Here is a 72,089-nt window from a genome sequence, read left to right on the forward strand (position 1 = left end):
TTCGTTCTATGCAGTAGTTCGTTCTAAGCATGTTCATTATAAGTGTACTTTACTGTAATTCGTTGCAATTACAATCGCATATATGAATATTTTCCAAAAACACACACCCTATAATTTTGCAATTTATTGTTTCCAAGTTACTATACAGAACACCGAGTTTGAAACATTAGCTATATTGGCTTGACTCCTAGATAGCGTTTTATACGAACAACGGATGCAGGGTATCATTGGGTCTGAAGAACCCCTAGGCCGTGGTCTAAGACTCCCCTCTGTCTGTGGAAAATGTTTTAAGACTAGCACAGTTCGGGCATCACAAAACAGGCTACCAGCATATACGGTTTGCTTTTATAACTCTTCCATTTGTTAGGTAGGAAACCTCAATTATGTAACCGACTGTTACAGCCAACACAGTTTATTCGATTTATGGCAACAGATGTCTATATAAATCTGAGTCATGTGATCTTAAAATTTGCGCATCTGGCTATCAACTGTCAATTGATTTTCCGGCTAATGTAAATGGAACGAGTGAAAATTGTGATTTTCAAGACATGTTGGTATCATATTATGTGCATTATGTCAGAACACGTGTCACACGTACATACTAAAATACCCATTGCGATTGAATATATGCAGCGGGTTTCCGTTAATGATAATGTGCGCTAGTAGTATTGTTTAACATGCAATATTGGATGACACTGAATAAAACTGAACTTTAAGCTGCCTTACACAATGTGATAATACTGTGTATAAAATTAAACACTGAGATACAGGTAGTGTAAATTAATTTTAATATTTTGGTGGTTTTGAATAATAAAATATGCAAGTTACCTTATAAATGCGATAACAATTTCCTGAAAATCAACCCGTGTACAGAAAGTGCCGAAAACACCGTACCGAAAATCGGTAAAAGGCCACGCTCGCTGTAACCTAGTAACCATACAGTACTTTTATACAGATGACAATTTGCTGCCTTCAAGGGTTCAGAATTGTATATGCCCTCGCAACTCCTAAATACCAGTAACAAGCTTGTTCCCCACCATCCACCAATAAATCATTTCATCGGGCATTTATACAGATGACAATTTGCTGCCTTCAAGGGTTCAGAATTGTATATGCCCTCGCAACTCCTAAATACCAGTAACAAGCTTGTTCCCCACCATCCACCAATAAATCATTTCATCGGGCATTTATACAGATGACAATTTGCTGCCTTCAAGGGTTCAGAATTGTATATGCCCTCGCAACTCCTAAATACCAGTAACAAGCTTGTTCCCCACCATCCACCAATAAATCATTTCTACGGGCATTAGGCAACACACCACCATTTGGTGGGTGGGAAAACTCGTTTTAACGTGTCCCTGTCCACTTAAGGTTCAGGCACGCCCATCCCGGGTTCGACCTCTGACTTCGTTAGTGATAGATCCCGGGACGGGACTACCATTTGGCGTGTCGTTACTGGTCAGGTCAGGTCACGTCAGGTCATAGGGTTTTACGTGCACATTCAGAACAAGCTGTTGTAGCGCACGCCTGTCTTGGGCACAAGAGCCGGCCTCGGTCGGCTCTTCCGTCCAGGACAGGAAAGGTGGGGGGTGGGAGGGACCACCTGCACTGGCAGCTGCAAGTCAGCACCAGCAGCCCGACCGTGGTCGGTAGCAGGCGGAGGTGTGGTAATGGTGCTATGGAATTTTGAATGGAGCAAGAATTATGCCAAAAGAGAAAAGGTGCGCAAGTTTGATTGGGGAATTTGGGCGCAATTTTGAACGGTCGGTCAAAAAGAAAGTTTTGGAGCTACTGTCGTTACTTGCTGTAGCAGCTTAATATAGTCCGGTTTAGGAAATAGTTCCTCATAAGAAAAAACCCTACAAAATTCTTATATGCTTTTTGAAATCTTTCTTTGATGATTACACGTAGGTTGACCTCTGTAGTATTTAAATAATATATTGGTTTGAAGTTACTCCTTATATGTAGTACTAACTGATAACAACTGTGCAAGTGGTATGGTGCCACTTGTATAACAGCAAGACGAGGCGGTTGTCAGGCATAGGGGCCGTTAATTGAAATTTGATTTTCACTCCCTACAATTAGTAGTCATATGACCCTCTCGATAGTGTTGTATTTTTCACAGAATATATTCTGATATAGAAATTGTATTGAACTGTATGGGGCAATTAATGGTGGTGTGTAACCTTTATACATGTATAATTATTTTTCAGATATTTACCGGATGAAATGTTCATAAAATGGCTCCTTTCACATTTTTGGCTCTAAAAGTAATCATATTTATCCTTTTCTTTTCTTTTTTGTTATGTCTTTTTGATGTGTCATCTTTGGGTGTACACAAATGTGAGACAAAATGGTGTGACTACATGCATGTATTACAACATACAATTAAAACATTACGTTGCAAAATATTGTGTAACACTTTCGATTGAAAAAGCATCTGAAAGTATAATTTCTGATGACTGATGGATGAAATAAGGCACTATGCAATGGTTTTCCGGGATACTGGTCGGTTTTTTTTTTTTATGACAACTGCGTTTTACACCTGTTTACAAAATAAGTGGATATATTAAATTTTTAATCTCTCTCTCTTTTTCTCTCTCTCTCTCTCTCTCTCTCTCTCTCTCTCTCTCTCTCTCTCTCTCTCTCTCTCTCTCTCTCTCTCTCTCTCTCTCTCTCTCCTAGTATGAAAATTGGTAAAACAAAATCAGTATTAAGAGTTAGTAATTTTTGTAAAAACTGACGTGTTTTCCCAAAAGTAAACTGATTGTTTTTAAAAATACCTGTATCTCGCCTGCAATTCCATGTGCTTATAATAGTTATGTATACCTTCTGCATGTTTAATGGACCAATAATGTCAGTTACCTTTAAATGTCAGAAGTGTAACATACATCCTTTGTTTGGATATTACTTCCTGTTGTGTTTATCTGATCCATTTTTATTTGTTTCTCTATTTACCTAGAGTATGATAGCTTAAGATGAAGGGTTAACGTAAACAAATATCCCCGCTTCATGATTTCACAGATCCCATATATTGTCATGTGAGGAGTCATTATAATCCACATTTATATATATACTCTTCAAAAAAAGAAACGCAAAAGGGTACAAATGGGTTATAACTCCGATTTTATGTTTCCTACCGGTTCATGCTTTGTGAATATAAGGTCATTGCATGTCCCAAACACATTCCCACGGTTACATTCGATAAAACGCAACTACTGTACAATAAAGTTCCAAAATGTGAATATTCGCAAAAACGCAGCCACGTGCAAACCATGTCACCCTGCACGTGCGTTGTCTGCACGTGCAACATGAACACCGACAGTATAAAAGTGCAGGGTGTTCGCTTGCCTGGCCTCTGTATCTGGCCGACAGTTGACAATATGCCACGTAGTGAACCGCAGAGAAACAATGCCATGGCCGAAGACGCAGGCGAATCCAGAACGGCCGTTGCCAGGGCATTCCATGTGTCCCCAGCACCATTCCAGACTGTGGGACCGTTACCAGCAACATGGATCAACACGTGACCTCTAGATCCGGTCGACCACGGGTCACTACCCCCGGGCAGGACCGCTACATCCGGGTACGCCACCTTCGGGAACGATTGGCTACTGCCACCTCCACAGTCGCAGCAATACCAGTTTTGCGTAGGATATCCGACCAGACCGTACGGAACCGCCTACGTGAGGTAGGAATTCTGCCAGACGTCCAGTTCGAGGTGTCATCTTAACTCGACTCAGACTGCAGTGGTGCCAGATGTTTGGTTTACATAACTGGCAAAATAACTGGTTTTGGGCTAAAGTTAGTAGCAGAATAACTGTAAAACATAAATACATATTACAACGGCTTATCCTACAGAAGCAAGCAAACAGTAATGTTTCCTATAAATCGACATCACCGGATTTGAACCCATTGAATCTATTGAGTTGGACCGACGCCTACAACCACAGCCCCAGACCCTGCCCGAGCTGGCAGCAGCCTTGCAGGCCGAGTGGGCCACCATCCCCCCGGGACGTCATCCGTACTCTGGTTGCAAACAACACACGCGGAGGCCACACCCGGTTTAGATGACCTTGACCCTTTGGTGGTGTGTCCTATAAGTGAATTGTGAACAATCCTGCAAATTATCGGACACCATAATGTTACGACAATGTGGTTTTGCAGCGTTTCTTCTTTGAAGAGTAAGAAAAATTAAATGATATTGTTGCATGAATTTGGCAAAATAACTGGTTTTACTAAAGTTAGTAGCAGAATAACTGTAAAACATAAATACATATTATGACTTTTATTACCAAGCAAGCAAACAGTAAATTAATATAAAACAAAAATCCAAATTAAAAATCCTTGCTACTTCGCAATTAACTTTAATAATAATTAATGGTAAGCAATACTTTATGAATTCTCAAAGATATTTTGGTATCCCTTGTTTGTATTTCTACTAAACCACCATATTCACTGATGGTAAATGCACCAATATTTACCAAATAAAACAAATACGAGAAGATTTCATCACCTTCATTCTAGAATAACTGTCAAACGTCATTAGTTCTTTCCATTTCGAATTAATTTGCAACTCCCAACCCAGCCCAAATACGTGCATGTCTTTAAAGAAATAGTCTAGTTTCAATCTGACAGAGATGTAACTATGGGAAATATTACAGATTTCAAAATAATAGTAATTTTATAATCTTTATCGTCCTCTTTAAAAAAGAAGTTAAATGTTGATAGCTTGTCTTTTCGTCTGTATATTGCACATTTCTTCAAATGCAGGTAGTAAAGGCATATTGGACTACAGAAGCTATACAAGCATGTGTGACATTCGCAAGGAATATTTGAAAAAGCTAGGTTGGCTCAATTTGAACGGTTTATCAATCTTTATCTGCCGCTCTTTTCATCAATTCACGGAGGGTCGGCTTCTCCACGTTACGTCCATGACTCGCTGTAAATACACAAATACACAACAAAAACATCAAACTTAGTACAACAGTTAACAACTCTTTAAATTACATAATAAATGTAAAAATATAAATGTACAAATAAAGAAGAAAGGAAGGAAGGAAGTGTTTTATTTAACGACACACTCAACACATTTTATTAACGGCTATATGGCGTCGGACATATGGTTAAGGATCACACATTGAGACAGGAAACCCGCTGTCGTCACTTCGCGGGCTACTCTTTTCGATTAAATTTTATCTGCATCACCCCATAGATAGGATAGTGCATATCACGGTCTTTGTTACACAAGTTGTGGAGTAGCCTACTGGCTGGAATGAGAAATAGCCCAATGGACCCACCGACAGGAATCGATCCTAGATCGATCGCGCATCAGGCGATTGCTGTACCACTAAGCTACGTCCCGCCCCCTGTACAAATAACGAGTGCAAATAATAATAATAATAATAATAATAATAATAAACTGAAATGTTTTGAAATTACATTATGTACATACTAAATTAAATAAAGAATAAGAATTTCCGTTCCGTAAACACACTAGGAATTCTGTCTATGTGTTGAGTAGGAAATATTAAATGTTATCAAATGTTTTAAGATGATGATGATTTTAAAACAGTAATGTAGTCTGTATGCAGATAAATATAGCACAGGAAGGGGAACTAACCAAGACAACTTTTGTATATTTCAGAATGGGTTATAGTTGTGAATGATGCTTCCGTGTTGGTATACTGTGTGACACCCATGGCGATACATTAAACCTTAAACATTCACTTGTAGTTTGTATGTGTGAGAGACAAAATACAATTAGATCTCTTATGTGTGATAACAGATGGTATTTGCAGAAACATATATACTGTCAAAGTAAGATGTTTATAGTCGTTTTGGGTCACAAATAATGAAAAGCATAACTGAAATAATATTAAGTGTATCTTAGAGCATTGGTGGAGGGAAAGATGTGTGATTTGGGGAATACCCCCCCCCCCTCACACACACACACACACCACCACCACCATCACCACCACCACCACCATCATCATCTGGCTACGCTAATGTCTCAGAGACAGTTTAAAGTCTATGCAGTTTCTTATATGACGTACAGGGCTCTCCAAAAGGTCCAGCATAAAAACACATTAAAAGCCCACAACAAACAACTTTTCTACATTATTAAAAGGTAATATTTAACTCTTTTTTCTGTTGCAATTTGTTCCTGGTTCAGTCATATGTTTACTGGACTAGTCGTATTATTATTATTATTATTATTATTTATTATTATTGGCCCATAAATGTTGATAATGTCAGGGATGGGGCCCTGAATCACTATCTTACAAATAAAGTTGAACATAAATAATATTAAATATATATAATACATAAAGAGTATTGTTAAAGTAAATATGTTCAGACTGATTGTACATCTTTTGCATAGAAGAGAGAGAGAGAGAGAGAGAGAGAGAGAGAGGAGAGAGAGAGAGAGAGAGAGAGAGAGAGAGAGAGAGATGTTTTATTTAACGACGCACTCAATACGTTATTTTACGGTTATATGGCGTCAGACATATGATAAATACCACAGATTTTGAGAGGAAACCCGCTGTCGCCACTACATGGGCTACTCTTCAGATTAGCAGCACGGGATCTTTTATTTGCGCTTCCCACAGGCAGGATAGCACAAACCATGGCCTTTGTTGAACCAGTTATGGATCACTGGTCGGTGCAAGTGGTTTACACCTACCCATTGAGCCTTACGGAGCACTCACTCAGGGTTTGGAGTCGGTATCTGGATTAAAAATCCCATACCTCGACTGGGATCCGAACCCAGTACCTACCAGCCTGTAGACCGATGGCCTACCACGACGCCACCGAGGCCGGTAGAGAGAGAGAGAGATGACGCAATTTACTACATTTAACACATTTTGTAATACATGTTGAAAGGTTTCAGTAGAAATCAAACCTATTGCTAAATTTATGAAACAATGTGTACTTGATAGCTGTGTACATGTTCCACGTATAAATTCAAAACGACTTATTATGTTCACAATAATATGTAAACACATACCTTCTGCACCCGAGACGTTTCACGCCGACCTCATCCTGTGTAGAGTAGGACGACATCCACACAGCTAGCACCAAGCACAACAACAACATCGTGATGTCTGCGTGGGCGGCGTGGGCTGACTGGACTGAAAATCAAGTCAACGAGGAGTATTAGCAGACAAGATGGAAACGGACTATACTGTAAAGATCCACCCACACTATGTCGTCTCCAAGACATACAGGATTCCCCCAAAGGTTCAGTAATTATAATGGCAAACTTAAAAATTGATTTTAAAAGTCACATTCCTTCAAAGGCAGTTTCAAGATTTATACAGAATTTCAAACACATGTATGTGTTTTTTCTTTTCTTCTTTTCTGTATTCAACTAGTGTATTTCCTGCCAGAAATTCGGATGCTGTGGGCAGAGTGGTTTTTGGTATGAAATACACGATTTAACGCAGAAATCGGGGAACACACAAACACAAAACATTGTTTTGTATTTATTTATCCTAAACGGTGGCGTCGTGGCAGGCCATCGGTCTACAGGCTGGTAGGTACTGGGTTCGGATCCCAGTCGAGGCATGGGATTTTTAATCGAGATACCGACTCCAAACCCTGAGTGAGTGCTCCGCAAGGCTCAGTGGGTAGGTGTAAACCACTTGCACCGACCAGTGATCCATAACTGGTTCAACAAAGGCCATGGTTTGTGCTATCCTGCCTGTGGGAAGCGCAAATAAAAGATCCCTTGCTGCCTGTCGTAAAAAGAGTAGCCTATGTGGCGACAGCGGGTTTCCTCTCAAAACAGTGTCAGAACGACCATATGTTTGACGTCCAATAGCCGATGATAAGATAAAAAATCAATGTGCTCTAGCGGCGTCGTTAAATAAAACAAACTTTTTTTTTTTTTTATTTATCCTAAAATGGAATTTCCTTTCCAAACAATTGCAAAATTGAAAAAGAATGCAACTCGACTGACTGACAGTTTTGTTTACACATCATTCCCCGTAACTATGTGCGGTAGTGTTCAATCCTGAAATGTAGCTCCTGCCGTAAAACTGAATACCAAAGAGTGTATTTAATAAATATATTCATTAATATTTAATGGGTGTGTAGTAATTATAGGATATTAAACTTCCATTTCGCATAATGTTTACACACACACACACACACACACACACACACACACACACATGCACACGCACACGCACACACAGTGTGGGTTGCCCCCCCCCCCCCCCCCGCCAATAGTGGGTTGCCCCCTCTCCCAACATAAAATCGTGGCCACGCCAGTGGTGACAATAAATATTTCACGAGGGACATAAATTTAGTACTAAAGGGTAGCATGTTTAATATCATATTTATAAACCATTATCGATTTAAATTTATATATTTCTAAAACGTTTTGCTTTTTTAAAAAATAGACTAAGCGAAATTTAGCACGTTTCGGTGTTTACGCTATTGCACCCGATTCGTTCACTACAAAATATAGTCCCAATTTAAAATGTGTAATTTTGTTTTATTATTATTATTATCACAACAGAAAGTTCAATTAAAGATTTTACAAAGACCGCAATGCGTCCATCAATGTCTAGAGAAATATAAACTTGTCAATACATCACGGCAGTTGCTTTGTTGAGGACTGATTTGTTTTCAGACTTCTCACACGTTTACTGTTGACAATGATTAGACACATGGTGTACAAAGAAACAAATTCTGCAAATCGTGAATATAGATAAACACCAAAATTCCATTGACTGGTTGGGGAAATTATATAGCACAGGAATATAATGGCTACAGGTAGTTAAATAATAATGTAACAAATAAAATGTTTTCTAGCGTTAGATCAATAACTTGAGTCAGTTTGTAATGGAATCTGCATGTGGTATTTTCAAAGCATAACACGCTACCCCCTTCCCCCACCCATGAAACATAATTTGAATAATACCCCATGTTAATATTATGTAAATTCTGTTATTCCCCTTCAACAATGACGTTGGACCAATCTTACTCCCCACAATCCCATTATAAAACAAGTCTAACACAGAATAATTGGCTCATCCACAGTAGACGCTTGACGAAACAGTCGTTCGTTTTCCTTGACGAACCCTGAAGTAAAACAAAAACAACAATAAATATTAAAAATCACACAAAAATAGTGTACATCTTCATGCTATTTAGGAACACATATAACAATATAAACTAGAGTTACGCCTAGGCCTAAATATGTGACTTTTGAGGAATGTGCCGAAAACAAAATTAGGTAAATAAGCACTTTTCGCTATGTAGGATCGGGTGTGCGGAATGGTTTTTTTTTTTTTTATTAGGCCCCACGAAGTGCAATTACAAAATATAATTAGTTTGTTTTAAAATAAATAGCATTCATTTCATTTCATTTCAATTTATTTTCGTGCTTGTATCCAATTAAGGTTCAAGCACGCTGTCCTGGACACACACATCAGCTATCTGGGCTGTCTGTCTAGGACATTGGGTTAGTTGTTAGGGGTTAGTAGTTAATGAGAGAGAAGAGAGTGTAGTGGTCTTACACCTACCCATTGAGTGGTTAAAACTATCTCTGGGTGGGAGCCGGTACCGGGCTGCGAACCCAGTACTTACCAGCCTTATGTCCGATGGCTTATGTTAATGATCTATAAAACATTGCAATAAGAAAGCATTTGTAAAAGCTTGGGGCGGGACGTAGCCAAGTGGTAAAGCGCTCGCTTGATGCACGGTCGGTTAGGGATCGATCCCCGTCGGTGGGCCCATTGGGCTATTTCTTGTTTCAGCCAGTGCACCACTATTTCTAAGTGTAGCCTTGTCAGCTTTGCTTTTGGTTTATTAGTAGATGGTTAGCAATGTACTAAAACTGTGAAGTGATGATTAAAAAATATTGAACATTACAGGGCTTCTAGAATTTATATAAAATCAACTAGCCATGGGATCAGTAATTTTTTAAAATATACTAGTCACGATTAAAAATCAACTAGCCGTACCCTAATTTAAATAATAATAAATACAATTTTACTAATAGTCATAATCAGATATGTCACCTAAAGAGGGAGAGAGAGCTTAAATACATCATTTGACAACTTTTTTCACTAGCCGGCGGGCATGGTAATAGTATTTATTTACTAACCCAATATCACTAGCCACAGGAGCGGGGCTACCATAACCTAGAAGGCCTGCATTACTATTTGCAAGTATGGCAAGCCCTCGCAGGGGAGCCGTTGGATATGTAGGCCCACACCAAAGAGAGTGAAAGTTTGATTTGTCAACGTGTGTTTCAATTATCAAGTGCCATAGCTGGTCATTGGTTTAATGTATAATTAGCTATGTCACCAATACACATTTTCACGACTCGACCGCAGACCAGTCACCTTTTATTAAACAGCTTGTTTCTTATTTAAAGCAGTTTTTTTTACCATGTTTTCAACTACCAAATTTTGTATGTGGTGTTCTTTTGTCGACACCCTTGAACCTGTTAAAAACACTATACCCAGGGCTTCTAGATTATGATAGCCCCAGTCCCATGGCTAGTGATATTCAATGTTGGGCTAGTAAATAACTACTATTGCCATGCCCGACAGCTAGTGAAAAAAATAAGTCAAATGTTGCTGTTAAGTCTTATTTTGAAAATATGAATATCCTGTCACCACCCCAACCACCCTATGTTAATGTTTTTAAGCTCTCTCTCTCTCTCTCCCCTCTTTAGGTGACATACCTGATTATTACTATTATTTAGTAAAGTAGGGCTAGTGAATTTTTAATTGTGGCTAGTACATTTTTTAAATCACTGATGCCATGGCTAGTGGATTTTATAAAAATTCCAGAAATCCTGCTATACCAGTTATAGGTTAGTGCGAGTATCCAATAGCCATATTATATTACATCAAAGATGTAGCCAAATGCTTATTGTTATAGCCATCCTACAAACTTAATAGCTAACAAAGTCACTTTGACTATTGCATAACATGACATACATTTAGAATGGTAACTAGGTCGTGTTTTGTGTACATTTCTCAATGGGTCTACGACTGAGCATAATATACAAGCTCAACAATGAATAAGCAGTCGTCCCTTCTATGGATGGCTGCAGTGATTTGATAACCTAGTCAGGCGGGACGTTGCCCAGTGGTAAAACGCTCGCTTTGGGATCGATCCCTGTCGGTGGGCCCAATGGGCTACTTCTCGTTCCAGCCAGTGCACCACGACTGGTATATCAAAGGTCGTGGTATATGTTATCCTGGCTGTGGGATGGTGCATATAAAAGATCCCTTTTTACTTATGGAAAAATATTAAGCGGGTTTCCTCTCTTAGACTGTCAAAATGACCATATGTTTGACATCCAGTAGCCGACGATTAATAAATCAATGTGCTCTAGTGGTGTTGTTAAAAAAGTAACTTCTTCTTCTTCGATAACCTAGTCAGTAATGGGGACAATTATTTACCCAGAATGCAGGGAATGGCTTCTGAAGATACATTAGTTTAAACATCTCAGTGGGAGCATATTCCCGGACCTTCGTAGCGAACACCGTAAACTTTACAGCCGTTCCACAAAGCAGCCTTACGGTAGTCGTAAGTGCCCCTTTAATGATTAAAATATTCTTTACGAAGAAGTACGAATTAGTTAAATAATGAATTGGTTACCGGCTTTTCGGAACATCTTAGATGTAATTCATTGGTATCGGACATCCATCAAGTAACTTTGTCAGTTTATTTGCTGAGGGATAATTGTCGAATGCATAAGACATATGAGAGTTATCTCCCGTGTTTTTTTCATCGAACGCCGAGTTTTATAAAAGGTATTTGGTATATATTAGATCCATTTTTATACAAAAAGTTAGTATCCTATTAGAAAATTACCAAATCATCAGTTAACTGCCATTTGACAGCTACGTTAGTGGCTTACAACTGCCTCGTACCTATTGTAAATGTTCACAATAATTTATGACGATAGTAAGCTACGCTGCGTCGTGGAATGGGCTGGCGATCATAGAACAAAATTAAAGGGACACACCCTAGTTACAGTTATTTGTTAACCATTACGGCGTTGTTTTTCGCTATTAAACCCCATTTTTCACAAATAAAATTGCACTTTACTTACATTTTATTATTTAGAATACACATTTCCATTCACCTGAAGTGCTTTTTGGTAATCCTGATGTTTGTAAAACCACGAAATGCATTTTTTGCATTTTTTTACAAGACATGCTATCGAGAAAAAACCGTTAAGCAAGCGAGGTCCAATCTATTTTTAGAGGGAATCTTCCTGTGTAAACGTCACAGATGTTGGTATACCACGTGACCGTTATCATTTTGGTTCGGTTTGTTTTCTCGTGCACGGTTCGCGCAATCAACATCCGATTTGTTGTTCGTTTGTGAGATTTTTCTTCACAGTTCGTGAACATTTTCAGTAACAATAAAGTTCAGACAAGTAAGTGTCTCAATACAAAACGTTACAAACCCTTAAAACCAATAATTTTGCTAAGTCTTACGATATCTGGAGAGGGGATACAACCAGGACAGAACAGATGGAACATGTCCAGGAGAGGTGAAAAGAACGCACCCCAAGTCTGTGCGCACTCTGTTAAATTTGTCGTGACGTAGGCATTGTTGTGCTTCAAGCGACATCTACCGGTGACATCAGAATACTAACTTTCAAAATTATTTCAAGCAATTGGGACATGGGGATTCCCATGGTATTTATCGAAATAAAACCTGCTTTATCACTCCATTTGATAAAAACGTGATCTAAGTGTGTTACAGGTTTGTAGATTAACCAAATTATAATTTATTTTCGCTGGATGGAACTAGGGTGTGCGGCTTTAAGGAGGCGATAAATGGTATTTACGGCGATATTAGTGCTAAAATCGCTTCGTGAAACGGGGCCCTGGGCCTCAAATTTCATAAACGACCCCCCCCCCCCCCCCCCAACACACACACACCAGGCCCGTACGCAGGATTTTTATTGGGTGGGTGCGAATTGCTCGTGATGGGACCAATCAACATAAAAATAATCCCTCAAAACAACATCTGCCCCGGACTGGGCCCCTGGCTTCCAGATGTCGAACCCGGGGTGGACATGTTCGAAACCTAGTGGTATAGGAGCATGTTAGAAACATAATGATAACGATAAAAACAACAACGATTACGTAACGTTATTTAAATTTTATAGAGAAAAGTGGACCTTTAGTAATTTGGGGGGGGGGGGGGGGGGTGCGTACACACCCATCGTTGAACAAGGAGGCAAACAGAAAGACCCAGAAGGTGTTGTTGAAACGTCAGCCCCGTCAATGCCCGTGTCTTTCATCAAAAATGCACACAATATTTTATTATCTTGTCATATCGCAACAAATATACATCGTACGGCAGCCTCTATCCCGACAAAAATAGAATCATAAGGTACTTTACATAACTGCGAAAACGGCTGTTTTAATCTGATTTTAGCCTACGATGAAATCGCAAAGATTTGTGTCTGGCTTTAAGCAAGCCTCACACGGTGCATATTTGCTGCGATACAACACGATAAAAGATATTGTGGTTCATCTTCGATATTTCAAGTGATCTTATCGCTGACGAGACCGGCCTCGGTGGCGTCGTGGTTAGCCATCGGTCTACAGGCTGGTAGGTACTGGGTTCGGATCCCAGTCGAGGCATGGGCTTTTTAATCCAGATACCGACTCCAAACCCTGAGTCTCAATGGGTAGGTGTAAACCACTTGCACCGACCAGTGATCCATAACTGGTTCAACAAAGGCCATGGTTTGTGCTATCCTGCCTGTGGGAAGCGCAAATAAAGGATCCCTTGCTGCCTGTCTTAAAAAGAGTAGCCTATGTGGCGACAGCGGGTTTCCTCTCCAAATCTGTGTGGTCCTTAACCATATGTCTGACGCCATATAACCGTAAATAAAATGTGTTGAGTGCGTCGTTAAATAAAACATTTCTTCTTTATCGCTGACGATTGCAGAGAACATCCCAGCACACATCTCGATTTCCTCCATTTTTTATACAATATTTTGTGGACATTTTTGGTAAAAGGCAGCAGAAATGGAAAGAACCGGTGACCAAAACTAAAGAGAAAATTTGACCTACATGACAAGGCAAACTTCTTGAAATCATCTTCAGACGTTTCTTTGACAGCAGTGTTAGTTCCACGTATGGTTAAGTCATCGTTCTTGTTGTCATTCCAGGTACCAAGCAGACCACCAGAGTCCTTCTTATTCTTGGTTCATGAATCAAAAGGCAAGAAAAAGAAGGTTAGTCATAGCGCGGATTCAAGGGGGTGTCACAGGGGTCCCCTCCTTTTGGTGTTATCGGCATAATTGTATTTTTTAATATTATTCTTTTTAATGGCCTGTAGCCTGTGTTAATAAGATTCATATTTTGCAGTACTTTGATTTACTATACAGGCTTAAAACAAAGCATTTTATGAAACAAAAGGTGGTGTTCGTGACAATTTGGTGATCTTTAATTGCCATTTTGACCTTTAAATTAATTTTGAGCGTTGGGAGGGGTCAAAAATAACGATATCAAATGCAATACTTTATTGGAAATGTCCTTTCAATCTTAATACAATGACAATGGTTTTGTTTTGATCATTTCCATCATTTAAAAATTAAATATATGTATCACCCATTCTAGTTTTAATTTATACTGTAGTGGTAATATTAAGGTTGCACCTTGTACTGCTATGGTAAGTTCAAGGTTTAACCTTATACTGAAGTAGTGAGGAAGTAAGTTTAAGGTTTTACCTTGTACCGTGATGGTAATTATACTGCGATGGTATCTTTAAGCTTTTACTTCATATTGAGGTTGTATGTTTATGGCTTTACCTTGTATTAAAGTTGAGATTTTAAGGTTTTATCTTGAACTGCGGTGGTAAGTTGAAGGTTTTTCCTTGTACTGCGGTGGTAAGTTTAATGTTTTTACTATATACAGAAGCAGTACAGTTAAGATTTTATCTTGTAATGGGGTGGTAACGTTAAGGTTTTATTATGTACTGCAGTGATATATAAGTATACGGTTAAAGGTTAATGGTTTCATGTTATACTGCGATGGTTAGTTTAAGGTTTTACCGTGTACTGCTGTGATACGTTTATGGTTTCATCATATTTAATGTGTTCTCTTGTACTGCGTTAGTAAATTTAAGCTTTTATCTTGTACTGCAGTGGTCAGTTTAATGTCTTACATTGTACCGCTGTGGACACTGTACAACTGTGGTAAATGTAAGGTATGACCTTGTACTGTGGCGGTAAGTTTAAGCTTGTACAGCGGACGTGAGTTTAACATTTTAACTTTTACTGTGTGTATACATTTATAGTTGGTAACAGTAAGTTGAAGGTTTTAACCTTGTACTGCAGTGGTTAGTTTAATGTAATGTGGTTGTATGATGAAGGTTTTGCCCTGTGTACTAAGGTGGTAAATTTAAGGTTTAATTATATGCAGCAGTGGTACATTTAAAGGGACATTCCTGAGTTTGCTGCATTGTAAGATGTTTCTGACTAAAAATATTTATACGATTAAACTTACATATTAAATATATTTTCTTGTTTAGAATATCAGTGTCTCTATTCAATGTGTTTCTGGTCGTCTTAATATTTGTAAGAAGCCGAAACTGGATTTTGTCTTCGTATGTACGAATTTTTTTATTTTAGGAACTAAAATGAGAGTTAACCTAGTACAAATATTAGAACGAGCAAAAACACGTTTAATATACAGCCACTAATATTTTGTGCAGAAAAATATATTTGATGTGTAATTACAATCGTTAAAAAGTCTCTGTCAGTCGATAACATCTTTAAAATTGCAGCAAACTCAGGAATGTCCCTTTAAGATTTTATCTTGTAATTCAGTGGTAAATTTAAAGTATTACTGTGTACTGCGTTGGTAAATTTAAGGTTATACTATGGTGGTACGTTTAAGGTTTTGTTTTTGTTTATCTTGTATATCTGTAAAACGTTTAAGGGTTTATCTTGTACTGTTGTGGTAAGTTTAATGTTTTACCTGGTACTTCGGTGGTAAGTTTATTTTCACATACAGCCGACGCTCGTCTTCAGCTACAACAACACCCACTCCAGACTTGAATATCACTGTGAAATTACCATGCTTGCCAAGGTTACCTTTAGCTTCGTTTGTAATGATAGAAACATCTGGAAACAATATGACAGCTCAGCAATTAATTTAGTTAATAAAAAGTATTTTCCATATTTATTCTTAATATAGTACAAAAAAATATAAATATATCGGTAACAAGTGTATTAAGGTTTCGTACAAAAACAATCAGCTTACCTTTGAAATCCTGCATACGAAGAGGTTCGTGATCAAAGAACTTGCTGACGTTGTTAACCAACACCTGGAGACGGTTTCCGGAAAACAGGTTCGACGGAGCAACTCGAATTTCCACGACGTCTCCCTCTTCTTTCATGGCTATATCTGTTAACATTGGTAAAAGGATAATATGGAAACCCCTTATTTCTTTTTGACAATCAGTCTTCGCTATTGCAAAACAGCAGGTTAAAAGACGTTCGGTATGAGAGAAACAGTGTATTTGTTTCCTAAATATCGAACACCGGTACAACCTGATAAAATATTGTCAGTTTGAGTCAAAAGGGATGCAGTGGAAAGAAAGAAAGAAATGTTTTATTTAACGACGCACACAACACATTTTAGTTACGGTTATATGGCGTCAAACATATGGTTAAGGACCACACAGATATTGAGAGAGGAAACCCGCTGTCGCCACTTCATGGGCTACTCTTTTCGATTAGCAGCAAGGGATCTTTTATATGCACCATCCCACAGACAGGGTAGTACATACCACGGCCTTTGATATACCAGTCGTGGTGCACCGGCTGGAGCGAGAAATAGCCCAATGGGCCCACCGACGGGGATCGATCCCAGACCGACCGAGAAATAGCCCAATGGGGATGCAGTGGAATGAATAACGTTAAAATTAATATTAAAAAATTAAAACGATTAAGCTTTATCCTCATACCAACTCGAATATATATATATATGTTCAATTGTTTAGACCCTGCGTTTTTTGCAAATGTTACGTTTAATTCCTACTCAATGCTTGTTTTCTTTACATTTGCTTGAAAACAAACCCAAACCCTAACAGGTTTTTTTTATATACAATTCATCATCTAAAATGCACGAAGTTGACTTATTTCCATTTTACAGAAATCTCTGTACGTTTTGAATGCAGGTTCGTTCTCCTATAAATAACTAAGGCTATTTGCATAACATTAGATTAGGATACGAGGCTACGTGAAGGCCATTATAGCTTGTTTCACTGAATCAAGGTTATGCATGTTTTGGAATGTAAAATGTGTACCAGCTTTGTCTAAACTTTTCTTTAAACATATACGTAAAAATACATGTAACCATTCCATGTATATTGAATAAATTTTGCCAATACATTATTTATTTGAATTTTATTTTATAAATTATATATTTACATACTGTATCTAACCTAACACAACTGGGTTGTAGTAACAAACAAAAATCAGCTGACACACGGTCTGGGTGTTACAAAGTCCACAGTGTTAGGTCTGGTAGGCCCTCCCCTTTCCACCATTTTTTCTTTTAATTGGGATCCCTTTTGATCAAATATATAGTATTTATGGTGATGCTTGGAGTGGGGAGGTACGTTTGTAATGCGCAAAGCAATTTTGTAAACCAAAAAGCTACTGTTCAGATTTTTCGGGGGTTCCACCACTTACCCATCCCCTAGACAGGGCCCTGAATGGCCAAAATACGATAACATTCTTTGTACATATCAAGTCGATGGTCAATAACATATTATTTTCGAAGTATAATCTATGATTGCACGTGTTGTTGTAGCATTGTGTAAACCACATGAAATACACGTATAGAAGGGTATATAAGTTCACAGAAAATGTATTACTGGACATTCCATACTTTATTGTTATTTGAGTAAAGTATGGGTAAATCGAAAAGCATTTCAGTGGATGTAAAATCTTGTATTAAGAACGTTTCTAATTATTTTGAAGACGAATATCAGCGTGGTAGACCTAGATATGCCGCTTATCGAATTGTCGAATGAGTTGCTGCTGCACTTAAAGTTTCGGTTTCAACAGTAAAAAGAAGTATAAAAAACCTCTGAATGCTACCAATCCGAGCACAGAATGCATTGTTAAAGAATCTGACCGAAAACTCATCGATTTGTTTGAAAAAGATGTTATCAGACGACGAGTATACCGATTTTATAGAGAGGGCGAATTATCTTCATTACATAAGATTAATTTGGCTTTGAGGGAGGAACAACATATCAATATCAAAATTACGTAGAACACTTCACGACCTCGATTTTAAATATCAACATATTTCTACAACTGGGAAAGTGATTTTTGAGGACGCCAATATATCAGACAGGAGACTCTCCTATCTCCATGAAGTATCCAGTTTACGAGAACAGGTATTTAATAGTATATCAAGTTGAGACGTGGGTGAACGTTAACCATACATCCCAGCACTGGACATATATCCATCCAGGCACAAGCACCACCAAGCACCTGACTAAAGTAGACGCTACTCATGAAAGATTTATTAAATGGTTTGAAGAACAACTTATGCCTTCTTTTCTAAAGCCTTCTGCCATCGACATGGATAATGCTAGCTACCACAACACAATAACTGAGATAACACGATGTCTTACACTTAACTCCAAGAAGGACGACATACAGTCGTGGCTACGAACCAAGATAATACCTTTTGAAAATAACATGGAAAAAACAATTCTTTATGATCTTGTCAAAACTAACAAAGGTGCACCGCAGTTTGTTACTGATGATGTTGCCGAACGTCATGGACACTTATGCCTAAGAATGTCGCCAAGACATTCGGAACTGAATCCAATACAACTGATTTGGAGTCAAATAAAAGGGCACATAGCTCGTTATAATGATGGTAAAATGACCACGGTACGGAAATAACTGGCACTTGGTTTGAACTCTGTCACACCTACAAACTTCTCTCACGCCGATAAAGATGTAATGAAGATCGAAGAAGATTTCAGAGAGCAAAATAGTTTGATAAGAAATAAAATACCACCTGTGATAGTCTCGACTTGACGAAGAAATGAGTTCATCGAGTGATTAAACTGTTTCTCCCTACCCATCAAGCATATAACGTTCAATGCATTTATCAACTGAAAACAATTTATTCTCATGAAATTCATTATCAGTCACTATCAAACAACCTATCAATTGAACAGATATAAACGTGTATTACAAAACACGGACATTACAAAACACGGACATTACAAAACACGGACAATGAATATAAAACCATATAAAAGACACCTACATACAAAGCCAGAGGTGGGTGAGGGGTTGGTCAGATGGCCACGCATTCACCAATCGCGGGTATACAATATTCTGGCCATCAGTGAAGACCAATTTGCGACCAATAAAGATATTTTTACGACCATCTGCAACCAATTTGCGACCACCCGATTTTAGTGTGACTGGGGTTTGAAGTTGGGGACCATGGAAGACTGATCATCGACTGATCGCCTACTGGTCGGTGACCGAGGCACACTGTGACAAACACCAGCGACCAATCGGCGACAAGTCAAGTTTTTTGCTTTTGGTCGCAAGAAGGTTGTCGATATTTGTGTGTGGGGGGTGGGGGTGGAGGGTTTGGTCGCAAGTGGTCTTAAAATAGTCTTTAGCTATGTGTGACTGAGTCATTATGATTTATCCATCTCTGTAAACAGTCCGTAATGGTCGATACATTTGTTCAAATCAAATGCACAACGACACAAATGTGCTATATTCCATTTTGATACCTATATCCTTTAGTTTTCAGTATCTTACTTTTTTGTTCGGTGTCAAATCTTCCTTGCAATTTTATCCTGTCTGATTTAAACAGCCAGAAATCTCCCTTTGCTTGAAATGTATACTCCAAATCATCAAATGTCTTCAAAAGGTGATCTTCTTGTAGGCTGATAATACCTGCAATATATACAGTTCATAATAAATTGTTCTATCAACTTTGCAAATAAGTCTGGTATAAGGCAAGGTGTTATAACCTGCATTCCAAAAGAGGGTAGTGTTAATTATAAACTGAAGACGCATTACGTTATTGAATGTAGATTATAAAGTTGTGTATGGGTTTATTGAAAAGAAATAATGAAAAGAAGGTATTACCAAATATAATCGATGAATCACAAACAGGTGCACGTTTTAAAAGGTGGATTTATTGAGGGAAATACTCAAATTCTTTATGATATTATGAGCTACTGTAAAACAAATGATATCCCGGGTCTATTACTGACAACTGATTTTGAAAAAGCTTTTGATAGAGTAGAGTGGGAGTTTATTTATAAATCACTTCAAGCTTTTAATTTTGGGCAGTAAATGGATAAACTTACTTTTTTCAGGATATCTGTAGTGCAAATATAACTTTTGGTTATTTTTTTATTTGTTCAAATGCGAACCGGGATGTAGACAGGGTGACCGTATTTATCCTTATTTGTTCCTTATATATATCAAACTATTGTCTCTTGTGGTAAAAAAATAATGAACATATTATAATCATACATATAAATAATCTGATGTACACTGTATTTCAATACGCAGACGATACAAATAGTCTAGTCAGTTTTGGAGCAGACCCACCACATATTGTAACAGGATTTTTTTTCTTCACAATTCATTTTGGAGTGGTCTCCAGAACAACATATTAAAAATATGCACCCGAATACACCTTGGGGAAATATGCCTAATTTGCATAAATTCAATATGGCTCCCAAATATCCTGGAAACAACATTTTTGACTATATAGCAAGTACTAAGCAAGGTATTTTAGTGATTTTAAAGTTCAAAATTTATTTTTTTGAGCATGTTAATTTTTACATAAATCTAATATGGCTGCCCAAATGCTTGAAAATGGCTTATTTTGCCATATAAAACATCCAATGTGAACATTGTATTTGGTTTAAGGTCAAGGTTAGGCTTTGGAGGCAAGACCTCACACAAAACTGTTATCATTGATTATTACTGATGTGATAAATTGGTCTAATGAAGGTCATTGACCAATCACTAACCACTGAGACCATATTTTCAATGCTGTCTGTGTGTAATGTGCCACCAAACATTTAATGTAAGATTTGTAATTAAAGTATACTTTTCCTGTATATTTCAAGGATAAAAAGTTGTTCTCTTACACATAGAACCTTTGGATAAATACAGGCAGACAATATAACTGGTTAAACAGTACTGCTCTGGATAGATACCCAAATTTATCATCATCTAGAGTAGTTATCAATATATGACCCACTTCAGAGACATGGGTCATATTCAGTTAGAACTCAGTTTTTAATTATAATGTCATCTAATAAAACATCACACATCCAGTTCCTTTCCTGGGAATAGAACTGACACATTTGTTTCTATATAACACCATCACCACAGCCAAACACTTCTACATCTGTACATGTGATTTCCTCCTCTGTGGGTTACCCAAAGAGAATGATATTACTCACCAATAAAATAGTTTTCTTTATCAACAGGTGACATATTGGCTTACACTCCACAGCATTATTAACATGCAGGAGAGATCTGCCTTGCGAAAAGACCATCTCTTCGTTGTACAGGAGCATCTCACAACTTGAAATAAGGCCTTCGGTGCTACATCTCTTTCATTATTGGAATGAGGTTTCCAACCCATCATTAATTTCCAATCCTTTCCACGTCTGCATATGGTGGTAAACTCTGAAGCTGTGGTACCGAGCTGCTGCATATGTTGGATGCAATGTCCCAGGCTGAGCAGTGGAAGTGCAGGAACCTACTGTATGGTAGAATTATTGCAGCTTCAATTGGTCCAAGGTGTCTCCCTTTTGGCTTTCTCTGTAAAGACTAACCAGTGCACTTTACCCAATTGTAACAATCTCCTCATTTATAGCCAATCTGTTGTTGAACACTTCTGCCTGGATATGAAAGACTGCACTGTTTCTAAGTTGTTTTAAAACAACACCTTTGCCAATGACAAACACTCTTGATGTTGTGTCACATCCTAACAAGGTTTGGACAAAGATGAAGGAAGAAAGGAAATGGTTTATTTAACGACGCACTAACACATTTTATTTATAGTTATATGGCGTCGGAAATATGGTTAAGAACTACGCATATATTGAGAAAGGAAACCCGCTGTCGCCATTTCATGGGCTACTCTTTTTCGATTAGCAGCAAGGGATCTTTTATATGCATCATCCCACAGACAGAATAACACATAGCACGGTCTTTGATATACCAATCGTGGTGCACTGGCTGGAACGAAAAATAGCCCAATGGGCCCACCGACGGGGATCAATCCCAGACCGACCGCGCATCAAGCAAACGCTTTAACACTAGGCTACGTCCCGCCCCTGTACACAAAGGATATTATCAAAGATATGTGCACCTAGAATCTGCATTTTGAACTTTACGTTCAGCATCGTGGCAACTTTCTGGTAGCTGTTCAAGTCAATCTATAGGATTTGGGAGCCTAATCCACCATAGACTGTTCAACCTCAGATATTGCTTGACACATCTACAGGAGCCCGGTACCACAACTTCAGAGTTTACGACCAAGATGCTCCTGTGGTAAGGCAGATCTCATCTGTTCAACTACATAATGACAATATGAATGCATGTATGTCAATATTTCAGCTGTTGATCAAGAAGACTCTTCTAGTAATGATTAAACATAATAGTATGATTATATTACAAGAACAGATTTAGAGGTGTTTAGCTGGAGTGATGGTATTATATAGAAATAAATGTGCCAGTTTTATACCCACTACATGCATTTTTAAATGCAATGGAGCTTATTATTTATAAGATAACACTTCCCCGTGGTGATGGTGTTATGTAGAAACAAATGTGTCAATTCTACACCCAGTGAAGGGCAGGTTGTGGTTTATTACATAACACTGTAATCAGAATATGTGCTGAACAGCTCAATCGTAAATGTTTATGACCCATTATCCATGTCCCTGAAGTAGTCATGCATTGTTTACTTTTTAAATGACGATGACTGTGTGTATCTGTCCTGGAGGCAAGTACTGCCGTTATTTATTCAAAGGTTCCACGTATAATAGCAACATTTATCCTTACACTATTGAGGATAAATATATTTTGATTACAAATATTATGTTATAAGTTTGGTAGCATATTATGCCTTGAAAATGTGTCTGTGGTTAGTTATCGGTCAGTGACCCTTGTTAGATGATGATAAATGATAAGACTATTTGTGAGTGGTCTTAGCTCTAAAGCCTAATCTTGACTTTAAAATGAAATAAAATGTTGACGTTGGATGTTTTACCTGGTAAAAATGATCAATTTCCAGGGATTTGGGCATCCATATTGGATTTATACAAATGAAGAAAGTGCCTGTGTAAAATTGTATATGTTCTAAAAGGTTTTTTTCATGCTCAAGAAATACATTTAAAATTCTAAAATCACTAATTTATCTTGTTTAGTACTTGTCATATGGTTTAAAAGGCATTTTGGCAGCCATATTGAATATATGCAAATTAGTCATATTTCCCCCAAGGTGCATTCAGGTGCATTTTTAATATGTTGTTTTGGAGACTTTTCTAAAATGTATTATAAAGAAACAAATTCTGTTGCAATTTGTGGTGGGTTAGGCTCCCAAATCCCCTAGATTGAGTAGATTAAAACTTTACTTTAGGTGGACCAGAAAGAACGTTATCAGAACTATTAAAAGCGCTTGAAAACTTTGCCCAATATTCTGGACAGATACAGATAAAAGTGTGGCCATTTGGTTTGACTCAAAGATAGGTTCAAATAAAAAAAAACATTGTCCTCACATACCGCTGCATTGTTCAAAAGAACAATATAACATTTTCGGAGTAATATTTTTCACATATCTGTCAAATGTTCTCGCTTAATTCTGAAAAACAGCTATCAACAAGAGTACCGGTGAGATACATGATACGCACGTCAGACGTTTGATGGAAAATCATATGATGTTCAGAATATAGACAAATTGTTTGATTTATTTGTATCACAGTGACCTAGTAATTCTACGTGATACACCGCCATCCCAAGTTGTTCCTACATGTGAGGTTTGATGGTCCTGTATGCACCAATATGTAAGATATGATCTGGACAAGGATTTATAGTTATGTGCAGTAGACCGTGAAAAGTAGGTCACAGTGACTTAGTAATAGTATGCGACACACCGCCATCTCAAGTTGTTCCTACATGTGAGGTTTGATGGTCATGTATGCAAGATATGGTCCGGACAAGGATTTCCTTTTATGTGCAGTAGATCGTGAAAAGTAGGTCACAATGACCTAGTAATAGTATGCGACATACCGCCACTCCAAGTTGTTCTTACATGTGAGGATTGATGGTCCTGTATGCATCTGTATGCAAGATATGGACCGGACAAGGATTTACTGTTACGTGCAGTAGATCGTGAAAAGTAGATCACAGTGACCTAGTAATAGTACGCGATACACCGCCATCCCAAGTTGTTCCTACATATGAGGTTTGATGGTCCTGCGTGCATCTGTATGCAAGATATGGTCCGGACGTATGGACGGACAACGCCATACCATAATACGACCGATCATAGACGAGCTATAAAAACAAGAATGATACTATTTTCTTGGTCTAACAGGTCTATAACAATTAATGGGAAAATAACTATATATAATTAAATCTCAAATTGTTCCTTTCTTTACACACTTATTCATATTTCTTCCTGATCCAGATAAAACCTTTTTCAAGAAATTAAATACACTGTTTTACAAGTTTATCTGACAGAATTAAGCGAACAATGCTAATAAATGATTATAAAATGGTGGGCTTAAAATGATAAGATTTGATATCTTTTTTTGCAAATATATGAAAGTAACGTGGATACAATGATTATTAATTTCAGTAAAATATATAAAATTCAGTCATCCATGTCTAACATGAGCTGCAAATGGTCACACAAAATTAGTAATGACATTAATGAAACATTTCTGTCTCAAAGTTTTGAAATGATACGAAAAACCACAATAGATACTAAAACTCAGAATTTCCAGTTAACTTATGCATCGCATTCTGACAACCAATACTTACCTACAGAAATGTGGTATAAAAAGTGACAATTTATGTACTTTTTGCAGTGAAGAATTTGAAACGTGGTTTAAAGATAAAAGAGGTTTGGTTGTAAATCTTAGTATAATCGACATATTACTTGGGAATCATTACAGAGTATCCTACTAAACCACATCTTAGGTTAAAACAATATATAGTTGTAAACATGCCAAACGAAATCCTAAATTTTCTGAAGCAATAATTACAATAAAATATAATAGAAATATTGAAAACTATATTTATGTAATAATAATATTAATATTAATAATATATTTCATCATCATCATCATCATCATTATCATCATCATCGTCGTTATTATTATCATGTAGTGCTATTATTGTTGTTGTTGCTATTGTTATCATTGATGTAAAATTGTTATTGTTGTTGTAAAATTACATACAAAGCTTGTTTCTCATATATAAAACTAGTAAATTGGTCTAGCTTGGCAACTTACCGGGTTTCGGAGGCTGGTACTGCTTATATTTAGCTGGTCTCTGTTCCAGGTAGCGGGAGCAGTTGCCAGTGGTATTCCATTTACAGCAGTAGAATATGGGGATGATGTCCACCAGCCAGTGGGAAGCTGACGGTACACGGAGAGGCTCGTTGTAGGGAGTCGATCCCCAGTCGTGACTTCGATCTGGAGTGCTTCTATGCTTTATCAGTTTGCCTGTGGAATCATAGCAACACTGGTTACCAGCTCCTTGCTTCCTGGAATATAACCGACATGAGTGGCCGTCAGATAGCATTTATTTTGCAACGAGTTGTTCTAAAACGTATCTAACATGCGAAAGCGTGTTGGATATATGTTTAAATAACGCGTTGTAAGATAAATGGTATTTAGCGGGCACGAATGTAGTATTCTATTTCTTACATATCCTAAAAAAACCCTTTAAAGGCATATTGTCACAGACCACTGACCTATTAAATGGCCTAACAAAGTATTACGTGAAACATATGTATTTGATTTGTCCCTAAATGTACTTTATTCAACAATCTACGTAACCATCATACTCCACTTATTAATAATATTTTGTAAAAAAAATAATTGAATTATGGCAATGGTCAATAATTTAAAAATTAATATTACCAAGAGGATTGACATGGATTTCATTCCATCATGGTTTAGTGAACGTGATTCAATAGCCAGATTTGATTTCCAAACATTGATATATTTTTTATGCTTTTAAAATAAATGTGAACGTCTTTTCCAAAAAAAAAAACCCCACACAAAAACACATAAGGTACATTGTCTTAAAGCTACATTTTGACAAACATTTGATAACAGTAACTAATAGTTATGTATATCGCACTGTCAAATATTTATTATTAAGATGGAATTTTCTTACTTCAAGAACTAAATTGTAGTATTTGGCAATTTCATTTTCACTAGTCATTAAAAATAATATTTATTATTATCAGAGAGCGAATTAAAATATTTACGATGCTCAATAAATCTGATCTCACAGAATCATACATTTATTATAAACTCAATCTTTGAGTTATTTGTGTTTTTACAGAACAAGCAATATCTTTCATTTCTGGGATCATGGGTCTGGTGTGTCTGCCAATTTCGATGTCAAACTGATGAGTGCTGATTCGCATATTCGATAAGGTCTTCCTATGAATAGTGGTGGGTATATCAAATATCAGTACTACGAAACCTTTCAGTGGAGCCTTCCATGGTTCATTTTCGATATAACAGGATGTTTTACAACACACCTAGTTTCGCACAAAATTTTAGTTCCTAGTTTTACAGGTACCACATACATATTTCACAGATATCACATACATGTTTCACAAGTACCACATACATGTTTCACAGGTACCACATCCATTTTTCACAGGTACCATATACATGTTTAAGGCACAAGGGTACTTGGCACAGTGGTACTGGATTAAATAAAATTGCATACATATATTCCCTAGAAAACAAACAATATTACCAATAGCAGGGCAAGACTTCCGAAAGTTCCAGTATTCAGTTCATTCAGGCTTAGTTTTAGGGTTATGGTTAGTGATAGTATTAGCATGCATGCTGGAACGTTCGGAAGTCTTTCCAATGGCAGTATTAACCACTCTTCTAAACGTTATGTGCATTTGCAGCCGGATATTCTTTGGTATAGTAGTATGGTTTAAACAGGGTCGAGACCTGTATCTAGAAGTTCTAAGAACTGAATGTCAGCATGTGATGTGTTGCCTGTATCTTGAGGTTTAATGAGAGTTGTTTCCCTTTCGGATCCTTCGACGTAAAGAGTGATAATAATTCAAACACAAATTTTTACAAGGGTTACTTTATTTTTTCAAGGAAGAAAACTCAGCATCTGTGTTTGGTTTAATTGGTACAAAGGCTAATGTTTGTATCTTCCGCTACAACAGTGGTGATGCGTCACCTTAAGGTCAACTCTGAAACCGATCATAATATATAAATACTAGAAGAAATGTAGAACTGATTTTCTGCAAAACCTCTTCTAAACCCAACAAATGATTTCAAGCTCCCGATTAACAACTATGTTCTAGACAGACAGATGGACAGATAGATGGAGAAAAATCACAATGTCCCCTACGGTTGGACCAACAGGGGACAAATAATATGTATTTTTTTACTTATATATATATTTGATAGCATGGCTGTTAAAAAATTATCAGTAAGTAATACACATTTTAAGAACGACAAGGACTTGGTACTACACAAATGGAACAAGATGTGGACATACCGATGCAAAATGTAGGCAATAAAGCACAGGAAAACCTTATATATAACAAATAACACAATAAATGTGCTTTTCAGAAACATGACATTTCTTAAAGCGAATATGACACCTGCATTGATATGTAGTACCGGCCTCGGTGGCGTCGTGGTTAGGCCATCGGTCTACAGGCTGGTAGGTACTGGGTTCGGATCCCAGTCGAGGCATGGGATTTTTAATCCAGATACCGACTCCAAACCCTGAGTGAGTGCTCCGCAAGGCTCAATGGGTAGGTGTAAACCACTTGCACCGACCAGTGATCCATAACTGGTTCAACAAAGGCCATGGTTTGTGCTATCCTGCTTGTGGGAAGCGCAAATAAAAGATCCCTTGCTGCTAATCGGAAAGAGTAGCCCATGTAGTGGCGACAGCGGGTTTCCTCTCAAAATCTGTGTGGTCCTTAACCATATGTCTGACGCCATATAACCGTAAATAAAATGTGTTGAGTGCGTCGTTAAATAAATAAAACATTAATGATATGTAGTATTGTGTAGATTTCATTTATGATTAATAGTCATAGAGCAATATCACATATCTTAAACTTTCGATATATGATTTCGAATCATAATTTTAGTTTGTCTACATAGGCAACAAAACGTTTTATAAATGGCGGACAGATGGAATTTTAAAGAATATACCCATAATTGTATATACGGTCCAGAACATCAGAGACTACACAAACATACGAAGTATTACTATGGTAAAACTATAGTAATACTTTGTATATATATATATGTATAAGTAGTATAAATTATGACTGAATACGTACGTTGGTTCAAAAGAACGGGCACAGTGGATGGCAGGCGTGTGCAAGTTGCAGTTTGTCTTGCTTTTGCTGCCCTTGTAGCAGGCATCATCAGGTTGCCAGCGTCCGAAGTCTGACATGGCGTCGTCCAGAGTGGTTGGACACGGCAGAAGATCCTCCAGCCAGGGCGTGTTCTTCTTGTCTTCTGCTTGCCACGTGTTGCATTTCTTGTCAGGCCACGGCTGTTGCTGCTGCTGCTGATGATGATTCATAAGCCAGCCAAGAGGTATCATACCACAGTTCAAAGCACTGAGAAAAAAGTAGAAAAAAAATATATAAAGTTAAAGTTTATTTTGTTTAACGACACTGCTAGAGCACATTGATTTATTTTACCATCGACTATTGGGTGTTAAACATTTGGTAATTTTGGCATATCGTCTTAGAGAGGAAACCCGCTACATGTTTCCATTAGTAAGAGTGGATCTTTTATATGTACTATCCCACAGACAGGACAGCACATAGCATGGCCTTTGCTATATCGGTCGTGGTACGTACACTGGCTGGAAAAAAGTAAAAAGATATATGAGTTCTGATTAGAAAGTTATATTACTTAGTATTTATGTCCATAGTTTGGTGGGGTGTGCCTGTAGGTCACTTTTGAATGTAGGTATAATTTATTTTTAATCGATATGAATATTCCTCAGTTTTAGAACTGTTTGGAAATAATTCTGGACTAAATGTGTGTTTTCATTTTAATGCTGGGTAATTTATTCCATCAAAACAATCAGTTTCCGGAAACTTACTATGTATAGTGTAGCCAAAGAAAGTGATAAACTGCTCTGAATATTACAAACTTAGTATATGAAAAAACTAAATGGCAGTGTTAAAGTTAACATCCAGGGATATTTTGAATAGGTTCGATATTATATAAATGCTATTCATGCTAAACTAGATGTTCATAACAACGAACTACAAACATGGCAATATATGTGGTATGAATATAATGTTCTGATCAGCATAAGTTAAACAGTTCCTGTTATGCATTAATCTCTGTGTATGTACATACCTAGAAATGTCTGAACGTTTTATTATTAAAAATGTACTGTATTTAATATATTACGGCAGCCTTGTTCCAACATGGTGCAGTACATTTTTGTTTTATCCCACTGCCCTTTCCTTTCTCTCCTTTATTCTCCGTCTCATTTCTTCCTGATCTGGCAACTCCTATCTTACAACTTCGTCCCTTGTCCCTCTCCGCATCCCAGTCCTTTTCTCTCCAACCGCAACAGGTGCTTGTCTCTTGTGGCTATCCGTGCCACACACGGCCACTTCCCATCATCTTTAGCAATGGGCTTAGTCTGACCACTTCAGCGGGAGTTCAGTAGTTACTTCTGGCATTGTTAAGAGACACTTGCAACCACCTACCATACTCCTCTAGTACCGGGTGTCGTCAGTTAGTGCCGTGTGTCAGATGGTATAGTATATGCTGCTAAACCAAGTACAAGGCTATTTTGAATATCTCTCTATATACAAAAACGCGCATTTACGTATCATTCCTAGGCAAGTGTGTGTTATATGTGCAATTCATCTATTTCACAGTTCATCTTGCAATGGCCTGTTTGCTGTAATGTTTTAGAATTGCATGCATATTTACATTGTTCTTAACTTATGTTTTAGTGTATATAACAGACATCTTCATTAGGCATATCTAGCATTAGAAACACATTGACTTTCATTTCTCAGTCTTATCATTCGATTCAAATATGATGTATGTAAAGTTCACAATTTTCATTTTCTATTTCAACATACTTCTTATCATCCTAAACTACATGTTAATAACAACAAACTACATAACAAGCTGATGAGTATGTGTTTATAGATGTCAACTTAATCACTATGTTTAATGTTTTAGTGTACTTTTGATACACAAAATGTACAAGGGTATTTAAATGCAATATGTTTTCTTATTATTCCACCAACTTTTTTTACTGCAGACAGGTGGATATCAAGAGGATATATTATAATGGCAGATCCAAGCACACTTGTCTCCAAACATCCATAGTGGGGCTTCGGTCTGGCCAACGGATTATACCTACATAGAGATTATTTCTGTTTGCCAAAAATAAACCATGCAAAGAATACATGCTAATCTGATTCATGTAATTGTTTCTATGAATAACTGTTACGTCATAGATGTATTCAAAATAACAAACAAGAATACATTATACCCGTATAACTACTGAACGATTGAAATTCAAATAAATAACAAAGATTACATGTATGTACTGGACTGCTTGTGGTCTTTTGTTTTAAGCCGAGCTTCTATGACTCCAATCTCAAAGTCACATTCATCACCCTCACATCGGTGGTCGCTTGGAGAAAACGAGAAATTTCCGTTGTTTGGAACTGAAGAATTGATTGTCTTGATGTCTTGCCATATAACCTGAAATAAAGACCTATTTCACAGCAGATCCACTCATACCACGTTAACTATATATCTTATATCGCTATATAGCAGCAGATTAGCAATTAATCATTTCATTTAAATAGTTTTAGGATAGCCTAAACCACAATGTCCCAACCACTGGGAGCAGTACTCTACTAGAAAATATGAAAAGTGCCATCATAAATTTAAAATTGTTTTTTTGTCTAGCTAAAGAATTCCAATATTCTGTTTTGACATCTAGTATTTCAAAATAACATTAACAGGGTAAATCCATCTAAAATATTTAGGGTCGCCCACACACTTCAGTCTCAGATTCACTTGAAACTTGTACCATTTATTTCAAACACCCACATAGGCTCTGTATTCCTAGCAGTTTTTGAGAAATAGTCATTTTGCTAGTCGCCATCATATCCGTGCTATATTTCAAGTCCCATTATATCAGAACATAATACGCATAGAAACATGAAACTAGTCGTTTTTGGTAGTTACATTGGATACTTAGAGACAACTGAAGAATCTTTAAAATGGCATTTTATGTTACGAGCAGCCATTTCGTTAGACACCAAAACCACTATTTTACATTCATTATTACACAGATTTGTTTTTCTCTGTCAAGTCCACTTCAGTGCTTTGTATAATGCATAATTAAAAATACATTTCCTAAAAAGTCTTCAATATGGATTTATGAAATTTGGTACACATAAACTACATACCATCAGCTATAAAATGAGACCAGTTTCGGGATTTTAACAATCTACCCACATAGTTTTCAGGGAGGATGTTGTTCCATAATTAATTATCACATAGTTGTAATATTTACGATTCATTTAGAAACAGGTTTAATGTGTGTAGGTCTAATGGATATAAATATTTTTGTAAAATAAAATGAAACTTTAAAGATTTTTCAGTTGTCTCTAGGCATTCAGTATGACTAATGAAAACTGCCAGTCTGCTATACATTAGACCTTTATAACATTTATATTTAATTCCTATACAAAATGTTAGATTTCCATCTGCATTATTTGCTCGGAATGGGACTTGAAACAGGATAGAAATGATGGCGGCAAATTTCGAGCTAAATTTTACATAGGTCTGCTATGGTTTGCAAAATGACCATTTAATGTCAGAATATTTATTTAATTTTAATTGCCAGACTTGTTATGCAGTTATCACGGATAAGGGAAAATCGATTGCTCCTGTCTCCGCATGTGTGTCAAAAACGGTCACTGGCAGTGATTCTTTTGGCCTACCGCATTCGCCGCTGGCAACTGAAAAGCTGGAAGACCAGACCGATGAATTCAGGTGTGTAATGTGTGTTGACATCGTTGTCACTTGTCGGGGGATGTCGGGACATCAATTTGTTTCCTAAACAGGTCTATGTCTATGTAGTTAAATATTAAAATCACACCCACACCACGTAATTTAACGTCGTTGAAATAGTTTATAACGAGACTAACAAAGTCATACAGTAGTGTTTAAATAAAGTTTCATAACCGCATGTGTTCGCCATTTTCCGAGTTGTTATACAGACTGACATTATAATTCTTTAATAATATTGAAAACTGGAAATTAAACTGTAATGATCATATTATGTTTGGCAATCATGGGTGTTACTTGGTAGGGGACGGGATTACATGCCCCACCCCCTTCCCCCACATTCTTGGAAAGCTATACATTATGTTCATTATGTTCTTGCATGCCTATAACACGTTACACGAGTTGGTCTAATTAAAATGCTTAAAGTTCCAAAGTGCAGATGAATTCTTGGAACGAACGAGCATAGAAGGCATAAGATATTATGGGGTCCGGGGGCATGCCCCCTGGAAATTTTAAAATCTAGAGGCTCTGAAATACCATTTTGCAGATATTATTTCAGTGAGATTACAAACTTAAAACCAAGGGATAGAAAAAATACACCCGAGGTGGTGAAAATTTCGACCTGGGACGAGGCTTTAGGGTGTATACTACCAAATCAAATCCCATAGACGACAATAGTAACATATGTGGCTAAAACTCCTACCTGCAACGTATCAACCGACATAAACGCCACGGATATAAATACTACCACCCCTCACACTTAAAGTGAATCAGAAAAAAATGGGGGTCAAGCTGCTCGTTTCTGAGATAACGGGTAGCGTCTATGACTACCCTAGTTCCGCACAAAATTCGAGTACTTTTTTTTACAGGTACCCCATACATGTTTCAAGCACAAGGCTACTTGACACATTGGTACTAGATGAAATAAAATTTTTTTTTTAACCCAGATAAAACTATTATTTTTTACAACCAACACACTCACATTTATAACCAATCACAGGACTTGTGGTGTTCACTTCTCTATCAAAAGTTCGGTGCACCTCGAACTTTGACCCAGCCGGAAGTTATTTGGTCTAGTACTACCTTTACACGAACAGACAAAGCTGGCTGAACAATTAACTTTTTTATTTGACCATTTTATCATAAATAAACTGCACTATCGTATTTACCGTGTTTTTTAACACTACAAATTAACAAGATAGCTTTTAAAATGAAGGTTTTAATAACAAAATATTAATTTAAAACTGTGTCCAATGACCTCATGTCACCGCCTCACATTAATATGACGTCATATATTACCACCGGCGTCATGTTAAACGCAAGCGCGTGATATCCCATGTAAGATAGAAATTTCTTACATGGCTTTCTTTCGTGGGATAGCTCTGTTCCATATACCTGAGGATGATAGAACTTGATATTATTTGTAAAACACTCATCCACTTTACCCAAACGTAGCATATATAATGCTAATGAGAACTTTGCAACCTTACTGAAACAGATACAGATTAATGAGCTCATGTACATAACTCATGTTTAGAACGGGAAACAAAATCCTAATAATCAAGGTCGTCATGATAATAGCTTGGCTACAAACACTTGTTTTATTCTCTTTATAGCCGATCAGCGTCACATTGAGAAGCACGTCGTTCTTGTTCGAGATCTGAGACGGGTCCCACGTAAAGTTCAGCTCCTTTGCGTCCTTCTTTTTCCACCCTGGACCCAACTTCAGCGTGCAGGGAAAGCGGCCCATCTGGACTGGAATAATAACGAAAATGTCAAAGCTGTATACCAAGCATTATATTCCCAAATAAATTACCCTCTGTTAGGTTTGGATAATTTAAATGACCTATTGGCAGTGGCGTACCTAGGGTATGGCAAGTATGGCACGTGACCTGGGCGCCACTTGAAGTTGGCGCCTCTGAGCAGTTTTTATTAAAGTCAGACGTTATCTAAAAGATGGGTGTCAGATGTTTGGTCATTGGCGCAATTTCAGTGCTTGCCATAGGCGCTATTTTCCGTAGATACGCCACTGCCTATTGTTTATACTATTATCAGTTTTATATCGTGCGTAAAATAATTTTTGTCACAACTTAACCGGACAGGTTATTTACGCTGAAGAAAAGTTTTATCTGAAGGGCAAAATTTATTAGCAATATATGAATACTTCGCTTATGGAAAGTTTGGTTATACAGATTTTAAAAACCAAACATAGTAAACGAATATGATCAAATGATATGTAAATTGAGAATTAATTTTAAACGAACTATACGATTTGTAAAATGTATGTCCAGTATATGGCCTGTGTAAACTGATAAGACAACATATATTGCAAAGCCAATGAAGCTTTGGTTTTAAAAACACGAATTACATCAAATATATCTTTATTACCATAATATGTCAAATAGTATGTATTAAATAATGTCATCGTGTTATACGAATTATATTAATAGTATACTACATCAATTTTATACTCATATTATTCCTATTATAATTACATAGCTATTCTATATTCAATAAGCTAAATTCGATCAAAGGAGCATATGTAATGAAAGTTAATTTTTTTACTCATCCATGATTGTAAATGTTATAGAATGTATGTGTGTATATATATATAGTTCCATTTTTTTAATCAAGGTCAAGGTAATTTTCACGTTGTTCAAGGTCATCATTGACTTATAACATCAATGTGAGGGTGTGTTTTTTTTTTTCAGAACATAATCTTGTAGTATATCAATGGATATAGTTTTAAAAAGTTATTTTTTTCCTAAAAACCTATGTGAATTTAGTTTATATGATGAAATTTATATATGCCTACATTATCTGTTTCTTAGGTAAAATAAGGGAAGATATGAATTTTTTTATTATGGTGAGCATAATATATTACACCCCCTTAATATTTATGGCTGCATTCCATCCTAAATGTTTCATTGAATATTCACATCATCATCGGACTTATCACCATCAAGGATAACTGTGTGTCTTTCATGATTAAAAAAACCCATGCCATTTTGCATTTTAGGACATATCTTAGGAAATACATTTAATATAGGAACATTGCTGATTGCTGTGGCAGCCATTTTTCAATGTCACATTGACTGTCATAAAATCCAGTATAGGTATCAGTTCTAAAGTTTGTTTTGTTTAACGACACCACTAGAGCAGATTGATTTATTAATAATCGGCTATTGGATGTCAAACATATGGTAATTTTGACAGTCACAGAGATGAAACCCGCTACATATTTTCCATTAGTAGCAAGGGATCTTTTATATGCACCATCCCACAGACAGGATAGCACATACCACGGCCTTTGATATACCAGTCGTGGTGCACTGGCTAGAGTGAGAAATAGCCAAATAGGCCCACCGACGGGGATCGATCCTAGACCGACTGCGCATTAAGCGAGCGTTTTCCCACTGGGCTACGTCCCGCCCTTACAGGCATCAGATAATATAAGTCCATTACACATTTTGTAAGGTTACTGATTAATGGGAGTTTATTTTTTTAAATAGTTGACATTAAAGATTTACATAGTTTATACTAGACAAGCATATTTAAAATGTATAACTTCTGTTTAATAAATATTTTAGGGGCAACCTCTGAATTAATGTAAAACGCCGTTTTCTGGAGAAAGGTTATGTTCACCTTGTCTCTTCGGCGAAAGTGACGTACATATTTATTCATGTTGCAAACATCCACAGGGTTTATACACTGGTTAGTATATATGCCCACTGCACATATTGTAGGGCATATGAGTCACATGCACCTGGAATAATTTTCGAATAATGTGGTAGGGACGAAGGTGAGATTATTTCGTGGGTTATATTCCATGATAACCATCACACAATGAGTACCGCCACTGAGAAGAATGTGACCATCATTTCTCTTGTATGTCATTTTCGGTGCCTTGGGCTGTTCACCACTGAATGTGTGTGGTGAAGAACCAAATATCCATAATCATTCTTGACCAGCTTTTGTATGCCAATGATAAACGGATGGAATGTAAAATGTCCATTAAATCTTAGTGAATATCACTTATTTGTCCTCGGATTCTTTCATATGAAGATGGTAGCAGATTTTATTGATGGTAGTGATTCAGTGGATGTCCTAGTATATATAGGCAAGAGTTGCCTCTTCAGGAACGACAGATTCCCTTCCCACCTTCGCAAATCTGCTAATGTGACACATCCCCACCATCCTACAGTAGAAGGCATGTATGATTTATATTTCATGCCGGCCAAACAATGATGCAATCACAGAGCTGAACCATGTACTCCGTTCCAGTTTTGTTTTCCAGTTCTGCAGTTGAAAATCTATAAAGATCTGTCAAAAGTCGAACAACTTCAAACACCATGAACAGACCAAATATACCCATAAAACAGTTCTGAGAAATATCAACTTGGGAGAAATGGAAAATATTATTTAGAGAAAGCAGGAAATAGATGCGGCATTACGTCCAAGCTTCAAATGACATGACGAAAAGACTTATAAAGATGGGCAATGACCAGTATGCTATATTTATGAAGGAATGGTTTGTTTCTCAGAACATTTTAAGATGAGTAATTGTTTCACCAAATGACCTCTAGCTCTTAATAAATCACGCACAGGCACAATTTGCTTTAAGTGAGTGAATGACATTCTAAAATCCAAATAGACACAATTGACAGTTTTCTTGGTTCTGACCACAGCAGCAACACCTGAGAAACTGAACATCTTTCTATGGGTTGCTTTTCGATATCTGGATGCTCATGTAATGTCTTGAAGTCTAGAACCTGACAGATGTCTTTCATTGCCTATGTTCGTTTGGCTGCTGTGACGAAATGTTTTCGTTCATTGGTAGGAGCAAGAAAACATATTGGGCCATTGGGGGCAATAAATAAACTAATTAATACTGATTTCTCTCCTTTAACCAGACCAGCATCCACAGAGCATGCAAGAAAAGGCAATGTACCATAATTGGCATTACACACAAAATCGACACATGCCTTGCGTTAGAGTAACAGAGTTAGAAAGTTAATGTTTGCTTTGTTCAATGACACCATTGTTCAATGAGCACATTGATTTTTTAATAATCGGCTATTGAATGTCAAACATTTTGGTCATATAATCTAAGATGAAAACGCTACATTTATCCTTTGATGTACCAGGTGTGGGACACTGGTTGAGACAGGAAAAACAAGTCGAAGATTTGGTTCATCCAATGGATTCAATCCTTCGACTAAAACACCTCAGGCGAACGCTCTACTGACTGAGTTAGTTCCCGCCCCAGCAGAGAGCTAAAAGTCAGTGTGGGCAATTCTTCCGGAGGCCATTAATGCAGGTCGAAAATTCCATTTAAGTCATTGCAAGAAATGATGTGGAAAATTTCCAAGGTTTTACTATTTAGCAGAGACATGCCAATATGTTACACAGGCAGATCCTGCGGTTACAGAGGGTGAAGCCCCTTTTATGACATACTAGTATTTGCTGTATTCTGATAGGCTGTCGGGTCAAAAACTATTTGTTATTAACTCTTTTAAAAGAAATCTTTAATGTATTTTGTGTTGCAGCAATGGGCCACGCATAAAGTGCGTACGCCCGTGGAGGGGAAGGAGGGTCCGGTATTACATGGGTACGGGGTACATAAGCCAAAATTACTTCTTTTATTGGTGTAAAATGGATGCAATCCATGCTCATAATTGTATCCAACGTACTTTTCAGTATACATCTGAACATGCGGGGAGGGGGGGGGGGGGGGGTGATTATCAAATGCACAAAAGGTGTATATGGGGGAGCGGTGGTAAAACAATCCCAAATTGTGGGCATAAATACTTCATGGATGATCCCCAACTAGTAGTCTGAAAGACCTATCACCCATTTTACAGTGACAAGATGGCACACATCTCTCAGGAAACTTACTTGCGCTTTAGTCAATGTCGAAGTTGTACACACTAGCAGAGAGGTATGTGCGCACCCCCTACTTTTGAGAGACACTGGTCTTACCCTTTTTAATAGAATTTGTATGGTGAATTTGACTAGCTGCGACATAACATCTAGTAGATGGCATACAGAATATTTCGCACCTACCCCTCCCCCTTCAAATTTCTATATCCGCCCCTAACAACAACAAAACAAACATTTAGCCATGGTTTAGTGTAGTTTACATGTGTCCTTTCTTTTAACATGCTACATGCCAATATTTTAAAGACAGTATACAATGATGCCTTATTTCACTTAGCGCCTTGAACAGATTTACAGTGGTGACCTTTGGTGAACTCAAAATTACCTTGATATTCATCAGAAAAAAAGGAACCATATTTTTTTCTGAATCTGTATACAATAGTGATTATAAATTTTATTGGTTCCAAAAGTTAACATGAAATTCCCACTGGACCTATTTTAGCTACATATGCTCCTACACTACATGTTATTACTATCAATGAAATGTTTCACTCAATAATAGCTGCAAAACTGTAAGGTTGTGTCGTGAAGACAAAAAGCTGTTTTGGGGGAAATATGCAGATTATAATGAAGGTTATAAATCACTGGTAGATGAATTTTAGGAAACATAAATAGACACCAATAACTGTCTACATATGTGTCTTATTACGTACCAATAGTGATAGTTGACTTGAAGAGAAATGTTCTACCACCATCAACAGAGAAACTGATTCCCGTGTCACCTCGTTGAGAGAGTCTTGGAACCGGACATCGAGCCAGCATCGAGTTGACGACAATTCCCTCTGTGACTGTCATGTGAGGATCAGATCCAAACCTGCACTTGACGGATGCTTGTGCAGGAATACAGGTGCCAGAGATGTTTAACATCTGACCACCAAGAAGAGACGCGAATCTTGGAGTGAATTCAAGAAGATCATCTATAATGTAAAGCAGAAGGGCTACTGCTAGTAATCCTTGCATCTATGTGCATGTTCTTGTTTAACTTGCGTTTTGTTTTATTTAACTCAGTAATATCTAAAATAAATATATAGTCGGATCACCTAATACATGTTAAAGGCAGTTCAGAGGACGGCCAAGTACAAATTCATTAATAAATATTTAACCGACTGACCTGCTTCTAATTCTCGTGGTATACACCCTCCTCTTCGTATCTGCTGGCCGCCAACATCGAAAATAAAGCGACCTATCACGTCACTTCCTTTGATATTTGGGAGATCATTTAGAGATTTCTTACATGAAGATGGATCACACGGCAAGATACTTTTCCACCCCAAGCCATCGCCACCATTAAATCCTGCCTTTAAAATAAAAATAACGTTTATTCCTTTACACCAATATAAATTTATCTGTTAAACAAAAATGAACGACAAAACCATTTCCTTAATTAAAAATAATATTAATAAATTCTTTGGGTGATATTTGATAAACGTTGAAAAATACACACACACACACACACACACACACACACACACACACACACACACACACATAATATATATATATATATATATATAATATATATATATATATATATATATATTAGGGAAGTAGAATATGAAGTGAATACAATATAACACAATACCAAGTTAAAACGTTTACGAAAGATGTACCGAGTGTGTATTTCCAATCATGGTTTATTGGAGAACCTTGTCTTACTGTCTTTGAAACAAAAATGTAATCTGAATCAATGGCGTAGCCAGGATTTTATATTGGGAAGAGGCGCAACCCATATTGGAGGCAACCCACACTATGTATGTATGTTTGCATGTATGTATGTATGATTTGTTTTATTTTATTAATACAGTAAAAAAAAAATTGATTAGAGAGGGTGGGGCATGGTCTGAATAAACGTGAATGACAGTTTGCTATACCTGATAATATCTCTTTTTAGAAATCGCCATCTTGCCGTAGTTGATAAATGCGAATGAACTATCATTGGATGCGACAAATATGATCTGGAAGGTGGCAGTCTGTAAGAGAAAGAAGGTTATTTAAACACATCTCTAGGTTTTACGATATGTGGCAATCAAGTATGTACCCCAATGTATAACAGGCGTTGCATGACTAGTATCATTAAGGCGTGTCTTCTGTAAAACATATTCTAAACTGTAATCTGCCTGTGTATGTAATAAGCTATCTCGTTACATACATTGGCTCTTTTTACCTCTAGTGCTTGCAGCTTCTGCTGTTCATCCTCTGGCTGGTGACCCTGAACAGCAAACAATATAACAATAAGAAGCGACGAGAACGTCCTTGTTGTGAAGTACATGTACATACTTTTTTTAACTCGGTCTTTAACACTGTTAGTCCCAGGATGTTTTGTTCGCCGTTCATTTCAATAGCTTCTACTCGAATTCATACACATTACTCAATATACACAAGAGTTCACAGGTCAAGTCAGATTTTAAGTTTCAACGTGCACATTGAGAACAAGGTGTTGTTGCACACGCCTGCACAGGTATACTTTCGCCGGCTCCTCCATCCAGGACAGGGAATGACTTGTGTGGGTGGGAGAGGGTGTTGCCGGCGCTGGCGTGTGCATGGGAGCACAAGCAGCCCAACCAAGGTCGGTATTGGTCGAGGGATGGTTTTGGTGCTATTGAATTTGCAAAGGTTCCGTAGGACTGCGTTCACGCTGGCGAAAATGTTTTTATCTCGCCTTCATGTAAGATACTTCAATTTCATTGGTTATTTACACTTAGACAATTTACATAATGCCGCATTTCGCAAGAATCATTTTGCGCTCAGGTCCAGTCGAATGCCGTACACATATCGTACTACATATTGCGTACAAAGATTCATTCTAAAAATATAACGGCACTGTAAGACACCATCTTTGTCACTTAATATAGAAGTGTTTATAAACGCGATGGTCAAATTATGGGGAAAAGCCCATTCTAAGTTTACCACATCTCCATCTAAACTTTCCCGAGTTAAAATCTAGTCTTAAATATAAAATGCACTAATTTAACTATAAAATAATTTATTTTAAAAATTGAGTTTTTTGTGTTTCTTTAAGGTGATCCCCCCAAAGTTCAACGGCAGCTAGGTCAATTATCAGCTGATTACGAGTTTGACTGTTTCAATGCTTTTAAAATTGTTTATGGAGTTGTTTTGTGTTTTAATTGATCTCACTTTCAGACAATGACGTATTGAAGACGTTTGAAGTTATTGTCGATGGAACTGTTTTTCACACTGTCAATGATTTCTTTCGCGTCCGAGTTTGTTAGTCATCATTACGGTCGGGCGTTAATTTCTTTTAGTTAACTAATTATGTAGTTAACATGTCGGTAAGATAAATCCGTTGTAGGATCGGCTAGGACATAGGTAAAAGAGCACATAGATAAACGAAAAAAATCTGCAGAACGATTAAATCAACTATTGTTTTGTTATTCAAATGCAAAAATGACCACAAAGATAAAACAGCACTATAAAATACCATATAAAAACAGTTAACATACTTACAGGACAGCTATCGCATCCTTCTTCTTCGACATTTTCCCACGTGACCTGTAGCGCAATCACTGGATAAAAATATCGGGGCTGTTCAACAGTTGAGTTCAAGATATATTCCTTGAAGTCCTTTAGTGTACGCTCATCTTCAATACGCCTATAATAAACTTTGCCTTGATAAGAACTCGTGACGGTTGGCTTGGCCGCATTGTAGTGAAATGCGGCGATAAAGGGAAGGTCTTTAGTAATGTTGTCGATGCCATTTTTGTAGTGGATGTCTTGGTAACCAACACCGTCGTTAAAACCAAGCAAGCCGTCTGCTGATATCTAAAAATTATGAATAAATAACACAGGACTTTATTTAGTACTGACCGCAACACATCTTAGCATGATAATTAGGCTGAAACGGAAACATTAAAGGTGCAGACCCTAGTTACAGCCTGTAAAAAAATGGACACCAAGATTAACTAATCTACAAACCTGTAACACATTTGTATAAGTTTAACAGAATGAAACAAGAGTCTTTGACGTTGAAACGGGGAAATACCGTTCAAAATAGGCTAGAACCCGACTCCATAACCATTACTCTCAGACCTACGTGCGTTTTTAAAAATATGAAAAATGCACTTTGTGGTAATAAAAACACCAGGATGATAAGTAGACACACTTCGGATGTGGGAAATGGATAATCTAAACAATAAAACCTAATTAATGTTTGATTTCAGTGACCCAAAACAGCTCTAATATTGAAAATTATGTCTTAAATGTTTAAAAACTAGGGCCTGTCACTTTAAGAGAGTTATTTGAAAACGTTCTACGCATATGTCCAACGGACTATTTATGAAAGATTTTGTTTTTAATTTTTAAATGGTCCACATGTATAACATGAAATAATTGTTGACAAGTGACCGTGCCCCATAAAAAAATCAAGCGTCATTTTAAAACAGTCTGTTTACAACCTTCATCTTTGCAACTGGTTATAAATTTAAGATGTTTGTGCGTGCGTGCGTGCGTGCGTATATGTGTGCAACCGCTATTGTAATACCGCCAGCTGTTGTAATAAATATTACAACAGCAGTTGCAGTCACAATGTACTCGCAACCGCTAATGTAATAGCATCCGCTATTATTATAAATTGTTTAATATTTCTCTTAATTAAATGAACCAACATGTATTTTTTATGAAAGATGTAATAGAAACTGCTATTGTAATAAACGTTTGCAAAACATGAAGAAAAAAAAATCTGATTAGGAAACGTTCATTTACGCACAATAACACATTATTAACACAAAAATGTAAGGTGCTTGAAAAAACAATAGTTTGGATTAATTTATTACAATAGCGGTTGCGAGCATATTGTCACTGCAACTTGTAATAAAATTTGCCCAAAAATGAAAGATAAATATTTAAAAATTGCAAAAACTTGTATTATACACAGACATTCATTATTAACGTAAACGGTTAAGTTCTCTGATAGAAAAACATGGTATGTAGATTATTATGTAACAATAAAAATTTAAAACTATTGATTTTCGGTAATAGTTGTAGTATCTCCTGATAGCGAAATCAACATGTTGAATTTCTTGAATTAACGGGCTTTGAAACGTTGGTCGTTACAAGCGCTTTTAGGATAAAACTGTATACAATGTTTAACAAAGATGGTGTAATACATGTTTCAACTGCAATGTCATCCTTCGATGGCATAAACAACGACAATAACGACAGCAACACAACTCTTAAAAATCTACTTTATCCCGCCGCCGCCATATAGGCTATTTCTAGTTCTCAATGACAGGACAGCACATACCTGTGATGTACCAGTCGTGGTGCACTGGATTGGGTGATAAAAGCCTCGAACCGTCCACCCACGGCGAACACACCTAAGCGAATGCTAGATACTACTGAGCTAATTCCCGTCTTACCCAGATTAATTATTATTAGGTTGATTTAAAGTGGTTCCAGAAATTTCTTTCCTTAAAAATAATTGTTGGTTCGTTTAAACATTAGCGTGTGTTATTAGATTATCAGAACAGAACAGAACTTTATTACACCCAGGCCGTTAGGCAACGGCATATGGAGAAACATGAACAAATACATATAATATAATATAATATAATATAATATAATATAATATAATATGTGACAAGACAGGACAGGGTTTACGGGAGAACATTAAATAGTAAATAATATGGTATATGAATAGTTAAATTATATAAATACATATATACAGACATACAATGTATGGACAGAACAAAAATACATAGTAGAATAATTGAAGTTCATTATATAATTTGTTATACATGTGCTAGTATATTTCGATTTATTAAAATAGGGATATCTGTGTAATAATAATAAAGCATCTTTAACTCGAGTGATGTGGTATATATTGATACAAAATTAGCTATGGTCTTTAAAATTTATCATTAATTTCTTAAATTAATTTGCTGACTTTTCTTAGGACACCTATTTTATTACTAGTCATTAATTCTTTAAATTTTAGGATAGTACATTGTCACTGCAACCACTGTTGTAATATACTCTTCAAAAAAGTAGGGGAATTCTAATAAGAATTTACAATTGCCAAAATTGTAAGGTATATTAGCTGTGGGGAATGGTTATATGATAACAGTGAATTAATTGGGCCAACAATACAACCGGTAGTTCAGTATTACAGTAGGTTTTATGACCACCAAAGATCTTGAAGGACGACTGGGGTCAGAAGTGAAATTTGAAAGTTGACGTTTTTTATATCAGTAAATCGCAAATTCAAACAATAAAACTGACTAAAAACAAAACAATAACAACTGTATGATCAACAGAATGAAAATGGTTGACAGAAATAATGTTCCACAGTGATTAATGGACCTTCCTGGAAATTGTCAAAATCGAGAATGACATCCTACACACATGTACAGGGAAACTGCGCGATGCATGGCATTGTGTAAACTATGGAATGTGTTTCGGTGTGTTGATAAACAGACCTGAATGTTCTTTACTAGGATGTCTGTGGTTAAAACGTATGTTCTGTCTAATATTTGATATTAACATTAATATTTCAGGTTCTCCTACTTTTTTTGAAGAGTATATGCCTTCTAATAAAAGGCGGTATTACAATAGCGGTTGCAAGGATGTTTCGGGATAATGTTTCGTATCTGCTCTATCTAGGTCATTTACGTTCAAGTATCCTTGATTTGCCTTATTAACGTGCCCCTTAAAATACCAAATCAACAGTGGGGCCCCATGGGGCCCATTTGGTCATTTTTAGTGTATGCCGTATCTAGGACATTTACAAAATTAATTTTGAAGTGCCCTATAGTTATTTTTTCTTTATTAATCATAATGTACCTCTTAAACTACCAAATCAACAGTAGTTTGTGTGTTTTAGTATCTTTCTTATCGTAGGTCGAAGACATAACATTCTAAAATCTGTACCAGTCTCCTCTAAACGTGTTTTTGTCAATAACTTGTTTTGTCAATATTCACGTAAAAAGGAAAGGAAGAGCCTTTTGAAAAAAAAAATCTTTTAGGTTATACTTTTATGTGAAAATTGTAAAAATACTGGTTTATACATTTCTCTTTCTCTCTCTCTCTCTCTCTCTCTCTCTCTCTCTCTCTCTCTCTCTCTCTCTCTCTCTCTCTCTCTCTCTCTCTCTCTCTCTCTCTCTCTCTCTCTCACTCACTCTCTCTCTCTCTCTCTCTCTCTCTCTCTCTCTCGCTCTCTCTCTTTCTCACTCACTCACTCACTCACTCTCTCTCTCACACTCACTCACTCACTCACTCACTCTCTCTCTCTCTCTCTCTCTCTCTCTCTCTCTCTCTCTCTCTCTCTCTCTCTCTCACACACACACACCACTCTCTCTCTCTCTCTCTCTCTCTCTCTCTCTCTCTCTCAGCCGATGATTAATTAATCAATGTGCTCTAGTGGTGTCGTTAAACAAAAACAAACATCCAAACAAAACCTTCTTACGTGTGTATTATAACAATGCACGTCTTTGTCTACAGCATGCACACACAGTGTCTGTTTATATTTATCAACACTACTCACATACGCTTTCCTGTATGTTCGACCAAAGAATGGAACTTCGTAACCTAGGTCCACCTCGGTCGATCTGTTGAATATGTCAACAGTCTTAGATCCAGTTCTATATTCGTAAAGCGGAGAGGTACAGGAAACTTCTGTATAATCAAACAATAAGAACTATTTAAAAACGAAACAATATTTAAAGGTATGGTGGCACGGCCGTTGACCTAGTAAATGGCCCAAGAAAACATAGTCTGAAAATAAATACTAGTATACATTTACTTCTTGTTATCGATGATTGGTATGTAATTTAATTATAGCTACGTAGCTATAAATCCGAAATAAAACAAGTTGATTTCAGCTAATACAAGCTGTTTATACATCCATTTATTTTCAATTTATATCCAGTTAAAGTCGCAGACCCTAGTTTGAAACAACCTGAAAATAAACACTAAGTCTGATCAATCTACAAATCTGTAACATATGTGGATAAAGTTACAATAGAGTGAAACAAGAGTGTAAGACGTTGAAATGGTGAAATACTATCTAAAAATAGACTAAGAGCTCATCTCCATAATCGTTACTTCTCATATGTACGTGCGTTTTTAGAATTATGAAATTGTATTTTGTGGCATTAGAAACAGCAGGATGACCACAAAAACTCCGGATGTATAAACAATGGATATTCTAACAAATACAATTTAAGTAATGTCTGATTTCAATTATTTTTTAAAAAGCCCAAATGCTGAAAATATGCTATAGTGTTTAAAAACTAGGGTCTGTCATTTTAATGTACAAGCACGATATCCTCGGCCCACACCTCAGTCTGTCCAGGTTAGATGTTTGTTATTGGTGAGCTCAAGAAGTTGGTATAGTTGCTTTACTCATCCCCACTGAGCCACTAAAACTCTCTCTGGGTGGGAGCCGGTATTGGGGCGCGAACTCAGTAGCGCTACAATCTCAAGTATACTTTTTAATTTTTAAGCATCTGGTAAACGATCGTCCAGTTTAATCGCTATTTTCATCCAATTCACTATCACTTGACCGCACACCGATGCGCGAAGTTCTCACGGTGACGGGTTAAGCACATTTTGTTATATACTTTAGATTGTATGCACCATCCTACATGTATATAAACATTGACATGTATGAAGAGAATTTATGAAGAGCAATTGAAACATAATGTATCTCTTCAACATGAACATAAGCGTACGAGATAGGGGGCACCTAGTGCTGGAGCAAAACCTCGAATTCGGGCAACAATGACAGAGATATTCGGGCAAAATGTGCTAACCTCAGACCTTTTTACCATGTATTTCCATCATTTTACCCTCAGTATTAGTTATAATCCATGTAAAAATGCGCAGTGATTCGATTCCAACGCTATATAGTTGTTGGTAGTAACGCTAATATGAATAAATGATGCTATCCAGATTCGGGCATGTTTTTTTTGTTAATTCGGGAAAAAGCCAGCCTGACAGTTTACATAAATCAGCAAAGGCTTTCTGTCATGGAACGTTGTGCTCTCACCAAACTACGCAAAAATCGCAGATAAAGAGTCAGCCACTGTCATTCTATCAAGGGAGAACTATATCTGGGAAGCCCATCGTCAGCTTAATAATTCAAAGTACTACAAAAAATTAGACAAAGCTATTTGGCCTGAGAATTGTAAAACGTTCAATGCAATTATTCAATGTCTACAAGATCAGGGACATATTAGTAACAAATATTTAGAAGCCAGGTCACAATCACAAACCCGGAAATTTTATCTACTTCCAAAAAATCCACAAGCCAGTCGATACATGGACCCATATTAACACTCCACCCGGTCGTCCAATCATTTCAAACTGTGGATCAGAATCGTACAATATTTCAGAATACATAGACTTTCACTTAAAACCAATTGCAAATAGACATGAAAGGTTTGTGAAAAACACTGAAGATCTTCTATCAAAATTATCAAAAACCAAAATCCCAAAAAAGTCATTCATGGTTACCTTTGATATTGACTCCATGTACACCAACATAGGTATTGATGCGGGCACTGATTCAGTTAAGAGAGCATTTGAAGTACCCAGATCCAAACAGACCAGATAAGAACATTATTGAGCTGTTAGAATTAAGCCTAAAAGGAAATGATTTTGAGTTTGATGGAGAAATGTATCAGTAAGTGTGTGGTTGTTCTATGGGCAAACGTTTTAGTCCAAATTTTGCATCTATCTATGTTGCCGAATGGGAACAGGCTGCTTTAAAACACCTCTTTTGTACCTCAGATATCTCGATGATATACTTTCTGGAACTTTTTTGAGCTATTAAATCAACAGGATGACAATATCAAACTTAAGGCCACCATATCAGATAAATCAGTTGACTTTTCGGATGTAACAATTTATAAAGGTACACAGTTTGAAACATCAGGTTACCTAGACTACAAAGTGTTTTTTAAAACCACAGACACACACCATCTTCTCCACTGCAAGTCTGTTCACCCATGCCACACCTTTAAAGGCATTGTTAAATCTCAGAGTATTAGATTTCACAGAAATTCGAGCAACAAACAGAATTTCAATGATGCTTGTTCACTTTTATTTAATGATTTAAAACTTAGGGGATATTCAAAACGGTTTCAGCATAACCAATCACCTCAAATAAGCACTGGCTCCTCTACTACTTGTGCCAAAACCAGGTGTAGACTTCACAACTTACTTAAAACACAGTCAACTTTCAAGAGTCAACAGACCAAAACTGAATATCAAATTCGGACAGACATGAACTGTGATTCGAAAAATGTAGTATATCTAATCACCTGTAATTTATGCAAAAAACACAGTACGTAGGACAAACGCAAAACCAACTGAGAATTAGAGCAGTTCGTCACAAGTATGATATTCGGCATGAAGTTGACACCCCTGTTGCCAATCACTTCAATCTACCTGACCATTCATTAGATGAACATTTTGAAATAATTCCAATTGAACAACCCCTGGTACTTGGTTCAAAAGACGAAACAGACCTCTTGAGACTTGAACGAGAGGCCTTCTGGATTCATACATTACAGACAAAACAGCCATTTGGAATCAACGTTGAATCTGGTAAAGTCTTAAAAAGAGATAAAATAATTTTTCCAAGAATTTACAGTCGACGTAGCGTTGATATTGGTAAACTTATGAAGGAGGAGTTTTTAAATCTGCAAACTGTTATGAAAACCCCTATTACAGCACGTCCAGTTATTGCATACATAAAAAATCCAAGTCTCAAGGATATCTTAGTCTCCACACGACTATCCGCCACCTAAGCCTGCGTCTAAGCCTCTAAACCAGTCCATTTTTCAGCGGTTGGTTTGTTGTTGTCCCTTTCCTAACAATGTTTTAAAAACAAATACATTGTATCCGGCTGATAAACAAAATATTGTACTAGCCAAATAAATTTAAAACAAGACTGACCGAAAAACAGTTATATTTTGTATATCACAACGGTCAATTTAAAATCAATTTCGAATCCCTGGGGCAAAATTAAAAAAAAAATATTTTTAGTTTTTAAAAAACATTTCTTAAATACATACATGCGAGTGCCAGGTATTCATTTTTGTTCCCATTAAAATCACTTTGGTCAAGCCGGCGAATGGTGAAGTCGCACTCTATGTTGCTCCCATTATAGTTATAATTTGTTTACTTTTTGTAATTGTTTAATTGGCTAATTATATAGCCAAACAAGCCTGAAGCTGTCAGAAGAATTAATTAGTGTATGTAAGTCTGTTGTTGTTTTTTGTGTTGTGTAGCGACCGAGATACACTTAACTGTTTACTTGTTGACACGTGCTAGGCGGAATCTGGTATTTGCCAGGTACACAGATTCCGAATTCGCATGTGCTCATTTTCGCTAAAGCTTAATATTAATTTTTTCCATTCCAACCGTCTCTTTATCATGTCGCGTCAAACCGACCGTTCTTTTTCCTACCTTGACAATAGCTTGAGTTCTCTGGTAAATGATGTTGCTAACCAGTGACGCACTTCGGTGCATGATAGGTCAGAGTTTATGAACTCCGTGGGGGGTGACAGGTAATTTGTCCAATATGTATTGGGACCCAACCGCTGATGTACATGTCGCCCCTCGTCATCTACTTCCTCAATGTGGATAAGTACACAGGAGTGCGACGCCCCCTGGGGGAGGGGTCGGTAATTTCTACGGACGACGGCAGCTTAACCCGGGAACTGAGTTTTTCTGAACTTAGTAACATCTCGACTACCCCCTCAGATTTTAAACCCAACGATTCGGTTTGGGCCGACCCATCTGAGGGGGGTGAAGAACTAAAATCATCTTGGGCCCCAGGATATAATAAATAAAAGTTCCTTATCTGGTGTGTTTGTTGTTACCACGGGCGAGGTAAACGCCCCCTCGTCCGAATCATCGACACTTTCGGCCGAGCTAGTTTCGCCAAGATCACCAACCCCACCCCCAGGACCGGCGCTGGGTGAATCCAGGAAAAGGAAACATACACTAGCTCGGCCGGAAGCTACGCCCAGTAAGAAACATGGAGGTAAGAGTAGCGAGATAGTTAGTGGCAATGTTAGCTTTAACACTAGTGGTTGTCCCGTTCCAACCAGCAACCGATTCGCAGCTCTCAGTCGGGCTCCTGTTTCACCATACCCAAGCCGTTCAAAGTTGATAGCTAGAAAAGCAAAACTTGACCTCCAGAAATTCAAGGCTTGAAGCGTGTCTTTTTTGGAGATCTTGACCCTACCCCCTACGGCCTTCAGTTTTTACAGCACACTGTAACGGCTCTTCAAAATTCTTCCCAATCCAGGACTTCTAAAAATTCAGTATTTTTCTACTCTAGGCTATCTAATGGACAAACGTATATGCACGCACATTGCGATACCTCTTTTTCCGCTTTGGGTGCAGTTTTACAAATTCGGCCCTTCCCTGATTCCTCGGATGAGGTTGCGGTAGTCTTCAAGCGCTGTAGGAACGAGCCAACTGAAGGCGACAACACCGATATCTGCGGTGCTCTGTCGTCTGACAGTTATATTGATACCTTTGGACCCGGCCCTAGTCGGGACTTGACTTTGGCCGACCAAATACATGTACAAATAAACAAGGTAATCAGTCCCCATCTCAAGGTCAGTGCTGTAAAAGGCATTGAAAATGGAGTTGAGTCGGGGATCCAAACAGCCGAAAGTTTGTTGACACCAAGTACTGTGGTGCACAACGACGTCCGCGCTGGCTACAAAAATGTGGATTTCGATTCCTTTTCGGAAACTTCCATTTCCCAGTCTGGAGCTCGACGCGGTAAGACGTGTCTGTTTCGCTTGTGCACACTGCACGTGCTTTCGCGGTAAGACTTGGGGATCCTTCACTTCGTTGTTTTTCTCAGCGAAGTGAAGTTTTCTACTGGGATGTATGTGGCCATTGGAACTGATTGAACGCTGGAACGCCTCTCGTTTCGACAATCTGCACCACCAGGTTGGATTCTTTTTTTAGCGATATTCCTTGCCTCCGCGTCATTTCTCTGTCTGACTATGTTGACTTGGTTTTTTTCGTGACTCATATGACGGTCATTCTGCAGAACGCCACGGTTGTTCGCGTTTAGTCTCTACATGTCCGAGCCTATCCTTGCAGCACTGGAAGATTGACCGCCCCACTCTAAGAAGAAATAGGAAGCGGGGTCGGCCCCTACTACTCTTTTCTAAACTTTACTTTGTTTTATTGTGATACCATCTCGTATCCTCCGGAGTCGGGCCCGTCCGCACCACTATACCAACCCATGACGACTGGACTATACCCTAGTCTGATTCTCTCTCTCGTTCAGACAGATCCGGCTTCTCAAGATCTGTATTTCAACACAGCACTACACCTTCAACGTCTATTGACTGTCAGTCTAGGGGTTTTCTTGACGGGATGCAACCCATCTCATCCCTACAAGCACCCTAACGGCCTTAACGAGGCCACTCACGTGGACATATAGACCGGACTTTAAACTTTTAGACCTTCGTTCAAAAGTTTGTCGAAATTACTTTCTTTTTTTAATATTATTAAATAGTCCGATCCTCTCTTCTTTCTCTTCTTTATTTTCGGACTGTCCTTCTAAAATGCATTTTTTTTTTTTTTTTTTTTTAATTCTATTCACTTTTTTTACTAATTGCTATTTTTAAAATTCTGCCCATTTTCAACTCTACACCCCTCCCCCCCCCCCCCCCCCCCCCCCCCCCCCACCTCCATCCCGAGTCAGGCCACCGATCTTATCTAATTTCTTTTTGAACACTCGATCTAATCTAGCGACTAAATTTAATGAGTAGAATTTTCTTTATTAATTATATTAGAGATGCGCATCAAAATTTTAAAGGCCCACTATTTAATTTTTGGATGTAAATTTCAAAATTGTCAGCTTAATTTTTTTCTGTCCCGGGACAAGCCCCTGGCTATCCAGAGACAGGCCCCGGGACGGACATGCTCGAAACTCTAGTGGTATATGAGCATGTAAAAATTATTCGCACTCGCACTCGCACTCATATTTCTGCACGTAGGGAGTCGGCCGACGTGCCAGTCGATAACAGTGACCGGGAACACACGAAGCAGCCTTCGGCAACCTCCGTGTCGACTTCTGGCGAGGCAGTATGTGTTACTGCGACTGCTAGCCGGAAAATCGATAATTCTATTAAGAATGATGTTGAGCGGCCGGCGGCTGCTATGGGTTTCTGGAAGGAGGGGGTGGCTGCTATCTACCCTCAGGAGACCCCCGGGGATGGCTTTACCGTTGTGACTCAAAAGAGAAAGCGCCAGTATGCTAACTCTCCTAGTTCTAACTGTGGTAATTCCCCGTCCGCCGGGGGGGGGGGGAGGGGGGGAGAGGGATTTCAACTGACTTTTATAGACAGGTAAAGCCAACGAGATTCGTCCCCCCCCCCCCGTCCCAGAGAGGGATAATACCTCTTTTCAAGCGGTTTCAAGGGGGGGGGGTTCCACCTGGCAGGGAGGATCCAACCCAAACTCACCCACCCCTCCCTCTTTGCGCAAGATAGTCAAGACGGACTTTAGAGGCGTTCAGAGGGTTAGTCTGCTTCAGGTGGTGAGAAGGGACAACCCAAATCTCTCCATTGCCAACATTACGGTGTGGGGCAATGGATTTATAGACGTCTTGCTGTCCCGCCCCGCCGGGGTACAGACAATCAGGGTAAAGGGGGTACGACATGATCTCCATCCATACATCCCCAAACCAGTAAAGTGTGCCAGGTGCCAGAGGTGGGGCCACACGGTGCGAAAGTGTAGGTCGACTAGGGAGTACCCGCTCTGCTTCAGGTGCGGTACTGCACACCCCAAGAGATCCCCAGACAACCCATGCACGAGACCTATCTCGTGTGCCAATTGTAGGGGGTCTCATTGCTCACATGCAAGGGAGTGTCCAGATTTCCAAAGGGCAGTCCGCATCATGGCGACCAGGGGCCCTCCTAAAAGTCAGACCTAGGGGACTCAACCTTCAGTGCCCCGCCCACCCGCCTCGGTAGCTGGCGCACAAACAGCTACTAAGACTGAGTTGTCAGTCACAAACTCTTCCAGTCAACATAACCAAACTAAAGCTGAGATTCCTTTTGTCCGGTTGCGTTTGCGGCTCCGTTTACGATTCCGTTTGCAGTTACGTTCATAATACGTTTTAAGTGAATCCATTTGATGGCAAAGTATGCGTTTGTACAGCCTTTTGGTGCCAATCTACACGTGGGGGGAAATTACACATGGGATTCCCCTAAAATTACGGCGAAACGGATGAATCGCCCCACGGAGCGATTGAAATAAGCGCATGCGGTTTCGGATAACTAAACGCAAACGGACCGCACTAATGGAATCACTCTCACTTGGAACAAGCTAGCTTGATTAAACCGCACCGCACCGCAAACGGAGCCGCAAACGCAATCGGACAAAAGGAATCTCAGCTTTAATCTTATGCTGGGACCAAACTTTTGAGTTTAGACCAAAACATAACAGCTCTCGATTTGGTTAGGGTTATTTCAGGCCTCTTTTTGACCCGAGAGATAGAAAAGGTCCCCTTTTCTAAATTCTTTTTAGATGACGTTATTAGGGCCTCTAGGGACGCCTGTGAGGTCATTAATCAATATCTAGCTTTAAAAATTGACCCAAATACCATAGAGAAATGCAGTGTTTCATGGTATAGGGCCAAAGATCTTATCATGGTGGAAAGTAGGAGCAACAACAGTGCAGATTAACGTTTATAGTTTTATCTATAGCTAGAGTTGCTCCACTCCCGTCATGGTAGTACAAATAAATAGCGCTAATATTAATACTATTGTTAATAATTTTACTTTTAATTAGAGTAAGGGTCTAGGTATCCTTCAGTGGAACGCCAGAGGACTTAGGGCTAATGGCCCCGAGCTTAAAATTTGTTTAGATGTTATTGCTATCCAAGAGTCCTTGCTCGCAAAATTGTCAGATAAAGATAAAACAAAAACTTAAATTAGTTAAATTTGGCCTGTCTTAACGACGGCACGCCGACTTTCTGTCTGACGCCCACAATACTTGGTCATGTTTAGATGTCACCCTAGTGTCTAGTGACCTGGCTGCCAAATGTGAGTGGGAGGTGCTTGATGACTTGGCCAACGACCACCTCCCCGTCAAAATTTCCTATAACATTTCGGGTATTGTGGTTAATAATATTAAATATAAACAAAAGTGGAATTTTGACCGAGCTAACTGGCCAAAGTTTAGACGACTGTGTGGTGGAATAGATCATAATTTAATTAATGATAATGACACCTGCCGGTTTAATGATAACCTAGTAGGTGTCATTATTGATATAGTAAATAACACTGTTCCCAAGTCGTCTGGGCTTGGTGTAAGGAATTCTGTCCCTTGGTGGACGGAAGAACACACCAGGCTTAAGAGGAATAGGAACAGGTGTAGAAAACTATTACAAAAAGCAAAGACTAAAGTCAATATAGATAATTATAAAGACAGCCGTTATAAACTTAAAATTAGCATTAATAAAGCCTTATGGTTTCAGTTTTGTAGTTCTCTAAACAAACATTCTAATGCAAAAGTGGTATGGTCGAGGATCAAAAGAGTACAGGGAAAAGCCGCTACTAATAAAACTATTTTTAAAAAGAGCAAAATTTATAAAACTGATAAAGATACGGTTAATGTACTTGGAGCTACTTTTAGAAATAATTCGGCTACCACTAACTACTCTAAAGATTTTCAAATTAGAAAAATTCAAATTGAAAAAAATAGTCCGATACCTCAGGTACCCAAAGCCCAGAAAGATGATCTGTTATATAATGCACCCTTTAAATTCCAGGAGTTGCTCAATGTTTTTGGTAAAAGAAAAGGCTCAACTCCTGGCCCTGATAACTTTAGTTATATATATATTGTTTTTAAATATACTTACCAGAACACTTGAGCTATTCCTGGAACTTTTTAATTTGGTTTGGTCTAAGGGAGTCCTTCCCCCAAGCTGGAAGCATGCTGAAGATTTTGCTCTCCATAAAGCGGGTAAGGATCCTGCAGACCCAACTAATTATAGACCAATATCGCTTACATCCAGCGTCTGTAAGACCATGGAATACATGGTAAACCACCGCCTTATCCACTTTCTGGAGCTAAACAGTAAATTGTCTATCTACCAGAGTGGTTTTAGGAAACACCATTCAACCACTGACCACCTTGTACGTCTTCAATCCGAAATCAAAGAAGCTTTCAGGAGTGGACACATGGTTACTGGTGTGTTTGTGGACCTTGAAAAGGTGTATGACATGGTCTGGAGGTGCGGATTATTAATTAAAGCTTTTCAAATGGGGATTAGAGGAGCAATGTTCGAATTTATTAATCAATTTTTGGATAATAGAACATTTACTGTTAATTTAAATGGTAATCTATCCCCTACTTTTATTTTGTAAAATGGTATACCCCAGGGCTCTGTAATAGCACCCACTCTTTTTTCTATTTTTATTAATGATTTGGCCAGGGTGCTATTTGGTGGAAATAAAAATCTTAAAACTAATTTGAGTATCGGGCTTTTTGCCGACGATACAGCCTTCTGGAGAGTAGGAAATTCATATTAGGACATTCAAAAAGATCTCCAGTTGGATGTAAATAATTTAAATAGATGGGCTGAGTCCTGCGGTGTTACCATTTCCAAGGCTAAAACTAAATCTATTGCGTTTCAAAAATCAAGAAAATTTAAAAGCATTTTTGATTTAAAATTAAAATTAAATAATGCAGTGATCAGTCAGGTGCAATCAGTCAAATTTCTGGGTGTGATCTTCGACAATGCCATTAGTTTTGGAGAGCACATCACTGAGGTGACTGACAACTGTATTTTCTATATTAATTTAATCAGAGTGTTGTCAGGCACATCATGGGGCTCAGATACTCAAACCTTACTTATGATCTTTGAAGCCTTCATAGTGTCTAGACTCCAATATGGGGTCCTTGCCTTTGGGTGTGCCACTGATAATCAGCTAAGAAAACTTGATGCGGTATATGGTAGAGCCCTAAAAATAATAGTTGTGGGAACTATCTGTACCCCATATGATAGTGTCTTGGCTGAATTGGGAGTGGTACCCTTGACTCTAAGAAGAATCAGGCAAGGTATTAAATACCTTAATAAAACAAAAAATTGGTTCCTGATTCTCCTATTAATTCAATTAAACCAGTTCAGCTAGTTACTGTCAGAGATAGTCGCATATCCATAATTTCATATTTAAATAAATTTTCAGTTGACTTTGGTATTGCTGATCTGCCTATTAGTAGAGCCAATGTTAATTTTGAGTTCCCGTGGCAGATCGGATCACCGTCGGTCAACTACCACATCCGCAACGAAATTTTAAAGGTTGATAATTTTAGACATAAAAATATTTTATTTCGTGCTGTGGTTGAAGACTTTTACCCAGATGCTATACAAGTGTATACTGATGGGTCAAAGGACCCAACCACAGGCAGGACAGGAATGGCATTTATTATTAAAAATACGGATATTCAAAGTAAACAGGATGCCGTTAAGGCTAGGCTCACAGATCAAGTTTCGGTGTACACTTCTGAATTAATGGCCATCCTGTATGCGTTGATGTGGATTGATAATTACCATAAAAATCATAGCTCTTTAAAATATGTGATTTTTATTTCTGACAGCCTTAGTGCTTTACAGGCCAGAAATTATTAAAAACATTTTTAAATTTTATAATAAATTAATAGTCAAGCGGGTTTCTGTTGTCCTCAAGTGGGTCCTTGCACACATTGGTATTGAGGGTAATGAGTTCGCTGACGTCAATGCTAAGAAGTGTTTGCAAGACCCAAAGGTTGGTGTCTCTGTGCAGTACAACTTTGGCGAAATTTGTTCTATGGCAGAGCCACACTTTGGTGAATTGTGGCAAACCGAATGGAACCACCACACCAGGGTGTGGCACTCCCATATTAAACCAAGGGTCACAACACCTGGTCCAGTTTCTTTTAATATTAAAGCTACCAAAATTATTGCTAGACTTAGAATGGGTGCATCTTTTGGTTTAAATGATACAAAATTTAAAGTTAGAAACTTTAATACACCCAACTGCTTAGTGTGTAACAATATTGATAATGTAAATCATTTCTTGGTTGAATGCACTAAGCATGATCAAATCCGACTGAAACTGGAAACATTTTCAAAAATAATAATATTGTATTTAATGCATTTAATTTATTGAATCCGTTGAAACAACATAAAGCAGTAATAGGTTGTTGATGGCCTTTGTTTTCCAATCTAAAGTTAGCATTTAGATGTAACAATATTTTCGCTTTGGTTGTCTTCACACTTTTGGAATGTTTTACTGTTTTATCTTGTGTATTCATTGCATATTGATTTTATATAGACTTCTCATATAATGAGGTTAGTACGTGGACGTGGGTCCGAATTTCGCTGCACGTTGTGTACTCTCCTTCTGTAGCGACTGATGGACCCAACGTCTAGTCTATATTTATTTGATTCGATGTCACCAGTTGTGTACTATCCTCTTGTGGTGACGGATGGATTTAATTTAATTAATGTGTTAATGGTAACTTTAAGTCGATGCATGCCGTGTATTATCCTGCTGCAGTGACTTATATATTTATATGGTATTGATATACTTTAATTTATTTGTCACATCGGTGTTATCAAGCGTATGTCACTTTACTTTTATTATCATTATATTAACTTGGCCTATCTGCCGTCGTCCGTGGACTTCTAACACGCTTGGTCGTCTTCTTTTATTTTAAAATTTTCTCCCGGCAATTTTAAAACATTTAATATTAATTTTATATTTTTAAATGTATTATATTTATAAAGTGTGTTGTGTGTATGTGTTTATGGTTAGGGTCAGCTTCAGGTTTGTATAGGGCGAGGTCTATTATCTGCAATAATTATTAGTATGTTTACAGGCATGCTCTTTTAATATGTTACTTATTTTATCCTGATTTTAAAATATACATGGATTTAATAAAAAATAAAGAATTCAATAGGGCGGGATACTGCTCCTATGCCTGCGACTGTAACCTAGTTTACTCATACTTTCTCCCAGTCGTCCGGGTTTATACATTAAAGTGGTGACAGCGTCTGGTGAATGACGTAACGTTTTTGTTCTTTTGGTTAACAGAGAGGCGCCTCGATTCTTCGTGATCTGCGGAATACGTTTCACCGCCAAGACTTGCCAGACGCAACCTATATTCATCAACCTATAAAGATAACCTTTTGCTACCAGTGTTGGATGTTTTTGGTCTTCTGTGTCCCTCTCCTAGGGACGCCAACGCTGGAAATGGAGGACACGACGGCTGGACGGATGGGGGGGGGGGGGGGGGGGGGGGGGGTGGTTGTTGGGTGGTGGGGGTGATGGGGTATTCCACCAGAAATGTAGGGATAGGACGCTTAGGCGTAGGCGGTTTCGGCCGTAGGGTGTGTTAGGTTCGTCTGGGGGCTTGCCTCCTCCCCACCCCACCCCTCTGTCATGCTTCCCTTCCCTCCTTAGGTCACGCCGAAGTTACCGATACGACCAGTACCCCTCCCTCATTGCTGCTATATGAACCTAATGCATATCAACTTCCTGTGGCCTTGGCCCAACCTTCAATCTGCCCCCTTCTCCCCTCCATTCAGGGCTTAAGTTAATATGTTACATTTGATTGTTTTTCTGTTTTGGATAGCCCGCTCAAAAATTTATGGTGTCTAAATTAATTATGCGGTGATTTATTTTTTATTATTTTTTTTTTTTATATTGGATTAAGTATTATATTTAGAACTACACCAATCAAATATATTATGAATTAAAATTCCCCCTTTTATTTTATATTTCGAGTAATTGTCCCGTTAAATTTCTGGCCTGGAGCAGACTTCTGGCTATCCAGAGCTCGGCCCCGGGACAGACATGCTTGAAGCTCTAGTGGCAAATGAGCATGTTAATAATCTACCCGAACCCGAACCCATTGAAATCATATATCTCTGGTTTTTAACCTGTCTCTGTGGCGTCGTGGTTAGGCTATCGGTCTACAGGCTGGTAGGTACTGGGTTCGGATCCCAGTCGAGGCAAGGGATTTTTAATCCAGATACCGACTCCAAACCCTGAGTGAGTGCTCCGCAAGGCTCAATGGGTAAACCATTTGCACCGACCAGTGATCCATAACTGGTTAAACAAAGGCCATGGTTTGTGCTATCCTGCCTGTGGGAAGCGCAAATAAAAGATCCCTTGCTGCTAATCGGAAAGAGTAGCCCATGTAGTGGCGACAGCGGGTTTCCTCTCAAAATCTGTGTGGTCCTTAACCATATGTCTGACGCCATATAACCGTACATAAAATGTGTTGAGTGCGTCGTTAAATAAAACATTTCTTTCTCTGTTTTTTTAACACTGTCGACGAATTCGAAGTACTAATTAAAATATCTCTGGGTTCTGTTTTTTTTCTTTGGTTTTATTATTCAATTCCAAATCATCAGTTACAAGTCATACATGCTTGCACATTGCAGTCACATAAATTTAAGAGATACCACCATTGATCAATTACTGTTACGCAAACAAAAGAAAATGTACCTACTTAGCACCCAAGGAGTGAACATACCCATTGACACCATTGGTGTAATAAGCCTCTAGGAAGGTGATGTTAATTGCTAACAACAATCAGTTTAGTCAACTTACATGGCCTCTTAATAAATTACAAACATCACAGTGAACAGACCACTCACCAGTTCTGTCTACAAAATTTATGGTGTTTCTAAACAATAAAGAAATATAGATAATATATCACTTTGATATATATAAGTAAAGTTAAATACAGCTGTCCCTGGTAATAGAATTTTATAGCTAAGGTCTTACCAATTATTATATGCCCCCATCAGTACACCCCCCCCCCCCCCCCTCCGCCATGGAACCGTGGGCTGACGAAGTCAGAACGCGGATCCATGGTGGACGTGCCTGAACCATGTTGGATAGGGGTACGCGAAAATAGTTCCCACTCCCACTCACCAGTTTGACATGTTTGACTCGATATTTGCTTAAAAGGCCTTCAGCCCAGTCCTACTTCGTATGATTTTGAAATAGTCAAATCAAAAACAAAAAGCAAGCTAGCGAATTCACCAGGGAATAGTTCGGGGGAGTCTTTGTCAAGTAAAGACTTTGTTAAAAAGCCCAGCCCTGCACCCCCAAACTATTCTGGCCCTAAACCCAAACGTCAGGTGCGACTGAAATCGACTACCGATATTAGCCGAACACCTGACAACTCCCGCACCTCTGATATGGAACATGAAGATTTCCCCCAACTGGGAACTGGTGGTGCACAATCTCAGGGTCAGAACCAGGAGAGGGATGACCCATTTTACAAACAGGTTAACCCATCTAGGGAGAGGAGAAATATTCCCAGTGCTCAATCAACCATCTCACCCTCTACAAACGTCCCATTCCAACCAGTTCATAAGAATAGAAATGGGGGTGTTGCTGAATCTGGGGAAGTAAAACCCCCACTCAGAAGAATTATTAGAACTAACCTGATGGGGCACTTGGGGTCCGACCTCATAGGTAAGTTAAGGAGGGAAAATCGGGACCTATCTATAGCCAACGCTACTGTTTAGAAAAATGGCTTTTCAGATCTTCTCTTGGCCCAGCCCACACTAACTGACATTCTCTTGCTTGATGGAGTGGGACACAAAATGTTACACTTTCATAAAAAGCCCATTAAGTATGCAAAATGTCAGCGGCGGGGTCACAATGTAAACAGGTGCAGGTCCACCAGGAGGGACCCCACTTGCTTTAGGTGTGGGGAGAGCCACCCGAAGAGATCGCCAGATAATCCATGCACACGGCCTTTGTCCTGTGCCAACTGTAAGCAGTCTCACTGCACCCATGACAAAAGGTGCAATGCTTACTTAAAGGCGGTTGAGTTCTTAGAGAGTAGGTCAACTTCCAGAGGGGCTGCACCTGCGCCTACCCACTCCGCTGGCAGGGGCTTTACTAGCTATAAGGGAATAAACAGAGGTTCATTTGCCAATATAGCTTCAAAAAAAAATGCAAGTTGTAATAGAGCTGTCAATCCCAACTACCAAATAACAGCGTTGGATTTGATTAGACTAACTACAGGACTCATCCTAAATCAGGCTATCTCCAAACCCACAAATCAAAAATATTCTTTGGCTTCTATTAGGGAAGCTTCCGAGTTGGCTTGCGGGGCACTGAACAATCATTTAGACTTTAACATCATTAGTGACTCTACCAACAACAGAAACATCTCGTATTATAGAGAAAAATGTTTAATTTTACTGGATGACTCTGTTGCTAATACTCGTACAAATACTAGTATTGACTGAATAACATAGGTATTTTTAATTTAATTAGTATTGCTTCGTATTCTATTATGGGAGATAGGCCTAACAATAAAAATTGTAAACATAGTATAAAAACAAATAATAATAATAATATAAATAATATAAATAATGTTAAAATTAAAATTGGCCTTACTGTACTACAATGGAATGCCAAGGGCCTGCGCTCCATGGGTCATGGATCTGAACTTATTAATTTCATTAACCAACCTTGTCACGGGTATCCTATAATACTCGTAACTGAATAAAACACGATTATCCAAATATCTCTCCTAACTGTATATCTATCAGATATCTCTGTATCGGGCAGTTCAAAACCCGAGTGGCTCGTCTGGGTATTTCAGAGATAAGATCTATATAAAGTATGTGTTATTATAGCACGTTTAGTTCACTAGAAAACACAACAAAAACACAATACACTTTGGAATCTGTATTAATACTACGCTGACAAATCTACTGCCGCAGTAGTTAATTAACAACAACAATATAATAACAACCCAGAACTAATCATGTCACGGGGATCCTATAATACCCGTAACTGAATAAAACACGATTATCCAAATATCTCTCCTAACGGTATATCTATTAGATCTCTCTGTATCGGGCAGTTCAAAACCCGAGTGGCTCGTCTGGGTATAATCAGAGATAGATCTATATATAAATATGTGTTATTATAGTACGTTTAGTTCACTAGAAAACACAACAAAAACACAATACACTTTGGAATCTGTATTAATACTACGCTGACAAATCTACTGCCGCAGTAGTTAATTAACAACAACAATATAATAACAACCCAGAACTAATCATGTCACGGGGATCCTATAATACCCGTAACTGAATAAAACACGATTATCCAAATATCTCTCCTAACGGTATATCTATTAGATCTCTCTGTATCGGGCAGTTCAAAACCCGAGTGGCTCGTCTGGGTATAATCAGAGATAGATCTATATATAAATATGTGTTATTATAGTACGTTTAGTTCACTAGAAAACACAACAAAAACACAATACACTTTGGAATCTGTATTAATACTACGCTGACAAATCTACTGCCGCAGTAGTTAATTAACAACAACAATATAATAACAACCCAGAACTAATCATGTCACGGGGATCCTATAATACCCGTAACTGAATAAAACACGATTATCCAAATATCTCTCCTAACGGTATATCTATTAGATCTCTCTGTATCGGGCAGTTCAAAACCCGAGTGGCTCGTCTGGGTATAATCAGAGATAGATCTATATATAAATATGTGTTATTATAGTACGTTTAGTTCACTAGAAAACACAACAAAAACACAATACACTTTGGAATCTGTATTAATACTACGCTGACAAATGTACTGCCGCAGTAGTTAATTAACAACAACAATATAATAACAACCCAGAACTAATCACTTAATTAGTTAGTCACTAGGTGTCTAGTTTATACAATATTTTAATCACTTCACCGTGACACAACACCCACACGTGTGATAATTGAGAAACGCTTCCAGGGGAACTTAATTAATAAAGGAATTACAACTCTATTCCTGCTTGGTTAATTTTTAATTAACCCTTAACTACTCATTCAGTAACCTTGTAATACAGACTTAATACTGGTACCTATCACAATAAAGACAATAACCTACAGTTTACCTAGGTCCTCTAGGATGACTGGTTAAGCTTTAATAATTTTTAGAACAATGAATCCTACAGTTTACTTCGTCGGATTACCGGAAACACTGTCTAAATAATATTGGTATAATACAGTATTAAAATATTTAAAGTCACATCAATCACATCAAGGTTATACAACAGAGCAGAAATATATATTTACCAGTCCGGACGGACAACGTTCCCTGGGAGCCTTCCTATGTTTCTCCCTCATATGTCTAAAACCCTAGCTATTTATTATAAAAACCGACTATCGCCTGGAGGCACATCGTGGTACCGAATACCTACAAGTGATATTTACACAGCGACCAAGACGACAATTTTCCTTAGATGGCCAGATTTGATGACGCCTAGTCGCCAAATCACGGTCGTAAAAACCGCACTCGCGGAGGTATTACGTAACTACTGGCCATATGGCCTCCGCACCTGGTCTGGGTGTGTATCGTGAACAGCTCGACCACCGTCGCGCGGAGGTATTACGTCACAAAGTGCCCACCTAAACTAAGTGCATATTGGGACTGCACACGGCCCTATAAAACAATTAATATCGCCACAGGCGAAAAAGAAATTAAGAGCATGTTCCATCACAAATCACTTAATTAGTTAATCACTAGGTGTCTAGTTTACACAATATACTAATCACTTCACCGTGACACAACACCCACACGTGTGATAATTGAGAAACGCTGCCAGGGGAACTTAATTAATAAAGGAATTACAACTCTATTCCTAACTGGTTAATTTTTAATTAACCTGTAACTACTCATTCAGTAACCTTGTAATACAGAATTAATACTGGTACCTATCACAATAAAGACAATAACCTACAGTTTACCTAGGTTCTCTAGGATGACTGGCTAAGCTTTAATAATTAGAACAGTGAAGCCTACAATTTACTTCGTCAGTTTACCGGAAACACTGTCTAATAATATTGGTATAATACAGTATTAAAATATTTAAAGTCACATCAATCACATCAAGGTTATACAACAGAGCAGAAATATATATTTACCAGTCCAAACGGACTAACGTTCCCTGTGGCCTTCCAATATGTTTCTCCCCGATATCTCTAAAATCCTAGCTATTTATTATAAAATCCCAGACTGGTCCGGAGACAGTACGCGGAACCGAATCTTATGATGTGTATATTTCCACAGCGACCAAGGCAGTATTTTTTCTTACAAGCCTAGACTGGTCGTCGCCAGTTCGCCAGAGATACCCCGGTCGCGCGGAGGTATTACGTAACAACTCTCCACATAGTTTAAGTGCATATTGGGACTGCACACGGCCCTCTAAACAATTAATATCGCCACAGGCGAAAAATATTAAGAGCATGTTCCGTCACAAACCTAATAATAACTTTGATATTATTTGTGTACAAGAGACCTGGATTCGAAATTATAGTGTTAAAAAAAAAAAAAGGAAAAACTATATACCGAATTCAAAATACCAGGTTATACAGGCCTTTTCTGTAACAATGATTATACATCTAGAGGAGGCATTGCCATCTATGTCAAGAATGGCATTCCTCATTCACTTATTCCAAACATTAATGCTCACAATAATATAGAATCACTAGGAGTATCAATACATGGCCACACAGAAAATATTAATGTTTTTATTTTTACATACATCCGGGTGCCACAACTAGACAAATTACAGTAGAAAATTATTTTAAAATAATTGGTAAATTTAATGATAATTTAATTATCACGGGAGATTTTAACAGTAAAAATATACTTTGGGGATCTAATTTTACAAATACACAAGGGACAGTAATAGAATCATTGATGGATAAACTAGATTTAGCATGTCTCAACGATGGCACTAAGACCTATCATTCTGAAATAAATCATGCATGGACATGTCTTGACATTACCCTGGTATCACAAGCCATGGCGGCTAAATGTATGTGGAATGTCCTTAACGACTTGGGTAGCGATCACATGCCTATCATTACTAATTATAATACTTCTGATAATTGGCAAGAACATATTAATTATAGAAATAAATGGAATATCAATAAAGCCAATTGGCACAAGTTTAGAGACTTGTGTGATAAATTAGACCACGGGCAGATTAGAAATAAAAATATTAATAAGTTTAGTGATAATTTAATTAATGCCGTTATTAAAATTGCAAATTCAACAGTCCCCATTTCAAATAATAAAGTAAAATCTAATTCTGTACCTTGGTGGACAGATGAACTTACTAATTTAAAAATACAGAGAAATAAATTAAGAAATAAAATTAAAAAAAAGATAAAGATAAAAACTGTGAAAATGTTAAACAATTTAAAGAAACTAAATATAAATTATCTTCAGAAATATTAAAAGCTAAAAAAGCCTCATGGGAGCAATTTTGTTTTTCAATTGACAGTAAATGTTCTATTAAAGACGCGTGGTCAAAAATTAAAAGAATCCAGGGGAAACCAAATACACACAATAATATTTTAAGAAATAGTAAGATTTATTTAACTAATCAACAAAAGGTTAATGTGTTGGGGCAAACATTTAGAAATAACTCAGCAACTACTAATTACTCTAAAGTTTTTCAAACTAAATAATTAAAAACAGAAAATGAAGATAAAATTCCCCTGGATTCTAAATGCCCAAAGGGTGACACACTCTATAATCTACCATTTAAACTCCAGGAATTGCTCAATGCTTTTTCTAATCGTAAAGGGACTGCCCCGGGTCCAGATAATTTTAGTTATTTTTTTTTTTTAAAATATGCCATTAGCTATCCTTGAGTTATTTAATTTAATTTGGAAACAAGGTTACATCCCCCTTGCTTGGAAACATGCTGAAGTTTTCAGCCTTCCAAAAAAGGGGAAGGACCTTTCTAATCCTACTAATTATAGACCTATATCCCTAACTTCCAGTGTGTGCAAGACCATGGAAACTATGGTTAACAATCGCCTTACACACTTTTTGGAAAGTAATAATTTACTTAGTCAATTCCAAAATGGTTTTAGGAAACATCACTCCACCACTGACCACCTTGTCCGTTTACAAACCGAAATTAAAGATGCTTTTCGGAAGAAACACATGGCGGCGGGGTTTTTGTTGATATCGAAAAGGCTTATGACATGGTCTGGCGCCACGGGTTGGTAGTTAAAATTTATAATATAATAAATAATAAAAGGTCAGATGTTTAATTTTATTGATTGTTTTATACACAATAGAACTTTTTCAGTTAAACTTAATGTTTTTTTCTTCTCCAATATTAGATTTAGAAAATGGAATTCCCCAAGGATCAGTTATTGCACCAACTTTATTTAGTATTTTTATAAACGATTTGGCCAAGGTTTTAACTGATTCAGACATATCAAATAGATCAAAATTAAGTATCGGGCTCTTTGCAGACGATACAGCTTTTTGGAGAATTGGTAAATCATTGAAACATATTCAAAAAGATCTCCAAAAAGATATGGCCAACCTTCAAAAATGGTCTGAAACCTGGGGAGTTACCATTTCACAATCTAAAACTAATTGTATTTTATTTGTTAATCAAAACAACCGCACTAAACACAAATTAAATTTATACTACAATAATATTTGTATAACCCAAGTCTACAGAGTGAAAGTTCCTTGGAGTAACTTTTGACCAGAGTCTCAATTTTAAAGACCATATTACAGAAACTGTTAATAGTTGTAAATTTTATATAAATCTATTAAAAGTTTTATCAGCTACCCCATGGGGCTCAGATAGAAAAACTCTGCGCATGGTCTTTGAAGCATTTATAGTATCCAGACTTCAATATGGAGCACAGGCCTTTTGCTGTGCTTCTGAGGCCCAGCTAAAAAGGTTAAATTCAATATATAATAATGCACTTAAAATTATAGCTAGGGCGTCTGTGTGCACCACTCATATGACAGTATCCTAGCTGAGCTGTGAATTCTCCCATTACCACTAAGACGAATTAAGCAATGTATTAATTTTTTTTTTTTTAATTAAACATTTAGTACCAAATAGTCCTATTAATTCTTTAAAGCCTATATATGTGAATGCTTTCACTGATAAAAATATGTCAGTCATTTCTTATACTCACAAATATTTAGAACTTTTTAATATGGCTGACTTAAAGATCACATCTAATACTACATCAAAGAATGTTCCCTGGTTAATTAAGCCTCCCCAAGTTGTTTTTAAAATTAAAGATGAAATGGATAAAATTAGTTTCCCCCCGTTTAAGAATATTATATTTAGACTAGTAAATGAAGACATTTATGGGGAATATATAAATATATTTACAGATGGATCAAAAGATCCAATCTCAGGTAAAACAGGAATGGCTTTCGTAGTTCTAAAAGACACTAAACTATTTATTAGTAGAGCTAGGCTCTCAAACAATCTTTCTGTCTATACTACTGAATTGTTAGCCATTTTGCATACTCTTATTTGGATTTCTATTAATATTAAAGAGGGTAACAAACCACTAAAGTACGTTATATACTCCGATAGCCTGCGTGCCCTACAGGCCATTGGGGGCTCCAATAGTGTTAGACCAAAAATAATTAACAATATAATTAAATTCTATAACCAGATTATTTTAATGGGTGGAGAAGTAATTCTGGAATGGGCACCTGCTCATGTTGGTATATATGGGAATGAATTAGCTGACCTAAATGCTAAGAAATCCTTAAACAATGAAGCTGTTAACATTAATGTTAAATATAATTATCTTGAGGCCTGCTCATTGGTTAACCCATGCCTTGTTAAACTGTGGCAAACCGACTGGGACCACAGGACCAGGGCATGGCATGCCAATATTAAACCTGTCGTCTCCACACGGGGACCAACATCCTTCAACTTAGAAGCTACCAAAATTATTACTAGACTAAGAATGGGAGTCACTGTAGGACTTAACAATATTAAATTTATAATTAGGAAAAGTGAATCTCCCAATTGTAACAGTTGTAAAGCAGTTGATGATGTAAACCATTATTTATTTAATTGTAAAACATTTGACAAAAATAGGGAAAAAATGATGGAATTTTTTAATGATAATAATATGAATTTTAATATTAAACATTTATTAAATCCAGTTAAAAATATTAAAATAAAATTGATAGAGTGCTGGTCTCCTATGTTGTGGAGACAGGAGTTCATATATAGGCCCCTTAGCTTCAAAGAGTTAAAATATTGGGATTAGGCATAGCTGTCTGTTTCCTCTGGCTACTTGGCGTCGACCACAGTGGTGCTTTTTTTTTCTCTTGTTTTTTTTTTTTTTTTTTTTTTAAATCTTTTCTAAGTTGGGCGCCACACCCTTGCTGGTTTAACTCTACTACTACTATTTATGACATGCAAGAACCTTTTTTTTTTGGGGGGGGGGGGGGGGTTGTGTGTGTGGGTTGGTGGGTTTTTTTTTTTTTTTTTTGGGGGGGGGGGTAGTTTTTAGTGTTTGCCGTTGTTGTATATAGTTATTTTAATGTGTAGTTTGTTGGTGGTGGATGTATGATGTATGTTTGTGTGGCTCGGCGGTGGTTAGTGTCATCTGGCAGTGACACCTTCCTGCTCCCCGTTTTACTACCTCTTATAACCTTAGTTCTTAATGTGTTTATATCATTTTAAGAAAAAAGCAAATATTGTTGTAAATGTGTTTTATTATTAAAGGAGACCGGACACCAAAAGACATGTAGTGTATAATGGATTAAGTTAGCGTCAAAGACCGCATTACTCTAACGCCCGGCTCGCTGCGAGGCACCGGTCAGCTGCGCGTCTTAGGTTTGGGGTAAAAACAGAAGTGGGCGGGATTATGCATAGATCTGAACGAAAGCGAGGCAATACGTCATCGATGAGAGTTACCAAGCAATATCGGTGCACGTGTTGTGCCTTTTAATCGTCTTCTTTTCTTTCTTTTTTTGTCTCCAGGTTTATCGGAAATTTAATTTACAAGATAATTAGTGTTATGATATACTGTCGACGTAATTATATGATGTTGACTGCACAGTGTTTAACTGCAACAGTAACAGCAATGCATCACAAGAAACGGCCAACATCATGGTTTCGATTTCCCAAAAAACGAAAGTTGTTTTAAAATATGGACGCATTATTGTCGTCGAACGGGCTTTACACCAACTAAATACAGCAGGTTATGGTACATTTATAATGTGAAAATTAAAACAAGTATGTACTTAAGATATACATTAAATAAAGTTATTGCAATTTGTTCACATACGAATATTTAAACTTCACATTTATTTACCTATAATTACCAAATTATTTTTCACCGACAGCCCATAACGACTCCATACTAACGTCTCTTGATTAGTTGGTTTGTTAACCTTATAACAAAACACCTTCAAAACGTGAATTATTACGTTAGTTAACAATGTTTATCGTCAGTTCAGTATATTGTCATTAAAATTAAAATGCTAACACTTTGGCAGGAACAACATATGTACTGTGGCCAGAAGGAATGATGGTTAATTAGTTTTAAAGCTAATGTTGATTATTAAAGCATAATAAAATTGTACTTTTCAATGCTTTCTGTATGTCATATTAAAAATACTCTACACCAAATAATTATTTTAATACCTACCCTGGGTTTCTGCCAGAGGGCGCGGAGAGTAAACTTACATGTATGTATTAAAAAATCTCAGAAATTTATGTATATATATATATAATGTTTAATTTTTTCGATAGATTATAGTAACATAATTGCTGTTTAAAATGTATAAAAGTGCATGAAATAAAATGTTAAATAAAATAAAAAAAATTCAAACCTATAACCACCCAATATACTCCTTTGAATATATTTAGTTTTTACAGGCCCGTAGGAATGACTTGGGGGGGGGGGGGGACACTGACGGACCGGGCATAAACTCTACATCAGATTTTGGTTACAATGGCAAAAATTAATGTGATAAAGAAAAGCTCACAAGTTGGGGGCACCCCCCCCCCCCCCCCCAGTTCCTACGGGCCTGTTTTATTATGTACCCTCAAATTACAATTAATACAATTAATCACTTTTGGCATCTAGCAATTTAAAGCAAAATTAACAATAGTTACCACATGGAATAAGCATCATATATTATTTTGTTTTACCTGTAATATATTTTACCTGTAATATATTTTCATCAGGATGTCCTTCTTGTTCCATGAATGATTAAAGAAAATAACACTGGATATATTGTAATTATTTTTATTTTATTCCAATATATAACAAATGTGTTTTATGTCAGTATGTAGAGCAAATTACCTGAAACAGTTGGTTTGAAATCATGATTACAAAATCCTAAAGATAAAAGGAACTGGTTCCTAACCTCACCCTCTACATATTATTTACATTTGTATAGGCCTGTAGGAACGATATTTGAAGTGTGTGTGTGTGTGGGGGGGGGGGGGGATACAGTCTCTGGTGAGGGATACAAACTAGATCTTTATCTTTATATCATCTTTATTTATGCAAAGTAGTGAAAATTTAAAACATACATTTTCATCCTAGAGTGTGTGATGGAGAACAAGCCCCTAGGCCCGCCCCTCCCCAGTTCCTACGGGCCTGTTGTATTTTATATTAATAAATGCAAAGACCACATAATAATATTGTCGATAAGACATATTAGTTGTAAAGTGATAGTCAGTATGTGGCAACAGTATCATATTTTCCAACATTTCTGCCCCTGCGCGTGCTGTAACCTCACCGTGGTGCAGGGGTGTAACATTCTCTTTGAGAATGGCCAATACAGCACAAATTGAAGTTTAGAGTAAAATTCGTTGTCCGTAAAATTCTGTGATATTTGTATTTGTATTTTTGCACAGTTCTTTACACTGTTTTTGTTTAAACCTTGAATTTTTATATGGATGTTGATCATCACTTTATTTATTTGCATTACCATAGTTTGACACCCAATAGCCGATGCATTTTTCGTGCTGGGGTGTCGTTAAACATTCATTCATTCATTCATTCCAACATTTCTGTGTTTCTGTACCCGGCTGTGGACAGTTTCGGCAGACTGGTAACACATTTTCTTAATAATTAAAAATACACTGTTTAACCAAACACATTAAAACTTGGAGGGTAACTAGTTAAGATAACACAGTTTTTTGTTAAATTATTATATCTTGCTTTGGTTAGGAGGGGACGCTTTTTGCAAATTTGCGAAATCGGCCTATGGAATATCCACTGACATGTCATATTTGCATCTATGCTGAACAAGATTTATGATGAAATATTATTAAATTTTATGTGTTTTTCTTCTAATTAGGTCCATTTGCTTCAGTTTACATTAAAAATGTCATAAAAAAATTGTTTTAAAATGGTTTTAAAAAATGCTTGTATGCTAGTCTATGACCGTGTGGCTTCCTCGTCTTCGTCGGCAGTTGATTCATCCGAATTTTCGTCTAAGACAACATTTCCAGGATTAGGGACAAAGTCTCTGATAAGTGGTTCAAACTGATACGGTTTGATGCCATTAGCACAAGCTGGACACAATTCTTCGTCACTCGAATCGCTAAGTTCGTCCATGCTGCTTGGTAGTTTCTTCAGTTTTCCTCTCATCGATGACGTCACGGGTCTAGCTCATCAATTGTCGACAGTTTCCGGCAAACATCGGAGATCGGCGAAAAAAAAAACCCCAACCAAGACTGGCACGCTTAACTTAGTCAATAAGGGGAGCGCGGTAGTTGCGTGTTGTGGTTTATGACGGCAAACAATTCATTACGCCGTATATATGGTTTGGTGTCCGGTCTCCTTTAATTATTGTGTGTTGTATGTTTTTAAATATAATTTGAAGCTCGGTCTTTTAACCTAGGGGTTTATTTTTTTTGTTTTGTATTTCTCTTTTTAATATACTTTAATAATAAATTGTGTATGGGGGTGGATGTTTT

General features: G+C 37.5%; 1 protein-coding gene across 1 annotated transcript; it reads right to left on the bottom strand.

The window, feature by feature from the left end:
* Positions 1-4,276: 4,276 nt before the first annotated feature.
* Positions 4,277-34,502, bottom strand: LOC121374665 (protein mesh-like). Its single transcript, XM_041501775.1, has 11 exons — positions 33,956-34,502; positions 30,875-31,041; positions 28,623-28,907; positions 25,561-25,814; positions 19,823-19,960; positions 16,269-16,412; positions 15,984-16,129; positions 14,073-14,202; positions 9,025-9,090; positions 7,007-7,130; positions 4,277-4,939 (listed from the first exon to the last, which is right to left on the bottom strand). The coding sequence occupies exons 1-11, from the start codon at positions 34,109-34,111 to the stop codon at positions 4,924-4,926; spliced, it is 1,626 nt and encodes a 541-aa protein (XP_041357709.1). The 5' UTR covers positions 34,112-34,502; the 3' UTR covers positions 4,277-4,923.
* Positions 34,503-72,089: the final 37,587 nt, after the last annotated feature.

This window comes from Gigantopelta aegis, chromosome 6, assembly GCF_016097555.1.
Source record: "Gigantopelta aegis isolate Gae_Host chromosome 6, Gae_host_genome, whole genome shotgun sequence".
In the NCBI taxonomy this organism is placed as follows: Eukaryota; Metazoa; Mollusca; class Gastropoda; order Neomphalida; family Peltospiridae; genus Gigantopelta; species Gigantopelta aegis.

Bases quoted from the DNA above. Each gene is read 5' to 3' on its own strand.
- LOC121374665 (XM_041501775.1), bottom strand. From the start codon at position 34,111: ATGGGCCGCTTTCCCTGCACGCTGAAGTTGGGTCCAGGGTGGAAAAAG. The intron at 16,130-16,268 runs GTAAGCTGATTG...TATTGTTTCCAG, and splicing joins TCGTATGCAGGATTTCAAAG to ATGTTTCTATCATTACAAAC. The intron at 14,203-15,983 runs GTAAAACATTAA...TCATGAACCAAG, and splicing joins ACTTACCACCGAAGTACCAG to AATAAGAAGGACTCTGGTGG.